We start from the raw sequence: 72,089 nt of genomic DNA, 5'->3' as shown, positions 1-72,089 counted from the left end.
GCGGCGTGACGTCATACGCTGCCCGGGATTCTTCTTCTGGAAACACCAATTCCAGGCGTCCCTGGAGCTGATCGGCAGTAGCGCGGGGTAAGTGCAGAAACGGGGCTGCAAGCCCCGTTCACCAATTTCTGGCCCAAGATCATGGCTGATCTTCGACCTCAACTCCACTTTCCCACCTGATCTCCATCTTGCTTGATTCCCCTAGAGCCCAAAAATCAATTGGGGAAAATTCAGTTGGTTAGTGCCTCACGTTAGCACCTCCAGGGGGCGCTAATGGGACGCTAACGACTTAGTGCCCGAGCGCGGTGATTTTAGCGCCATCTGCAAAATGGACCTGGCAGTTTGCGGTGGCGCTAAACACTACCGCCACGATCTCCCGTGCCCGGAGATTGTAATGTCATCGAAACGTACATTGCCCTGGCAGCGCCCTGGATCGGAAATTGATTCTCACCCCCTGCACCTGGCGCTAGGAACGACAGGTACAGGGGGACCTTTTGCAGTCGGCTGGGAGCTGGGGGACCGCTATTTAAAGGTATACGCTTCCTGCTTTTTCCTGTTGGCAAAATATTTTGCATATGCAGGTTGAGAGAGGGAGAGAGGCGTCTGGAGATATTTAACGCTATCCTACTTGAAGGAGTTTTGTTCCCCTGCAAGACATTTCAGGTTCCCACTTCTGCCAGCTTTATTACTACCACATTTAGAAGATTAAACGGGGGCTGTACTAATACGGGGCCTCGTCCTCCAGCTTCACCATCGGCGGCAGCGGAGGCGGAGAGAGAGAGTGGAAAACGTTACCTGAGGGAGGAGGGCCAACAGGGCTCTGCACAGGAGACCTTACCCTCTCAGGGTATCCCAGGAGCAATTCCCATATATCTATCTGTCCAAGGAGCTCTGTTTTAGAAGGCTCTGCTTCAGCAAGGAGTTGGCCACAGAGCTCTGCTACCTCCTGCAGCCAGAGCTCCAGCCTCAGCTCAGGACCAGGACAACTCAGTCAGTGGCAGTGAAGGTGAAAGTGGCTCTCAATTTCTACGCCAACGACTCCTTCCAGGTTTCAACAGGGGATATTACGAACATCTCCCAGTTTGCCGTCCATTGTTGCATCCGGGAGGTCACAAATGCTCTATACAAAAGGAGAAGGGAGTACTTGTGCACCAGTCGCTGAAGGTAAGCATGCAGGTGCAGCAGGCGGTTAAGAAGGCAAATGGTATGTTGGCCTTCATAGCGAGAGGATTCGAGTACAGGAGCAAGGATGTCTTGCTGCAGTTGTAGAGGGCCTTGGTGAGACCACACCTTGAGTATTGTGTGCAGTTTTGGTCGCCTTATCTGAGGAAGGATGTTCTTGCCATGGAGAGAGTGCAGCGAAGATTCACCAGGCTGATACCTGGGATGGCAGGAATGACGTATGAGGAGATATTGGGTCGATTGGGCTTATATTCGCTGGAGTTTAGAAGAATGAGAGGGGATCTCATTGAAACTTATAAAATTCTATCAGGACTAGACAGACTAGATGCAGGAAGGATGTTCCCGATGGCGGGGGAGTCCAGAACCAGGGGTTACAGTCTAAAGATAAGAGGTAAGCCATTTAGGACAGAGATGAGGAGGAATTTCTTCATCCAGAGAGTGGTGATCCTGTGGAATTCTCTACCACAAAAGGCAGTTGAGGCCATTTCATTAAATATACTCAAGAAGGAGTTAGATATATTTCTTAAGGCTAAAGGGATCAAGGGATATGGGGAGAAAGCAGGAGCAGGGTACTGAATTTGGATGATCAGCCATGGTGGAGCAGGCTCGAGGGGCCGAATGGCCTACTCCTGCTCCTATCTTCTATGTTTCTATATTACATCTCATTCCCCATGATCCGAGGCAAACAGGGTGAACGTGCATGTGGCTTTGCTAGGATAGCGGGCGCCATTGACTGCACGCACGTGGCATTGCGGGCACCTCGTCACAATGCAGAGGTATTCCGTAACCGCAAAGGCTACCACTCTCTGAACATGCAGTTGGTTTGCGGCCACAGACAGCACATCTTCACCGTCAATGCCCGCTATCCTGGCAGCAGCCACAACTCATTCATCGTGCACCAGACTGGTGTCCCAGACCTGTTCCAACCACTGCATGAAGCTCATGGCTGGTTCTTTGAGGACAACGGTTATCCACTCTGCACCTGGCTGATGACAGTGCTCTGTAACCCCAACACCCCCGCTGAGCTCGCATACAATGAGAGCCATAGCGCGACTAGGAACCTCATTGAACAAACGATCGGCATGCTGAAGCAACGGTTCCGGTGTCTTGACCACTCTGGAGGAGCCCTGCAGTACTCTCCCGAGCAAGTCTCACTTTTCATTGTTGTATGCTGCATGCTGCACAACCTCACAATTCTGAGGACCCAGCCATTTCCACCAGGGATTGGTGCACCACCTCAGGAGGAGGAAGAGGGAGAAGAGGAGAAGGAGGCGGAGAAGGAGGATGAAGAGGAGGATGAGCAGCAACAACGTGGGAAGGAGGCACTCAATGTTGTTTCTGCAAGGGCCGTTCGTGAACGCCTCATAAGACACCGCTTCTGATGAATAACAGAGAAGATGGCTTTTGTGATCAACGAGCAAATCAAAACAGCCATCCCGCAGCCCCTAATACCGGGCAAAGCTCCAATGAGTAACATGATGAAATTTGTAACGTTTCAATAAAACATTTTGGCCTAGAAATTCAGTATCGCCACGTTTGGGGCGCTGCAGCCAGGCGTTCGCTAAATTTAGCGACCGGCGCAACTTTGCGCCACCTTCGCCGAAATTGAGCTGCATCGCCCCAAGAGGTTGCTGCTGCGCTAAAGCAGGCGGTGCACGACTATCATAAGGCGCTAAGCCGGCGAGCCGAGGCGCTAACACCGAGGGCAGGCGCAGCGCAGGTGCGGCGAGTTGCTGATTGAAGACAGACACGCTGGCGCCGGTCAGCTCTTAAAGGGGGAGGCTCGATTTGTTTGGCTGCCACGCCCTGCACACTGCAGCCCTGAAGCAAGGCCTGACCATTGCTGCTTCAACAGTTCAACACCCAGGACAATGGAGAAGGCTAGGGAGCGAGCGCAGCGCTTCAGCGAGGGTGCCCTGAAGCTACTGGTTGGCGCAGTGGAGCGCAGGTGACCTGTCCTCTTCCCTGACAGTGGGAGGAGGCCGCTGCCCAGCGAGTATCGAAAAGCCTGGAGGGAGGTGGCAAACAGGGTGACCACCAACATCATGGTTGCCAGGACTCCAGTGCAATGCAGAAAAAAGTTCAACGACCTCACTCGGGTTGTCAGGGTGAGTACCCTTTCCACTATCCTCTTCATCCCTGCATGTGCACCTCAGTTTCTGGCCAAAGGGACCTAAAAGCCCCAATGCCCAGCCCTCATCCAACAGCTATGGGACTCTCATGAAAATCACTTGCACATTCAGCACTTTACACACTGTCAGGGCTATTATACCATGGGAGGCAGTGCAGGCAAGATGAGGGCTTGCCACTGTCAGGGCTATTCCACCATGTGAGGCAGTGCAGGCAAGATCAGGGCTTGACACTGTCAAGGCTATTCCACCATGGGAGGCAGTGCAGGCAAGATCAGGGCTTGACACTGTTGTGTATGTACCTTTAAGGGAATAACTGGTCTTAGACTGCAGTACCGGCAGTGACCACCCCTATATAAAAGGCCCTAGCAGGCTTCTGTAGTTTCAGTTTCAAGCTGCCACTTGTTCAGTAAAGTACCTGTTAAACTGTTCTCCCGAAGTCCGTGTATGATTGAGGCGCGGACTTTACAGACACTGTCAGGGCTATTCCACCATGGGAGGCAGTGCAGGCAAGATCAGGGCTTGACACTGTCAGGGCTATTCCACCATGGGAGGCAGTGCAGGCAAGATCAGGGCTTCACACTGTCAGGGCTATTCCACCATGGGAGGCAGTGCAGGCAAGATCAGGGCTTGACTCTTTCAGGGCTATTCCACCATGGGAGGCAGTGCAGGCGAGATGAGGGCTTGACACTGTCAGGGCTATTCCACCATGGGAGGCAGTGCAGGCAAGATCAGGGCTTGACACTGTCAAGGCTATTCCACCATGGGAGGCAGTGCAGGCAAGATGAGGGCTTGACACTGTCAGGGCTATTCCACCATGGGAGGCAGTGCAGGCAAGATCAGGGCTTGACACTGTCAGGGCTATTCCACCATGGGAGGCAGTGCAGGCAAGATCAGGGCTTAACACTGTACTTAGAGGCCATCCTTTCTCTTGCAGGGCAAGCTGGCCCACAATCGCAGGCAGAAGCTACGGACCGGGGGAGGCCGTCCTGACCTCAAACAGCTCAGCGACCTGGAGCAGTGAGTGGAGCGCATTATGGCAGGCCGGCTGATTGGCCACATCGCCAGTGGAGATGCTGACCCTGTTCTGGACAGCAATGGTAAGGTCATCACCTTTTTGACCTCTCTCTTTCCACTTGTGCCTCACACCAGCATCCTTTGCCACTATCGAACCAATGCAGTGTATAGCAGCACTCATGCCTCCCTCGCTGCCACCCTGTCCTCACTCTAAAGCAACTCTTGTGCCTCCCTGCTTTCAGATGCTGATTCGCCAGGTGAGGAGGCAGGCCCTCAAGCTGCCACTGTGTGCGAAACTGAATTCAAGGAGGAGGAAGAGGAAGCCGGCCCATCAGTGCCACCTTCAGCCAAGGCAGCCCATGGCCATGATGGGGACACGTCTTCCCTGGAGGGGAGCAGGGGGGAAGGATCTGAGGAGAGTGAAGCTCCAGGGCCCAGCGGGCTGCAGCAACGCGGGAGGGGTGGGGAAGCTCAGCGGCCTTCTCCCCGGAGGGTGAGTGTAGCCTCCAGTCCTGCTACGGTGAGTGCAGAGGAGGTGCGGCTCCTTTGTGAAATGGGCGCCCAGGCTTAGCGCAGGCACACTGAGCTCATGGCTGCAGTGGCAAGGATGCCTGACTCCATAGAGTCACTGGCAAGGAGTGTTCAGGAATTCAGGGCAGCACAGACCAGGAGTCTGCAGGACTTCGCGGCAGCACAGGCTGGGAGTCAGCAGGACTTCGCTGCATCACAGGCGGCTTCCAGCCAAATAACAACAGAAAATGCTGGAAAAACTCAGCAGGTCAGGCAACATCCGTGGAGAGAAATTGCTCAGTCGTGATGTGCATTCACTGGCTGGTGTGATGCAGACACAGATCAGGGACACATGGGCACTAACTGCTGCCACCCTTGCTGGATTGGCCAGGCATCGTCGGGGCCCTCGCTGCGCCGCAGCAGCCCAGCAGTCTGTGCTTCAGCAGATTGCTGCGCATGATGCAGTGCTGGCCCGTGCGAGTGCCAGTGTATCAGCCGACCAGGGAGTGCCTGTGCTCTGTCAGGTTGGCAGCATTCCTGCAGCCAACACTGTCACTCCTCCACTGCAGCTGCCACCACCCGTAGGACAGACTGGTGCTGTGCAAGCAGAGTTGGAGCAGTCAGCAGCCGGGCCCTCCAGGCCCAGAGCTGGTCCAGGTCGCCCTCCAAGGGCATCTGCCGTCTCACCATCTGACCCTCAGCAGCCTTCCCCCAGCCTTGCTGCAGCCACTGGAGTCCCATTGAGGAGGAGCTGCAGGGCGGGAAGGGGCCACTCGCGGAAGCGAGGTGGATCACCCTCGCAGGGGAAAACGTAGAAGGTGTGGCCAAATGTTGTGTTTATATATGAAGGCCGAGAATGTTTTTTTTATATATGAAGGCCGAGAATGTTTTCTTTACTTATGAAGGCCGAGACTGTTGTGTTTGTTTTTTATATGAAGGCCGAGGCTGTTGTGTTTGTTTTTTATATGAGGGCCGGGAATGTTGTGTTTATTTTTTATATGAGGGCCGGGAATGCTGTGTTTGTTTTTTATATGAGGGCCGAGAATGTTGTGTTTATTTTTTATATGAAGGCCGAGGATCATGGTCATTTTTGTTTAACTGTTTTTTCATTTTCTCAAGGTTGTGAGAGCCAGTTATGTCTCTGACTGTTTTTTGGGGGGTTTATCTGAATTAGTTTGTCATGCGGGAAGGGCACAGAGTTTGCACAATAAAAAAATTTCTTTATTCACATTGTCCATGTTTGCACTTTGAACTATTTGTTGCCTTGACCGGCTGAGGGTTTGTGGAGCGGCTCCATTCATGTTTTTTCATTGGCACAAGCCATTCCCTGAGAGGGGGCCTAGAACCGAGTTGCAATAAGCCGCCAACAGACGGCCCTTGCACTTTGTGCCTCCCTCCCGTCTTGGTGCTCCTCCTCCCCCTCCTCCTCCTCCTCCTCTGGTGGTCCTCCAATGTCTGCTGGTAGTAGCTGAGTCCTGAGGATAGCCAGGTTGTGCAGCATGCAGCACACTACAACGAAATGGGAGACTCGATCAGGCGAGTGCTGTCGGGCTCCTCCGGAATGGTCCAGACAGCGGAACCGTTGCTTGAACATGCCGATTGTGTGCTCAATGATGTTCCCGGTAGCTTGATGGCTGTCATTGTATTGCTCTTCAGCAGGGGTGCTGGGCACATGGAGTGCGGTCATCAGCCAGGTGCACAATGGATAGCCCTTGTCCCCGAGAAGCCATCCTCCTGGGTGAGCCTGGGCTTCGAAAATGTCTGCCACAGAAGTCTGGCGCAGGATGAAGGCATCGTGGCTGCTGCCTGGAAAGTGGGCATTGACAGCTAGTATGAGCTGTCTGTGGTCACACACTGACTGGACGTTGAACGAATGGTAGCCCTTCCGGTTGTGGTAATCCTCGGCATTCTCTAGAGGTGCCCGCAAAGCCACATGCATGCAGTCAATGGCGCCCTGGACCATGGGGAAGCCCGCCATTCTTCCAAATCCCATTGCACGCTCTTGCTGCTTGTCCAGGGTCATGGGGAAGGCGGTGTACTGATGTCTCCTTCTGAAAAGGGCAATGGTCACCTGGCGGATGCAATGTACCGCGAACTGGGAGATGTTGGCAATGTCCCCAGTAACGGATTGGAAGGAGCCGGTGTCATAGAAGTTGAGAGCCACCGTCACCTTCACTGCCACTGACAGAGACGTCCTGCTCCTCAGCTGAGGCTGCAGACCTCTGCGAAGCAGGTGGCAGATCTCAGTGACCACCTCCCTTCTGAATCGCAGCCTCCGAACACACTGCTCCTCAGACATGTTCAGATGTGAGAACTGCTGGCAGTATACCCTGGGTGGGTAACGCCTCCTTTGCCAATGCCTGTTGGCCCTTCTCCATCTGGTCATGACTGGCACTCTCTCACGGCGTCTCTGAGCCCTTTGAATGCAATGCAGAAAGCCAACGTTTCCACCCATTGCAGCCCCCATTATATGTGGCGGCTCAAGGCTATGGCACTGAAAGTTAAATCCAAATGCAAAGCTCTGGCCTGAAGCCAGAAGCACCTGTGCGAGCGCTGAGTCAAAGCAGAAAGCTCTCTCCCTTTGTCTCTCTCCAAATATCTGCCTCTCACACAGAAGAATTGGCACAAAATGGCTGCCACTTATAATGCAGGAGGAGTCCCCTTTAAATAGCGCCCCCTGCGCCCCGCAGCAACTGGGAACCATTCCCCTCTACCAGTCACTGGGGGCGCCAGGCGCACAGAAGGGGGGCGCCACTGAAGTTCCGGATCGGGGCGCACCAAGGGCGTTGCACCAGGAAATGACGTCAGGATCTGCGCGCGCAGCTGAGCGGGTGCTGCAGTTTTGCACCGCCTCTAAATCTTGAGTGAAGTTCGCAAGAGGAGCAGATCGCGCCACGCCCGGGCGCTAGCCGCTTAGCGCCCCACTTCTCCTCCTCCTAAGGCACTAGCTGCTGGCGCTAACAACTGAATTTCTAGGCCTTTATTCTTCTGACCAACTGTGTCTTATTAAGCACAACCAATAACAAACAAACAGCACAATTCATTAACAAACAAAATTGGTTCTTACCACATCGAAATAAGTCTTTACAGATTGAAAAATATATTTACATACACATCCAACTTTGGGACAAACATTCCCCCCATATGTTAGAGAAATTTTAGTAATTCACCCTTTGAGAATGATCTCCCTCCTCTTTGCACTTCCCCCCTTCCAACCCTACTGCTCCTCTGTAATGTGGCCCCAGTGGCTGCACCAAGGCTGGCGGAAGGCTACTGAGTCTGGGAGCCAGAGACTGCAGATGTCTTTGCAGGACGCCTCGACCAGCTCTGGGCCTGAAGGGCCCGACTGCAGACTGCACCAACTCTGCATGGGCGGCAGCAGTCTGGGCTGACTGTGTTACGGGCTGACTGTGTCAAGTGCACTGGCAGAGTGGCAGTGGTGGGAGCAGGAATGCTGTCATCCTGAGAGAAGACAGCACCTTCCTGCTCGAGCAACACACTGCCACTCCCCTGGGGCAGAACCTCAGCATCTGGAGCAATCCGGAGCACAGGTTGCTGGCCTGCTGCGGCACCATGCGATCCTGGTGGACTGTGTGCGACCCAGCGACGATGGCAGCAGTCAGCGCTTGTGTGGCATTAATCTGAGACTGCAGGAGAGCAGTCTGAGATTGGATGGCACCAACCAATGACTCGATACCAGCACTAAGCTGTTGCGTTGCCTGGGCCTGTACTGCAATAGATGCTGCCACCTCACCCATTACATGCGGCATGGAATCTGGTTCCCCACGGTCTCTCTGCAATTCAACCCTCCTCTGCAACGAGGTAAGGATGGATTCAAGGGTTTGCACACAGATGACAGCAGTGCTGGTGGCGGACCCATCCACACTCCTAGCCAGTGCATCCATGCTCTTGGGCAGCCTTGCCATTGCACCCATGAGCTCAGTATGCATGCTCATCGCCTGAGTATTCATCGCCGCGTTTTAGAGGTCCTCATTCGAGTCCTGTGCAGCAGAACTCATGCACACACTCACCCTCCGGGGAGATTGCCCCCGAGCTTCTCCAGCTGTGTGAGGGGGTGCAGCTCTGCCTGACCTCCTCCTGTAAATTGTTGCTCCCTCCAGTTATGTGAAAGCTTGGCCTGCAAGAAAAAGGACAGGTGTGAATGAGTGTGCAGCCATGTGTTTAGCAGATGTGCCTACCATAGTTGAATAGATGTTAATGTCTGCAAGGTGCGGGGTGTGGATGTGACTTTTAGTAGATGGGCATAGTTGTTGGGTGAGTGTTGGAGATTTGGGACTTTACACCGTCTGTGCTGAGTGAGGTTAAGATGGTGGGATGTAGAGGTGTTTTTTTGCATCTACTCACCCTGACCACCTGAGTGAGGTCATTGAACTTCTTGCGGTACTGGGTGTGAGTCCTTTGGACCATGCTTCTGGACGAGACATATTGGGCCACCTCCCTCCACATCCTTGTGAACTATTGGGGCAATGGCCTCCTGCCAGTGTCTGGGAACAGCACTGCCCATCGGTGTTCCACAGCCACAACCAAAGCCTCCAATGCCTCGTCACTGAACCAGCCTCTGGGCCTCTGAGTAGCCATGATAATCTTAGGTGATGATTTGCACCTCCTTGCAGGCCCAGGTCAAAAGCAGCAATGATCAGGGTGAGGCTGTGCAGCATGATGGACGCTCCCCTTTAAGAACTGGAAGGCGCCAGTCTATCTGAGTACTAGTTAATTGACAGCGTCTGAGCTTGAGTAGCGCTCTGAGGTAGCGCCTCATTCCCTGATGTTAGCGCCCTAAGAGAGGTGTGTAGCACATGATTTACCTCCAGGGGCACTGGAGACGAATTTCCCAGTCGCCGGCGATAATTTGCGCCGGGCGCTAATTTCTGCGCTCGGCCAATATTAGCGCCCCAAAATGGGTGACATCGAATTTTTCCCCCTTTGTGTATTCATTTTTCAGTATCAAAAAAAACACCCACCTTCTAGACCAATGGGACGGCCAATGAGGTGCCTGGGGGAGGAGTCTCAGCACTGTCAATACTGAGCAAGACCCATGTGTGAGATCTTCAACTATCAGCCATTTACCTGAGCTCTTTTGCCTCGCGTCAAAGATGGGTAAAAGTGCAAGCTTTGTCTGTTCCATAGACCAGAGGCTATTATTTTATACAGATGTTATTATTATAATAAATTAACATTATTTACAGTGCTAGCGCCTGACTCAATAGAAAAGCTGAGCTTCGTAACCGATTGAAATGCCAGCAGAGGGCAGTCTCAGTGAAAGGAATAGATGGTTGAGTTTCACAACTGACTGGATTTTTCCCCTCCCCTCCCCCACTCTGCAGTCTCTCAGCATTTTAACCCGCTGTGAAATTCAGCGTCCTACCAGTGTCTAACCACAGCCGTTCTGATCCCCTGACTCCCGAGACTCTGGTTTTTAATGGTTGACCAACTGAAAATTGCGATGCTATGCTTTACGCTTTCGTGCTAATGCTTCCAGCCCCTAATGCACAGCCCTTGCTATTGGCAGCAACATCACGGTACATTTACTGTATCCATTTCAGCTGACAGCTGAAATGACCTATTGGCCCAGATTTTCCGATCCCTACAGGTGTGTATGAGCTGTGTACACAGCCGTAGGGACCTTGCAAGTGCCGGTTTCAGGCATGTGAAGCGCATGCGCTGAAAATCGGCATTTCCGATCTGTCAAGAAGCCTCTTGACAGATTGCACGCCTGCCCTGGAGAAGGGACTCAGCGGGTGGAGAGTTCCACTTTCTGCAGAACCTCTGCCTGCTGAAATCACTTAAAAATCTTACACCTGGTAAAAACAGGTTTAAAAAAGTAAAAATACTCATTTACAAAAATATATACTAGCAGGGGGGGCCCGGCATTGCCAGGGCAGTTTAGAGGGCCGCGCGGTTGATGGCTGGCCGCTGTCGCTCCCCCGCTTTGTGTGTCGGGCCGCGGGGTTGATGGCCAGCCGCTACCAATCCCCCGCTGTGTGTCTCAGGCCGAGCGGTTGTGAGGCCCGGCCCAAGTGACCCCAACTTACCTGCTGCTCCGGCGGGCCGACGCAGCTGCCCCGCTCGCTGTGGAGGAAAAGCAGGGGAAAAAATGGCGGCGAAGTTTTGGGAGGCTGCAGGATTAGGTCCCACCCGTGATGCACCGATTGGTCAACCATCAGGTCACTGAACTGTAGGATTGGTCAACCATCACGTCACTCAATGCTAATGAGCGGTAGGATTGGTCAACCGCTAATGAGCGGATTTTTGAACGTTTTTTGTATACTGTCAGAACAATTTTTGTCTGACCAAAAAGTAAATATGACTATGACACTCCCCTGATCATAACCTTTCTTTTGATATAACATATGTGTAGGTATGCTCTATAACTTTTGAGTGTATAGCGGACATACAGACATAGAGACAGACATAGACAGACGGACGGACCGTTTTATATAGATTTTTTAAAAATTAAGTTTATTTTTAGCCCCGTAAAAAACTTGAATTATTTTTTATTTAAAAACTTTTGTTTAAAATATTAAATTTGATGTAATTTTAACTAATTTTAAAAATGTGCTTTAAAAAAAAAATTATTTAATGCTTTGATGTGTTTTTGGAGTGATCTCCATTCATACTTTTGACAGGTCTAAACTGTCAAAAGTATGAAGGGAGATTCCCTCTTCCATTGGCTCCCCATGGCCCACGTGATCCCAGGGACACTTGCGAACCGCATGCACCCCTGGGATACCTGGGCCCTGCGCATTTTGTCGTGGAGAGGCCCAGGAGCGGAAGTGTCCGGACCTCTGGGGCCCTCAGGTAAGGGTGTAGATTTTTTCCAGGTCGGAGGCCTCCGCACACAGGAAACCTCCTATCAGAAAATAGGGGCCAATATTTTTCTCGATGGGTTTTCCCGCCCCACCAGCCTTAGCAACTGCGGCAGGTATACTTTACAGTAAACTTTAGCTAGCACGCGCGAGGCCCATATTTCTGGGCTATTTTTGTTGGGTAAGCACATCAGGGGATATGGAACAAAGGCAAAATGGATTTGAGGTACAGATCAGCCATGATCTAAAAGAATGGTGGAACCAGCTTGAGATGCTGAATGGCCTCCTCCTGTTCCTAGGCTCTGGTGCTGGCCCATGCTTGAGCAACTTGAAGTGATGACAGAAAGCTAGCTGGCAGTCTCCTGTGTGGTGAATTTTACGCTTCTGCCAGTGTGACATTTGCATTGCTTGTAATATATTCAGAATGGTTGGGGGTAGTTGGAAAACTTCTGTTTCGGCGTATCTGTATGTATTTGAGAGAATACAAGAACAAGAAGCAGCAGAGAAAGGTTTAGCTTAAAGGGGACAAACTCTGGAAGGACTGCAGCATCATTCGAGTGAGACTGAATGCAGTCCTGGTATAGGAGTAGGAACACATTGGTAACAATAAGCAGAGAAGGTGCAAGTTAGTTTAACATTTACTTATCTTTGGGATTTTGGTTCTCAATATAAAAACCCACTCTCTAGGGTGGAACAATCTGGCTATTCAAAAGCTGCAGCTAAAGCGGCTGAATTTATTTCTCTCTCCGGGAGGTATTATATTTTGCATTGAATTGCACTTCCTCTTTCCATAAAGGAAGGAATTGTAGATTCTTTAATATCTGTGACTTTTGATTTGCTGGAAAACTACTCACCAGGATGGGGAAGAGATCATTGCCTTGGGTATTTAAAAAAGGTGAACGGAAGACTTTGGTGTCTTTCACAACCTCAGGAGGTCCCAAAGCGCTTTACATCCAATGAAGTACTTTTTGAAGTGTAGCTACTGTGGTAATGTAGGAAACACGGTAGCCAATTTGCGCGGAGCAAAGTCCCACAAACAGCAGTGTGATAGCGATCAGATAATCCGTTTTAGTGATGTTGGTTGAAGGATAAATGTTGGCTAGGACACCGGGGAGAACTCATCTGCTCCTCATCACAATATAGTGCCATGGAATCTTTTCTGTCTACCTGAGAGGGCAGATGTGGCCTCAGTTTAAAGTCTCACCCAAAAGGCGGCATCTCTGACAGTGCAGCACTCCCTCAGCCTGGATTATGGGCTCAAGTCGCTGGGGTGGGGTGGGGCTGGAACCCACGTCCTTCTGACTCAGAGGCACCGAGTGACACCACTTCGCCAAGACTGACATTGTGAAATTTTATTTCTCTCCTCTTCATTTCCCTTTGATTGCTTCATCTTCTGTTTATCGATCTCTTTGATGTCTTTTTCCTAAATATTTGAAATTGAAAAATTTAAAACGACATGGGATAAAAGGCAGGAAAATTGAACTAAGTGGATTGCACTTTAAGAGAGCTACTGCAGGTACAATGGACTGAATGGCTTTCTTCTGTGCTATAATATTCTATGATTTAAGCCAGAGTTGTTTCTGGGATTGGCTGCATAGTCCAATGTACAAAGCACATTGAAAACCATATGCATTTCATGCCCATTGTCCATTTGCCAATTGCTCGACTTGGCTCTTTTCTGGTGAAATCTCTCTTCTGCTGTTAACATTCGGTTGGCTTCAAAGTGTGTGGCCTCACACTTCACCTCAGATTTCCAGACGGCATAGTCCTTGGCTGACATTTCCCAAGTTTCTGAATGACTGTCGCAGTCCCTCATACTAATAGTAACCAACAATTATATGACATCTTTAGTCAAGCTCCCCAAAGTGCTTCCCAAAGGAGGAATGGAAACCAAGTAGTGACAGGAGAGTTAGATGGGCTGCCTGAAAGATAGGTTTTGAAGAAGCTTTTAAAGTCAGAGGGGTAGATTTAAACCGGTGGAGTAAGCTGGATGGCTGCCCATTCCAGCAGCGAAGAAGTGGAGGCCATTTTGAGGCCCGGGCCTTACTTACATAGAACCGATGGGTTGCCTACCCGAAACTGGTGTCCTGATACAGCTCGCTGGATTCGGGCCCCCTTCAATATTGGGTGATCTAGAGGCCATCCATCAGGCAGCAAGGTAGCTTCTGGGGCGAGAGGTGGGGGGTGGGGGGCCGCGGAGGTTGGGGGGGTGCATGTGATCTTGATGGGGGAGGGGAGCCTGGCATGGCAGCGGCCCAGATTATCTTTGTGATGCCTGGACGAGCACCTTCTGGGGCCTCTTTGGTAAACCAGCAGTGAAACTGGCCAGAGAGTGTACAGAGCATGCTCCGATCAGTTCCGTCCTAAAATGGCAACTGGGGCCTGATGCATCTCGTAGGGTTTGCATATTAAAAAGGACATCCAGCCTGGAAAAGGCGAGTGCTTCCACCACCTAGTTCATTTCAGCTTTTCGAACCGTTTCCGGGAATCAAAGTTTCTTTAGATGCATCAGATGGGTCTTCTCTTGTTCCTTAATGAGCAGTATTCGGTTTCACAGAGTATCGTTCAGTGTAGGGTGCGACACATGGAATACTAAGTCAGAATCAAAGGAGCAGTGGCTTTGCTTTCATACGATCAAACCACAGTAATATAAAGGTGGCCTCATGGAATGATACTGAGAAATAGAACGGGGGGGAGGAGGCTGGCTCTCCTGCTTGTCCGCTGTAACAATGGCAGGACTGCCGGGGAAACCACGGGAAGGACGGCGCCAATGGCTTATGACATTTCTCCGCATTTTCTGCACCTCTCCTGCCAAAATTATGGTGAAGGAGAACTCCCCCCCACCCCACACAGAAATTCTTTCTCCTTCCCCGCACTGAAATTCATCTGCACTGTCTGGGTCCAGCACATAGAATTATAGAATGGTAAAGAGTCTGCATCGCCTCTTTCGAAGAGCAATCCAGTTAGTTCCACTCCCCCGCTCTTTCCCCATATCCCCGCAATATTTTCTTAAGTATTTATCCAATTCCCTTTTGATGGCTACTATTGACTCTGTATCCACCACCCTATCAGGCAGTCCATTCCAAATCCTAACCACTCATTGCATAAGAAATATTTTCCTCATGTTGCTTCTGGTTCTTTTGCCAATCACCTTAAACCTGTGCCCTCTGGTTATCGGCCCTTCAGCCATTGGAAACAGTTTCTCTTTATTTACTCAATCTAAACCCTTCATGATTTTGAACACCGCTGTCAAATCTCCTCTCAGCCTTCTAAGGAGAACAACCCCAGCTTCTTCAGTCTATCCACATAACTGTAATCCCTCATCCCTGGAACCATTCCAGTAAACAGCTGCTGGAACTCTTATAGTGTACAATTCAGATCACACCTAGGCCAAAGCACTTTCATCCTAACTAACTCCCGATGAACAAGGGATCTAAACTGACTGCATTAACCCAGGACAACAATCGGAACTTGCCTATTAATCTGCTGCAGCTGCATATATTGGCATTTTAATCACGCCGCCCCCATCAAAGGGAATTCTTTATTCGCCAAGGCACAATCAACAGATGGAGTTACGCTGGTTCAATCTTTAGTACTTTAGCAAAGGAACCACCTCCATCTAAAACTCAACCATGTTAACAGTACAAAACCGAAGACATTCCTATTCTCGTCACAAGACAAGGGCGAAAATTGGCAAGGAAAGGAAAGGATATTAGAGCGAATCCTAACAGAAAGGATATGACTCTTTCACAGTAGCTGCATTATTTAACTCTCCGATCTCCTGGCCAGAGCATTCCCACCATTAATATCACCACTAAATGAGATCATTCGCGTCATGTGAGAGAAATGGGTTTGCAAGGCAAGTAATCTCACTCCAGGAAATGGAAAATCTGTGAAGCACAAAATCAAGGTAACAATGTCCCTTTCTCTGAATGAAAAGACAACGTGAATGAAGAGAAAAAACATTTAAAGAAATTGAATAAAAAGAAATATGAATCCGGTTCAAACCCCATGTTATTTCTGCATTTAATGAGTTAATTCTATACTCTGAAAGATTAACAACTGAAGCTTTACATTTTTAGAACGGAACATCTGGCTGTAATTGAGGAAACTTTAATCATATTACAGCCCACTTGTCAGCAGATTTCCGTGCCCAGAATCACCAAACTGAGCAAATGTGAGTCAGTGTTTGAATGTGGTGGAGGTGCAGTATATAAAGACTGAACACTGCAAGGGAAAGGCAGAGCAAGAGAGAGAAGCAGCTCCTTTACTCTTAGAAACCAGCCAGCTGATCAACAAGGGGCAGAATGAAATCCTTTCTCCTCACCATTGCTGCAGTGCAGATCCTCCACTGCTCAGGTACGTACTGGAGAGAGCGACACCTCATAAAGTAACCAGTTATTGGGAATAAGCTTCAGACAGCGATACTTTTACCAATGTTTCAAAAGAATTCACTGTGAAGAATCCAACACAATGTATTTCCAGCTGTTGTTAATTTATTTAGTCGGGCACTAAATAGTAACTCCCGAACAGAGATGTCAGGATTATCCTGGAGTGTTTTGTACAACTCTCCTTTTCTCTCTGCAGGAGTACCAAACCCTGAGGATGCTCTGAGAGTGGCAATTACAAAACTGAACGAAATAAGTGAAATCAGTCATCTCTGCGGCATAATCAGCAGCACAGTGACGGATGTAAGTGTGACCTTGTTTAAAGTCCACAAGACTATTTCTGAGCGCCGTCAGACAGTGATTATCAGTGATAAGCAAAATATTATATGACTCACACAATGGTGGTGAATCACAGCTGGACATAAATCCTAATTCAGTCCTTGATTCTGAAGCTTGTGATTGGACAATTAGAGCTACAGTTGTGAAGGAGATTTGAAGTTCTTCAAAGATTGGTATTTGAGAAATCACAATTGTCTGTCAGTCTCTTTGTTGTTTTGTAAATAAATACAGAGTAAACGCTTGAGAGGCGATTTAACTGTCTCTGGCCGGCGCTAACATGACGGTGTTGGTTTAAAATTGAGGTGATCGACATCCCACCCCTTTCCTGCCCAGCCACCAGTTTTCTTGGGGCCTTGCCTTGTACAGCCCAGGCATCTGCCTGAATCAGGTGGGGCCTCATTTACCTACGCACACCAGGGGCCTATAACGTGCACAGCTTGCAGTTTTAACGGCCTCCTGGGGAGAGCGTGCACCAGGGACATTCCGCTCTGTAACACCTGATGGTCAACAGGAAGAGCCCAAAAAGGTAAGCGTTAAAATTTTCTTTGTGTGGGCAGGAAGAGCAAATGCGCTCCTCCAAGCTCCACGAGAATAATGTGAACCGCTGCCACTACCGCACCAGGCTCTTCCATCCGTCACGCGATCACAAAACCCCTGCGGTCACACTCCCACCGTGATCACACACACCGCGATCAGACACACCGCGATCACACCCCCCGTGATCACACCCCCTGTGATCACAACCCCCGTGATCAGACACGCCGTGATCACACCTGCCGTGTTCACACCCCCCGTGATCACAACCCCCGTGATCAGACACACCGCGATCACAACCCCCATGATCAGACAAACCGTGAGCACAACCCCCGTGATCACACTCCCATCGCGATCACACACACCGCGAGCACAACCCCCGTGATCACACTCCCCGTGATCACACCCCTCGCAATCGCACGCCCCGTGATCACACTCCCAGTGATCATAACCCTTGCAATCACACCCCCCATGATCACACTCCTCGTGATCACACACCCCCGTGATCACACCCCTTGTGATCACACCCCTCGTGATCACACCCCCCGTGATCACAACCCTCGCAATCACATCCGCCGTGATCACACTCCTCGTGATCAGATGCCTCCGGCGATCACACCCCCCGCAATCACACCCCCCCGCTGATCACACCCCCCGTGATCACACCTCCCTGCGATCACACCCCCCGTGATCACACTGCCCCCGTGATCGCACCACCCCGATCACACCCCCCCGCGATCACAACCCCCCCGCGATCACATCCCCCTGATCACACCACCCCCACGATCACACACCCCCCCGTGATTATACAACCCCCCCGCGATCACACCACCCCCGCGATCACACCCCCCCGATCACAGCCCCCCGCGATCATACACCCAGAGATCACAACCCCCGATCACACACCCACCGTGATCACACTCCCCGCAATCACACCTCCTGCGATCACACCTCCCGCGAACACACCCCCCGAGATCACACCCCCCCGCCGATCACACCCCCCCGCGATCACACTCCCCGCGATCACAATCCCGGCAATCACACCACCCAGTGATCAAACCCCCCACGATCACAACCCCGCGATCACAGCACCCCCGTGATCACACCCCCCGTGGTCACAACCCGCCGTGATCACACCCCCTCCACAAGCACACCCCCCCCGATCACACCTCCCGCGATCACACCTCCCATGATCACCCCCCTGCGATCACACCCCTCCGATCACACCCCCCGCGATCACCCCCCCGCGATCACACCCCTCTGATCACACCACCCGTCATCACACCCACTGCGATCACACCCACCGTGATCACACCCCACGCGATCAAACCCCCCCAGATCACAACCACCCGGATCACACACCTCCCCATCATCACACCCCCCGTGATCACACCCGCCCGCGATCACACCCCCGCGATCACACCCCCCCAGATCACAACCACCCGGATCACACACCTCCCCATCATCACACCCCCCGTGATCACACCCGCCCGCGATCACACCCCCCGCGATCACACCCCCCGCGATCACACTCCCCCGATCACACCCCCCGTGATCACACACCCCGCGATCACACCAACCGTGATCACACCCACCGTCATCACACCCCCTGAGATCACAGCCCCCGTGATCACACACCCCGCGATCACACCTCCCGCGATCACACCCACCGCGATCAAACCGCCCCCGATCACACCCACCGTGATCAGACCCCCTGTCATCACACCCCCCGTGATCACACCCCTCGTGATCTCACACCCTGCGATCACACCCCCCGCGATCACACACCCCGCGATCACACCCACCGTGGTCACACCCCCCATCATCACACCCCCAGGGATCACACCCCCCGTGATCACACACCCCGCGATCACACCCCCCGCGATCACACCCCCTGCGATCATATTCCCCCCGATCACACCCCCGCGCTCACACCCCGCCGCGATCACACCCCCGCGATCACCCCCCCGATCATCACAACCCCCACGATCACACTCCTCCCGATCACACCCCCATCATCACACCCCCCGCGATCACACCCCCCCGCGATCACCCCACGCGTGATCACACCCCCCATATCACAGCCCCCCGATCATCACACCCCTCCCGTCATCACACTCCCCCCGATCACACCCCCCGCTATCACACCCCCCGTGATCACACCCCCCACGATCTCACTCCCCCCGATCACACCCCCCGTGATAACACACACCCCGCGATCACACCGCCCGCGATCACACCCACCGCGATCACACCCCCGGCGATCACACCCCCCGTGATCACAGCTCCCCTGATCACACCCCCCGAGATCACACACCCCAGCGATCACACCCTCCCGCGATCACATCCCCCCAATCACACAGCCCCTGTGATCACAACCCCCCGCGATCACACCCCCTACGATCACACCCCCCGTCATCAACCCCCCATCATCACACCCCCGCGATCACAGCCCCATGATCACACCCACCGCGATCATACCGCCCGCAATCACATCCAACGCGATCAAAGCCCCGTGATCACACCCACAGCGATCACACCCCCCGCGATCACACCCCCCCGTCATCACACCCACCGTGATCACACCCCCCCCGCGAGCACACCCCCGCACGATCACACCCCCCAATCACAACCCCCATGTGATCACACCCCTGCGATCGCACCCCCCACGATCACCCCCCGCGATCACACCCCCCCGCGATCTCACCCCCAATCACACCCCCCGTGATCACACACCCCGCGATCACACTCCCCCCGCGATCACACTCCCCCGATCACACCCGCCGTGATCACACACCCCGCGATCACACCAACCGTGATCACACCCCCCGTCATCACACCCCCTGAGATCACAGCCCCCGTGATCACACCCCCCGCGATCACACTCCCCCGATCACACCCGCCGTGATCACACACCCCGCGATCACACCAACCGTGATCACACCCCCCGTCATCACACCCCCTGAGATCACAGCCCCCGTGATCACACACCCCGCGATCACACACCCCGCGATCACACCCACCGCGATCACACCCACCGCGATCAAACCGCCCCCGATCACACCCACCGTGATCAGACCCCCTGTCATCACACCCCCCGTGATCACACCCCTCGTGATCTCGCACCCTGCGATCACACCCCCCGCGATCACACACCCCGTGATCACACCCCTGTGATCATATTCCCCCCGATCACACCCCCGCGCTCACACCCCGCCGCGATCACACCCCCGTGATCACACCCCCGATCATCACAACCCCCGCGATCACACTCCTCCCGATCACACCCCCATCATCACACCCCCCGCGATCACACCCCCCCGCGATCACCCCACGCGTGATCACACCCCCCATATCACAGCCCCCCGATCACACCCCTCCCGTCATCACACTCCCCCCGATCACACCCCCCGCTATCACACCCCCAGTGATCACACCCCCCACGATCTCACTCCCCCCAATCACACCCCCCGTGATAACACACACCCCGCGATCACACCGCCCGCGATCACACCCACCGCGATCACACCCCCGGCGCTCACACCCCCGGCGATCACACCCCCCGTGATCACAGCTCCCCTGATCACACCCCCCAGATCACACACCCCAGCGATCACACCCTCCCGTGATCACATCCCCCCAATCACACAGCCCCTGTGATCACAACCCCCCGCGATCACACCCCCTACGATCACACCCCCCGTCATCAACCCCCCATCATCACACCCCCGCGATCACAGCCCCATGATCACACCCACCGCAATCATACCGCCCGCGATCACATCCAACGCGATCAAAGCCCCGTGATCACACCCACCGCGATCACATCCCCCGCGATCACACCTCCCCGTCATCACACCCACCGTGATCACACACCCCCCGCGAGCACACCCCCGCACGATCACACCCCCAATCACAACCCCCATGTGATCACACCCCTGCGATCGCACCCCCCAATCACAACCCCCATGTGATCACACCCCTGCGATCGCACCCCCCACGATCACCCCCCACGATCACACCCCCCCGCGATCTCACCCCCAATCACACACCCCGTGATCACACCTCACGTGATCACACCCCCCGCGATCACACACCCCACGATCACACAGCCCCGCGATCACACCCCCCGTGATCACACCTCCCGTGATTACACACCCCCTGCGATCACACCCCCCCGCGATCACCCCCCCCCGATCAGACAGCCCGCGATCACACACCCCGCGGTCACACCCCCCCGCGATCACACCCCCTCGTGATCACACCCCCCCGTGATCACACCCCCCCGCGATCACACCTCCCGTGATCACACACTCCCCGGCGATCACACACCCCCCGATCACACACAACCCCTGTGATCACACCCCACCACGATCAATCCCCACCGATCAAACACACCCACTGTGATCACACTCCCCGTGATCACACACCCCCGCGATCACACCTCCCGTGATCACACCGCCCGCGATCACACCCCCCATCATCACACCCACCTTGATCACACCCGCCGCGATCGCACCCCCCGTCATCACACACCCTCCGTGATCACACCCACTGTGACCACACCCCCCTGTGATCACACCACTCGCGATCACACCCCCCCGCCATCACACCCGCCGTGATCACACCCCCCGCGATCACACTCCCCCGATCACACACCCCGTGATCACACACCCCGCAATGACGCCCACCGTGATCACAACCCCCGTCATCACACCCCCCGAGATCACAGCCCCCGTGATCACACACCCCACGATCACACCCCCCGCGATCACACCCACCGCGATCAGACCGCCCCCGATCACACCCACCGTGATCACACCCCCTGTCATCACACACCCCATGATCACACCCCTCGTGATCGCACACCCTGCGATCACACCCACCGTGGTCACACCCCCCGTGATCACACACCCCGCGATCACACCCACCGCGATCACACCCACTGTGATCACATTCCCCCGATCACACCCCCGCGCTCACACCCCGCCGCGATCACACCCCCGCGATCACACCCCCGATCATCACAACCCCCGTGATCACACTCCCCCCGATCACACCCCCCGTCATCACACCCCCCGGGATCACAACCCCCCGCGATCACACCACGTGTGATCACACCCCCCCATATCACAGCCCCCCGATCACACCCCTCCCGTCATCACACTCCCCCCGATCACACCCCCCGCGATCACACCCCCAGTGATCACACCACCCACGATCACACTCCCCCCGATCACACCCCCCGTGATAACACACCCCCTGCGAGCACACCGCCCGTGATCACACCCACCGCGATCACACCCCCGGCGATCACACCCCCGGTGATCACACCCCCCGTGATCACAGCCCCCCTGATCACACCCCCCGAGATCACACCACCCCGCGATCACACCCTCCCGTGATCACAACCCCCCGATCACACACCCGCTGTGATCACACCCACCGCGATCACACCCCCCGTCATCACACCCACCGTGATCACACCCCCCCGCGAGCACACCCCCGCACGATCACACCCCCCAATCAAATCCCCCCATGTGATCACACCCCTGCGATCGCACCCCCCACGATCACCCCCCGCGATCACACCCCCCCGCGATCTCACCCCCGATCACACACCCCGTGATCACACCTCACGTGATCACACCCCCCCGCGATCACACCCCCCGCAATCACACACCCCACGATCACACAGCCCCGCGATCATACCCCCCGTGATCACACCTCCCGTGATCACACACCCGCTGTGATCACACCCACCGCGATCACACCCCCCGTCATCACACCCACCGTGATCACACCCCCCCGCGAGCACACCCCCGCACGATCACACCCCCCAATCAAATCCCCCCATGTGATCACACCCCTGCGATCGCACCCCCCACGATCACCCCCCGCGATCACACCCCCCCGCGATCTCACCCCCGATCACACACCCCGTGATCACACCTCACGTGATCACACCCCCCCGCGATCACACCCCCCGCAATCACACACCCCACGATCACACAGCCCCGCGATCATACCCCCCGTGATCACACCTCCCGTGATCACACCCCCCCGTGATCACACACCCCCGCGATCACACCTCCCGTGATCACACACAACCCCTGTGATCACACCCCACCGCGATCAATCACCACTGATCAAACACACCCCCTGTGATCACACTCCCCGTGATCACACACCCCCGCGATCACACCCCGCCGTGATCACACACCCCGATCACACACACCCCCATGATCACACCCCCCGTGATCACCCCCCCGTGATCACACCCCCCGCGATTACAACCCCTCGTGATCACGCCCCCCGTGATCACACCGCCCGCAATAACACCCACCATCATCACACCCCCCTTGATCACACCCCCCGCGATCGCACCCCCCGTCATCACACACCCTCCGTGATCACACCCACTGTGACCACACCCCCCTGCGATCACACGCCCCCGTGATCACACCCCCGCGATCACGCCACCCGTTATCACACCCACTGCGATCACACCCCCCATGATCACACCCCCCGCGAACAAACCCCCCGCGATCACACCCCCCCACGATCACAACCCCCCGCGATCACACCCCCCCACGATCACAACCCCCCGCGATCACACCCCCCGTGATCACACCCACCCGTGATCACACCCCCCGCGATCATACTCCCCCCGATCACAGCCCTCGTGATCACACCCCCCGCGATCACACTCCCCCGATCACACCCCCCGTGATCACACACCTCGCGATCACACCCACCGTGAGCACACCCCCCGTCATCACACCCCCCGAGATCACAGCCCCCGTGATCACACACCCTGCGATCACACCCCCCGCGATCACACCCACCGTGATCACACCCCCTGTCATCACACCCCCCGTGATCACACCCCTCGTGATCACACACCCTGCGATCACAGCCCCCGCAATCACACGCCCCGCGATCACACCCACCATGGTCATATCCCCCATCATCACACCCCCAGTGATCACACCCGCCGTGATCACACACGCTGCGATCACACCCCCCGCGATCACACCCCCCCAGATCACATCCCCCCTGATCACACCCACCCCCGTCATGACACCCCCCGCAATCACACCACCCAGCGATCACAACCCCTGCGATCACAGCCCCCGTGATCACACTCCCTCCGATCACACCCATCGCGATCACAGCCCCCGCGATCACAATCCCCCCGATCACATCCCCCATTATCACACCCTCCGTGATCACACACCCGCCGCGATCACATCCCCCGCGATCACACCACCTGCGATCACACTCCCCCCGATCAAACCCCCGCACTCACACCCCCGATCATCACAACCCCCGCGATCACACTCCCCCCGATCACACCCACCGTCATCACACCCCCCGTGATCACACCCCCCCGCGATCACACCACGCGCGATCACACCCCCCCATATCACAGCCCCCTGATCACACCCCTCCCGTCATCACACTCCCCCCGATCACAACCCCCACGATCACACTCCCCCCAATCACACCCCCCGCGATCACACACCCCGTGATCACACCCCCCGCGATCACACTCCCCCCGTTCACACCCCCCGTGATAACACACGCCCCGCGATCACACCGCCCGCGATCACACCCACCACGATCACACCCGCCGTCATCACACCCCCCGCGATCACACCCCCAGTGATCACACCACCCACGATCACACTCCCCCCGATCACACCCCCCGTGATAACACACACCCTGCGATCACACCGCCCGCGATCACACCCACCGCGATCACACCCCCGGCGATCACACCCCCGGCGATCACACCCCCCGTGATCACAGCCCCCCTGATCACACCCCCCGAGATCACACCACCCCGCGATCACACCCTCCCGTGATCACATCCCCCGATCACACACCCGCTGTGATCACAACCCCCCGCAATCACACCCCCTACGATCACACCCCCCGTCATCAACCCCCCATCATCACAACCCCGTGATCACAGCCCCATGATCACACCCACCGCGATCACACCCCCCGTCATCACACCCACCGTGATCACACCCACTGTGACCACACCCCCCTGCGATCACACGCCCCCGTGATCGCACCCCCGCGATCACGCCACCCGTTATCACACCCACTGCGATCACACCCCCCGTGATCACACACCACGCGAACAAACCCCCCGCGATCACACACCCCCAGATCACAACCACCCCGATCACTCACCTCCCCGTCATCACACCCCCCGCGATCACACCCCCCCACGATCACACCCCCCCGCGATCACACCCCCCGTGATCACACCCACCCATGATCACACCCCCCGCGATCACACCCCCCGCGATCACACCCCCCGTGATCACAGCCCCCGCGATCACACTCCCCCCGATCACAGCCCCCGTGATCACACCCCCCGCGATCACACTCCTCCGATCACACCCCCCGTGATCACACACCTCGCGATCACACCCACCGTGAGCACACCCCCTGTCATCACACCCCCCGAGATCACAGCCCCCGTGATCACACACCCTGCGATCACACCCCCCGCGATCACACCCACCGCGATCAGACCGCCCCTGATCACACCCACCGTGATCACACCCCCTGTCATCACACCCCCCGTGATCACACCCCTCGTGATCACACACCCTGCGATCACACCCCCCGCAATCACACGCCCCGCGATCACACCCACCATGGTCATATCCCCCATCATCACACCCCCAGTGATCACACCCGCCGTGATCACACATGCTGCGATCACACCCCCCGCGATCACACCCCCCCAGATCACATCCCCCCTGATTACACACACCCCCGTCATGACACCCCCCGCAATCACACCACCCCGCGATCACAACCCCTGCGATCACAGCCCCTGTGATCACACTCCCTCCGATCACACCCATCGCGATCACAGCCCCCGCGATCACAATCCCCCCGATCACATCCCCCGTGATCACACCCTCCGTGATCACACACCCGCCGCGATCACACCCCCCGCGATCACACCACCTGCGATCACACTCCCCCCGATCAAACCCCCGCGCTCACACCCCCGATCATCACAACCCCCGCGATCACACTCCCCCCGATCACACCCACCGTCATCACACCCCCCGTGAACACACCCCCCCGCGATCACACCACGCGCGATCACACCCCCCCATATCACAGCCCCCTGATCACACCCCTCCCGTCATCACACTCCCCCCGATCACAACCCCCACAATCACACCCCCCATGATCACACTCCCCGCAATCACACCCCCCGCGATCACACACCCCGTGATCACACCCCCCGCGATCACACTCCACCCGTTCACACCCCCCGTGATAACACACGCCCCGCGATCACACCGCCCGCGATCACACCCGCCATGATCACACCCGCCGTCATCACACCCCCGGCGATCACCCCACCCGCGATCACAGCCCCCCTGATCACACCCCCCGTGATCACATCCCCTCCACGAACACACCCTCCCGTGATCACACCCCGCCGATCACACACCCCCTGTGATCACAACCCCCCGTGATCACAGCCCCCACGATCACACCCCCCGTTCCCAACCCCCCGTCATCACACCCCCGCGATCACAGCCGCATGATCACACCCACCACGATCATAACTCCCGCGATCACATCCAACGCGATCAAAGCCCCGTGATCACACCCACCGCGATCACACACCCCCGCGATCACACCCCCTCGTCATCACACCCCCTGTGATCACACCCCCCCGTGAGCACACCCCCGCACGATCACACCCCCCAATCACAACCCCCCATGTGATCACACCCCCGCGATCACACCCCCCACGATCACCCCCCGCGATCACACCCCCCCGCGATATCACCCCCGATCACACCCCCCGTGATCACTCCTCAAGTGATCACACACCCCCGCGATCACACCCCCCGCTTTCACACCCCCCGCGATCACACAGCCCCGCGATCACAGCCCCCGTGATCACACCTCCCGTGATTGCACACCCCCCGCGATCACACCCCCCCGCGATCACCCCCCCTGATCACACAGCCCGCGATCACACACCCAGCAGTCAAACCCCCCCGCGATCACACACCCCGCGATTATACACCCCCGCGATCACACGCCCCCGATCACACACCCCGCGATCACACCCCTCCGTGATCACCCCCGCTGATCACAACCCCCCCCCCGATCACCCTACCCCCCCGCGATCACACCCCCCGTGATCACATCCCCCGGGATCACACCCACCGCGATCACACCACCCGCGATCACACCCCGCCATGATCACCCCCCGATCACACACCCCGCGATCACACACCCCGCGATCACACCCCCAGCGATGACACCCCCCGCGATCACCCCCCCCGTGATCACCCCCCGGAACACAACCCCCCGCGATCACACCCCCCTGATCACACCCCCCCGCGATCACACACCCCGCGTTCACACACCCCCGCGATCACACCCCACTGATCACACACCCCGCGATCACACCCCCCGGGATCACACCCCCCCGCGATCACACCCCCCGTGATCACACCTCCCATGATCACATACCTCCCGTGATCACACACCCCCGTGATCACACCTCCTGTGATCTAACTCCCCCGCGATCACAACCCCCCGCGATCACAGCCCCCATGATCACACCACCCGTGATCTCACTCCCCCCGCGATCACACCCACCCCGCGATCACAGCCCCCGTGATCACACACCCCCGTCATCACACCACCCCGTCTTCACCCACCCCCGTGATCACCCCCCGTGATCACACCCCCCCATGATCACACCCCCCCATGATCACCCCCCATGATCACACTCTCCCGCGATCACACACGCCCCGCGATCACACCCCCCAAGATCACAACCGTCGCGATCACCCCCCCGCGATCACACCCCCCGTGATCACACACCCCGATCACACACACCCCCTGTGATCACACCCCACCGCGATCACACACCCCACGATCACACCCCCCTCGTGATCACAGCCCCCCGCGATCACACCCCCCGCTATCACAACCCCCCGTGATCACACCTCCAGTGATCACACCAACCGTGATCACACACCCCCCGTAATCACACACCCGCGATCACAACCCCCCGCGATCACACCCCCCGCTATCACAACCCCCCGTGATCACACCTCCAGTGATCACACTCCCCCCGCGATCACAACCCCCTCGTGATCACAGCCCTCCGCGATCACACCACCCCCGTGATCACACCCACCCGCGATCACACCCACCCCGCGATCACAAACCCCGTGATCACAACCCCCCGTCATCACAACCCCCAGCATCACACCCTCCCGTGATCACCCCCCATGATCACACTCTCCCGGGAACACACCCCCCGCGATCAAACCCCCCGCGATCACACCCCCCGTGATCAAACCCCCCGCGATCACATCCCCCATGATTACACCCCCCCGCGATCACACCCCCCTGTGATCACAACCCCTGTGATCACACCCCGCCGTGATCACTCCCCCCCGTGATCACACTCCCCCCATGATCACATCCCCTGTGATCACAACCCCCGTGATCACACTCCACCCGTGATCACACCCCCCTGCAATTACACCCACCGTGATCACACCCCCCATGATCAAACCCCCCGCGATCACACCCCCCGTGATCACACCCCCCGCGATCACACCCACCGTGATCACACCCCCCGCGATCACACCCCCCGCGATCACACCCCCCCGTAATCACAACCCCATGATCACACCCACCGTGATCACAACCCCCCGTGATCACACCCCCCCCGATCACTCTCACCCCCCGCGATCACACCCCCCGTGATCACATCCCCCGGGATCACACGCACCGTGATCACACCCCACCGATCACACGCCCCTCGATCAAACCCACTGTGATCACACCACCCCCGTGATCACACCCCCCCGTAATCACACCCCCGCGATCACAACCCTCCACGATCACACCCCCCCGTGAACACACCCCCCCTGTGATCACACCCCCGCGATCACAACCCTCCACGATCACACCCCCCCGTGATCACACCTCCCCCGTAATCACACCCCCGCGATCACAACCCCCCGCGATCACACCCCCCGCTATCACACACCCCCGTGATCACACCCACCGCGATCACACCCCCCGCTATCACACTCCCCTGTGATCACACCTCCAGTGATCACACTCCCCCCGTGATCACACCCCCCATCATCACACCCACCCGCAATTACACCCACCATGATCACACCCCCCGTGATCACACCCACCGTGATCACACCCCCCGTGATCACACCCACCATGATCACACCCCCCATCATCACACCCCCCGTCATCACACCCACCCACAATTACACCCACCGTGATCAAACCCCCCGTGATCACACCAACCGTGATCACACACCCCCCGTAATCACACACCCGCGATCACAACCCCCCGCGATCACACCCCCCGCTATCACAACCCCCCGTGATCACACCTCCAGTGATCACACTCCCCCCGTGATCACACCCCCCGTGATCACACCCACCCACAATTACACCGACCGTGATCACATCCCCCTTGATCACACCCACCATGATCACCCCCCCCGTGATCACACCCCCCGTGATCACACCCCCCCACAATCACACCCACCGTCATCTCACCCCCCCGTGATCACACCCCCCATGATCACACCCCCCCACAATTACACCCACCGTGATCACACCCCCCGTGATCACACCCCCCCGTGATCACACCAACCGCGATCACACACCCCCGTCATCACACCTCCCGTCATTACACCCCCCGCGATCAAACCCCCACGTCATCACAGCCCCATGATCACACCCACCGCGATCACACCCCCCGTCATCACACCCCCCGTCATTACACCCCCCGCGATCAAACCCCCATGTCATCACAGCCCCATGATCACACCCACCGCGATCACACCCACTGTCATCACACCCCCCGTGATCACACCCCCCGTGATCACACCCGCCCGCGAACGCACCCCCCCGATCACACACACCCTGTGATCACAACCCCCCGCGATCACACCCACCACGATCACACCCCCCGTCATCACAACCCCCATCATCACACCCCCCGCGATCACACACCCCCATCATCACACCCCTCGCGATCACACCCCCCACGATCACACCCCCCGTCATCACACCCCCCGTCATTACACCCCCCGCGATCAAACTCCCACGTCATCACAGCCCCATGATCACACCCACCACGATCACACCCCCCGTGATCACACACCCCCGCGATCACACCCCCCGTGATCACACCCACCGCGATCACACACCCCCGTCATCACACCCCCCGTGATCACACCCCCCCCGTGATCACACCCACCGCGATCACACCCCCCCGTCATCACACCCCCCATGATCACACACCCCGCGATCACATCCCCCGTGATCAGACCCCCCCGCGATCACAACCCCCGCGATCACATCCCCCCTCTAATCACACCCCCCATGAGCACACCCCCCCGCGAGCTCACCCCTCGCGATCACACACCCCTGCGATCACACCCCCCGCGATCACATCCCCTGCGATCACTCTCCCCGCGATCACACCCACCGTGATCACACCTCCAGTCATCACACCCCCTGTGATCACTCCCCCCGCAGTAACCCCCCCCATGATCTCACCCCCCGTGGGCACAACCCCCCCGCGATCAAACCCCCCCCGCGATCTCACCCCCGATCACACCCCCCGTGATCACACCTCACATGATCACCCCCCCGCGATCACAGCCCCCGCGATCACACCCCCCGCGATCACACCCCTCGTAATCACACCCCCCGCGATTCCACCCCCCGCGATCACACTCCCCGCGATCACACACCCCACGATCACACCCCCCGCGATCACACCCCACACAATCACAGCCCCCCGCGATCACACCCCCCGCGATCACACTCCCTGCGATCACACACCCCACGATCACACCCCCCGCGATCACACCCCACACAATCACAGCCCCCCGCGATCACACCCCCCACGATCACACCACCCCGCGATCACACACCCCGCGATCACATCTACCCCCGATCACACACCCCGCTTTCACACCCCCCGTGATCACACCCTCCATGATTAAACCTCCCCCCGATCACACACCTCCCGCGATCACACCCCCCACGATCACACACCCCCGAGATCACAGCCACCCCGCGATCACAGCCCCCGTGATCAGCCCCCCCGTGATCACGCCCCCCTGTCATCACACCCCCCCGTGATCACCCCCATGATCACACCCCCCGCGATCACACCCCCCGTGATCACACCCCCCATGATCACCCCCCCCGTGATCACACCCCCCGTGATCACACCCCCCGTGATCACCCCCCCCCGTGATCACACACATCCCCCTGATCACACACCCCCCACAATCCCCACCCCACCGCAATCACACCGCTGGCCGCGATCCCTCTCCCTGATCACTTCCCCACCACCCCCCGCAGCCCCCAGCGATCTTTCCTGGCTCCCAAAACAGACTGGGGCCTCTAGACAGAGGGATCTGTCAGCAAGCCCACCACTCTGCTGCCTGATGGTTGAAATACAACTTTAGGAGTGCCCAGCAGGATGTGATGCAATCAAGGGCTTGATATGACACCATGAATGGCCAGAGGACTACTATGTTCAGCCCTGAAATTATGTTACAATCCGTAACTCACTCCATCAACAACAACAACATGTATCTATATAATACCTTTAACATAGCAAAAGATCCCAAGTTGCTTCACATGAGCGTTATCAAATAAAATTGGCACTGAGCCTTTAAGGAGATATTAGGACAGGTGACCAAAAGCTTGGTCAAAGAGGTAGGTTTTAAGGAGCAGGTTAAAGGAGGAGGGAGAGGTTTAGAGAGGAAATTCCAGAGCTTAGGGCCTCGGCACCTGAGGGCATGGCCATCCAATGGTGAAACGATTAAAATCAGGGATTGGCAAGAGGCCAGAATTGGAGGAGCGCAGAGATGTTGCGGTGGGAAGGGGTGTGGGGGAGGGTGTCGGTGGGATGTAGGTTACAGAGATAGGGAGGGGCTATTATGTCCGTGTATAATTGAGACACGGACTGCAGGAGTTGGTTATAACAGGTCTTTACTGAATGGAGGCAACCTGGAACTACTATGCAAATGTTACTACACAGGCTTATATACAGGGGTGTTCACTACTGGTACTGCAGTATACAGAGGCTGCAGAATATAGTTCCTTCTGCAAAGTACATACATTACAATTCCTCCCCTTTTAGCTAAACAGTACATAACATTCGCTTAACAATGAAATAACATTTTTACAATTACAGTTGCTAGATACATTAGTTGAAGTTAAGCAATTATAAGTTCAGTCTTTGAGGAGGCTTCCTGATTCTGTCTGGATAATGCCTCTTTGGGGTATCAGGTTCTTCTGGCAACGTTGAGTCGGGATCAATGTCGTTGTTTGGTTCGTCTGCTTCCAATATCACCGATTCTGAGGTGGATGCAGTTGGTACTTCGGTTTCATCGCCAGGTGTATCAGATCGTGGTGTGGAGTTGACGTTTCCCAGTGACTCTAGAATCTGGTCAGCATGGCGTCTTACAATACTCTCTCCAACATCCACGGTATACATTAGAGGTCCTTGCCGTGTACAGATCGTTCCTGGCTGCCATTTCTCTGTGCGGTAGTCCCGGGCCAAAACTGGTTGACCTATCTTAAAACTCCTGGTCGGCCTTTCATTCATATTCTGAAACTGTCTGTTCTCCACATCTCTTCTGATGTTTGGCTTAATCAAATCCAAGTGGCATCGTAGTCTTTGATTGAAGAACATCATGGCTGGAGTTTGGTTGGTAACCGCATGCGTTGCATTCCGGAAGGCAAACAAGAAGTTATCCACCTTGTGCTGTAGGGGTATACCTTCATTACACATTGCCTTGATAGCCTTCTTGAATGTTTGAACAAACATCTCGGCCAATCCATTAGTGGCTGGATGATATGGGGCGGATGTGTAATGAACATAAGAACATAAGAACATAAGAACATAAGAAATAGGAGCAGGAGTAGGCCAATCGGCCCCTCGAGCCTGCTCCGCCATTCAATAAGATCATGGCTGATCTGATCCTAACCGCCAATCTACTATCACTGAACCATCTCCTGAATCTAACAGAATTAGACACACGAAATAGGAGCAGGATCAGGCTACATGGCCCCTGGGCCCGCTCCGCTACCCACAGGGCCATGACCGATCCGAACCTAGACTCATGTCCAAATTCCTGCCCGTTCCCCATAACCCTTTATTCCCTTTACTTCTAGGAAACTGTCTATTTCTGTTTTAAATTTATGTAATGATGTAGCTTCTACAGCTTTTTGGGGCAGCATATTCCATGGACCTACCACCCTCTGAGTGAATTGGTTCCTCCTCATCTCAGTTTTGAAAGAGCAGCCCCTTATTCTAAGATTATGCCCCCTAGTTCTAGTTTCACCCATCATCGGGAACATCCTCCCCGCATCCACCCAATCCAACCCCTTCACAATCTTATATGTTTCAATAAGATCGCCTCTCATTCTTCTGAACTCCAATGAGTAGAGTCCCAATCTACTCAACCTCTCCTCATATGTCCATCCCCTCATCCCCGGGATTACCCGAGTGAACCTTCTTTGTACTGACTCGAGAGCAAGTATGTATTTTCTTAAGTATGGACACCAAAACTGTATGCAGTATTCCAGGTGCGGTCTCACCAATACCTTGTACAACTGAAGCAATACCTCCCTATTTTTATATTCTATCCTCCTAGCAATGAAAGCCAACATTCCATTGGCCTTCTTAATCACTTGCTGCACCTGCATACTAACCTTTTGAGATTCGTGCACCAGGACCCCCAGATCCCTTTGTACTTCAGTACTTTCCAGTTTCTTGCCATTAAGATAATAACTTGCTCTATGATTTTTCCTGCCAAAGTGCATAACCTCACACTTTCCAGTGTTGTATTCCATCTGCCAAATCTCTGCCCACTTACTTAGCCTGTCTATGTCCCCTTGCAGGTTTTTTATGTCCTCCTCACTCACTACTTTCCCTCCCATCTTAGTATCACCTGCAAACTTTGATATGTTACACTCGGTCCCCTCCTCCGAATTGTTAATATAGATTGTAAAGAGTTGGGGACCCAGCACTGACCCCTGTGGAACACCACTAGTTACTGATTGCCAGTCCGAGAATGAACCATTTATCCCAACTCTCTGCTTTCTGTTAGATAGCCAATCCTCTATCCATGCCAGAATATTACCCCCAATCCCGTGATTTTTTATCTTAAGCAATAATCTTTTGTGTGGCACCTTGTCAAATGCCTTTTGGAAGTCTAAATACACTACGTCCACTAGTTCCCCTTTATCCACCCTATATGTTACTTCCTCAAAGAACTCCAGCAAATTTGTCAAACATGACTTCCCCTTCATAAAACCATGCTGACTTTGTCCTATTAAATTATGATTATCCAAATGTCCTGTTACTGTCTCCTTAATAATGGACTCCAATATTTTACCTACCACAGATGTTAGGCTAACCGGTCTATAGTTTCCAGCGTTCTGTCTGCTGCCCTTTTTAAATAAGAGCGTTACATTAGCAGTTTTCCAGTCTGCCGGGACCTTTGCTGATTCCAGGGAGTTTTGGAAAATTATTACCAATGCATCCACAATCCCTACCACCACTTCCCTCAAGACCCTAGGATGTAAGCCATCAGGTCCAGGTGATTTATCTGCCTTCAGTCCCATTATTTTACCGAGTACCACTTCCTTAGTGATTGTGATCGTGTTTAGCTCCTCCCCCCATAGCCCCCTGTTTGTCCAGTGTTGGGATATTCTTAGTGTCTTCTACTATAAAGACTGATACAAAATATTCATTCAGCGTTTTTGCCATCTCCATATTTCCCACCATTAATTTCCCAGTCTCATCCTCTAAGGGACCAACATTTACTTTAGCCACCCTTTTTCTTTTTATATAACTATAAAAACTCTTACTATCTGTTTTTATATTTTTTGCTAATTTACTTTCATTATCTATCTTCCCTTTCTTAATCAATCTTTTTGTTACTTTTTGCTGTCTTTTAAAGTTTTCCCAATCCTCTATCCTCCCACTAGATTTGGCTACCTTATATGCCCTTGTTTTTAGTCGAATACTATCCTTAATTTCTTTACTTAGCCACGGATGGCTGTCTTTTCTTTTACACCCTTTTCTTCTCAGTGGAATATATTTTTTTTGCAAGTTGTAAAATAACTCCTTAAATGTACACCACTGATCATGTATCGTCTTACACTTTAATCTATTTTCCCAATCCACTCTACTCAATTCCGCTCTCATACCTTCATAGTCTCCTTTATTCAAGCTTAGCACGCTTGTTTGAGATCCAACCTTCTCACCCTCTAATTGAATATGGAATTCAACCATGTTATGGTCACTCATTCCAAGGGGATCCTTTACTAGGACATTTTTAATTAATCCTGTCTCGTTACACAGGACCAGATCTAAGGTTGCTTGCCCCCTGGTCGGTTCAGTTACATACTGCTCAAGAAACCCATCCCTAATACACTCAATGAACTCATCCTCAAGGCAGCCCTGCCCAATTTGATTTGTCCAAATAATATGATAGTTAAAATCCCCCATAATTATAGATGTCCCCTTATTACAAGCCTCAACTATTTCCTGATTGATACTCCATCTAACAGAGTTGCAACTGTTCGGAGGCCTATAGACTACGCCCACTAGTGTTTTTTCCCCTTATTATTCCTTACCTCCACCCAAACTGTTTCATTATCCTGATCTTTTGACCCAATATCATTTCTCTGTATTACAGTGATTCCTTCCTTTATTAACATAGCCACCCCACCTCCCCTCCCTTCCTGCCTGTCCTTCCTGATCGTTAAATAACCTGGTATGTTTAATTCCCAGGCATTGTCACCCTGCAGCCATGTTTCTGTAATGGCCACAAGATCATACCCATATGTAGTTATTTGTGCCATTAACTCGTCTATTTTGTTACGAATGCTACGTGCATTCAGATAGAGAACTTTCAAATATGTTTTGTGACACTTAGTTCCTGCTTTTGCCCTTTTTATTACTTTACCTTTTACTCCATACCTTCTGCCCCTTCCTGACACACTCTGGTTTTTAATTTCCCCACTGCTACCTAAGTCTATGACCTTCTCTGTTGTCATTTTTATTATTTGCTCTCTAGGAACCTCCCCCCCACTAGTTAGTTTAAAGCCCTCTCTACAGCCCTAGTTATATGATCCGCCAGGACTCTAGTCCCAGCACTGGCCAAGTGAAGCCCGTCCCAACGGAACAGCTCCCTCCTGCCCCAGTACTGGTGCCAGTGTCCCAGGAAGCAAAACCCATTTCTCCCACACCAATCTTTGAGCCACGCATTTAACTCTCTAATTTTATTTGTCCTAGCCAAATTCGCTCGTGGCTCAGGTAATAATCCAGAGATTATTACCCTTGAGGTTCTGTTTTTTAATTTGACCCCTAGCTGCTCATACTCCTTTAACAGAACCGGCTTCCTAGTCCTATCTACATCATTTGTACCAACATGGACAACGACAACTGGATCCACCCCCTCCCACTGCAAGTTTCTTTCCAGCCCAGAGGAGATGTCCTTAACCCTGGCACCGGGTAGGCAACACAGCCTTCGGGACTCTCGCTCACGGCTGCAGAGAACTCTATCTATCCCCCTAATAATACTATCCCCTACCACTACAACATTTCTATTTACTCCCCCCTCTTGAATGGCCCCCCGTTCCACGGTGCTGTGGCCAGGTTGCTCATCCTCCCTGCAGTCTCTGCTCCTGTCCCCACAGGGAGTAAGAACCTCGAACCTGTTGGTCAAGAGCAAGGGCTGCGGCTCCTCCAGCTCTACCTCCTGGATCCCCATACCTGCCTCACTCGTAGTCACACCGTCCTGTCCCTGACCATGGGCTACATCTGAATTACTTAACTTCATAGGTGTGACCACCTCCTGATACATTGAGTCCAGGTACTTCTCCCCCTCCCTGATGTGTCGCAGTGTCTGAAGCTCAGACTCCAGCTCATCAACACGGAGCTGGAGTACCTGTAGCAGCAGACACTTGTCACAGACGTAATCACCGTGAGCCTCAATGGGGTTCACCGGCTCCCACATCTCGCAACAGTAACACATCACCTGCTCCATTCGATTTAATTTATTACATTTTTTATTGTTAGTTATGGACACCCTCTGCCCGATTTTAGATGCTAGTATCCCGTTTAATTAATTGGATTTAAATTAAATCAATCCCTCTAGTTACACCAGTTAAATGGTTTACCAACAGTCACTCTGCACCAGAAAGGCCTTGGTACACCACAGCAACCTTAAAAACTATAACCAACAGAGTTAAAGTTTTAAAATGAGAGAAATACTGTAAAGTCTGTGGGTTGTTTAGTTAATTAATACACAGACTCCAAGAGTAACTTAAAACAGGACTTTACTATTCGAAGGTCAGGGCGAATCTGCCCAATAACTCCTGGCACAACACTTATATACTGGTGTGGTCACCGTCGGTATTACCGTATACAGAAGCCAAACAAAGTAGTGCCACACCTAAAATAGTTCTCTTAAAGGTGAACGGTTACATACAATAGTTCTCTTAAAGGTAGATGGGTACATACACTACAATCCTCCCTTTTTAGCTTACAACATACTTATTCCCCATTAAACATAACATATAATCAACTTCATGTAAAACAATTCACAGATATAGTCTTTGTGGGAAACAGTTCACAGATTCAGTCTCTGCAGGAACAGTTCACAGAGTCAGTCTCTGGTCTTGACTCGGTCTGAACAACATCTCTGTGGTGTAGCCGGTTCACATTTCTAGCGTGACTCATCCAATAGTCTTTCCCTTGGCTTAACAGCTTGAACTTCCGTCCTGCTGAACCAGCAGTGCTGACTTTTACAAACAGCTGGACTGCCTGGGTAATTTTTCCTACTTTCCAACTGATTTGGCCCCCTTCGTAGGGCCCACGTGCATGATCTGATAGAAGTGATAATGATTTAGATGGTTATCGTCTTCTGCTTCGTCTTTTTCTTTTCTGCTTCTTGGAGACTCTCGGGGCTCCCTTATCCGCTGCCAGCTGTTGCGCCACCATCTCCCTATGTTCCTTAGACTTTAAGTGCTTCATCCTGATTTCTGCACTTTGGGAGTTTTCATCACAAGCTGGGCAGACCAAGTCATCGTAATATTCCGTGTCACTCAACAGGTCATGGTAATATTCGGTGTCGTCCTGAGCTAGTCTAGCGAGAGGGCCTGCTACTTCTTCCGTACCCAACTGGACGTTAGCCGACTGTTGTTCCCTCCCTAGACATCTTTCCTGAAGAGACTTCTTCATGCGTTCATATTCATCCCGCTCTTCCTGGGTTTCCTGCAAATCCTTCACTAATGACCTCGTTTGTGATTTCAATACTTCCCCTTCCCTCGGGGATTGATTGATCAGGCTATTCAATCCTTCTACTGGAGCAGCTGTTTCAACATTCTGCTGTTCACATTGACGTGATTCAGCGTACTTTTGGCATCCCTGTAAAATCTGTGTTGCAACCTCAGCTATTTCCATAACTTTTGAGAGCTCCGAACTCCTTCCCTTTGAAGATTGAAGCTCGTGTTCAGATTGTTCCCATGGTAGAGTCTTGTCCTTCAGCATATGAAGGAGTTGGCTGACCGTTAACTCTTCCACGGGAACACTGTGGGTCAGAGTCTTCTCCATTTCATCCACCTTTTCCTCCAATGCTTTCACCTTCTTTTCCTCTTGTACTTTGGCTTCCAGCGCTCGGAGAAGTTGCGCATTGATGCTCTCTAGCTCATGTTCAGAGGCCATTCTTACAGTCTCTGTGTTTCTTACAGTTCCCTTTTCTTCCACTGAACGGATTCCCAGTTGAATCTGTTCTTCAAGTTGTTGAATCTCGGTCATTGCCGCCCCATATTTGTCTTGGGTTTCCTTTAATATTTTTATGAGTTCTTGTACATCTTGTCTTTCATGTTCTGCCATGTCTTTCACCTCTAATTTCTCATCTATGGATGGAACTTCTACCGATGAGTCTGTCTTGGCCTTGAGCTCATCAAGAATTTCCTGCAGCCTTTGGACTTCTTGCTCATGTTCAACCTTCAGTTGCTCATATGCTTCCACTTAAACTAGCTTTTCGGAGGTTGCCGAGTTAACCCCTTCCAGAATTGTAGCCTGGGCCTGTTCATGCTGTTCTTTCAACTTCTCACACTCTGCTTGTAAGGAGTCGTAGAGAAGAACTGGAATAAAATCCTGGCTTCCTGAAGATTCCTCTTCATTTGCTTCTTCCTGCAAATATTCTAACGCCTGAACAGCATAAGGGAGATGTGATCGGTAATTGGTCACGATGGCTCTGTGGTCGCTCTCTGCTTGAGCTAGCTGCTTCTGTTGTCTTTCCAGATTCTCCCATTCGGTGTCATAGAACTTTTTCATTGTTTTCATCTCTTGTACGAGACGGTAACTCAATTGTTCTAATTGTTGTCGTAATTTGAAATAAGTTTGAGTCCGAGCTCGGTGTTCTTCTGTCATGGATATGTCCGTAACTTGAACAGGCTCAGAATTTTCTGTCAAACTAGGTTGTCGTTGTTCGGTGGAGTTCTGCTCTGAAACTTTGTTCTTCTCTGGAGCATAAGCCTTTATGCATGCCTTCGTTTTTCCAACCTTCGTCGGCAAGTCCATTTCAGCCTTGTCTTTCATATTTGGGTTGGTCTTATCGTCATCCGTTTCAGAATCTGAGCTGATTGTCTGCACCGAGTCCTCACTCGTTATGGCTTTTAGATAGTGCCATTCCATGTCTATTTTCTTGATCCACTCCCGTCCTAGAAGTGGTGGTCCTCCCTCATGTAGTACGTATAAGTTCATTCTTGGGTGTTCTTTACCCCTATCTCTCACTTTGACTCTTATCTTTCCCATGGGGTATACTTTATGCCCCGTGTATGTCTGCAATACGAACTTGGTATCTCTTAAGGGTATATGTGAGAATAGCTGGTGGTAATCCCTTCGATTTGTGACTGATAGAGCTGATCCAGTGTCCAACTCCATTTTCACTTGGATTCCAGCTATTTTTAGCATGACCCAGATAGTTTGTAGGTCAGCTTCCTTACTCACATTGTGAATTCTCAGACTACCCAGCTCCTGGCCGTTTGGGTCTGAGTCTGAATTCTGTTTGTCTGAACTCTTCTCAGCCACCTTGTGTACCTCGTTGTACTTTTCCTGTGATGGCTTCCTTTGGTTGTTGGTCCTTTTCCCTGACCGGCATACCTTAGCTATGTGACCCAGTTTGCCACATTTCCTACATTCCTGGTTCTTAAACCAGCATTGGTTCTGGTCGTGTGTTGTCTTCCCACAACGATAGCATTTTGTTGTTGTCGAGGTAATTTGATCCACACTTAGTGCTGCTGTCTTTAACTGCATTTCCGCAGTTCCCTTCGCTGCGGCTTCGTGCGATGCTGCAATAAGGACAGCCCTGTCAAGTGTATGGTCGTTCTCTTCGAGTAGTCGCTTTTGCGTTCCTTCCTTTGCCAACCCGCACACGAACTTGTCTCGCAATGCCTCTGTCAGATTCCCTCCAAACTGGCAGTATTTCGCTAGTCTACGCAGTTCGACCAAGTATTCTGCATTGCTTTCGTCTTTCCGTTGCGTTCTCGCATAGAATTTGAATCGTTCCGCCAACATCAACGGTGTGGGGTTCAAGTGATCCTTCAGAACAGCCACAATATCATCGAAAGTCTGATCCGCCGGTTTAGCTGGTGATAGTAGATGCTTCAAGAGCCCGTATGTCTTCGCGCCCATCGAGTTTAGCAAGGTTATAGCTTTGTCATCTTCTTCTATTTTATTGGCCTCACAATAGATCTCGATGCGTTCCACGTACGTGGCCCAGTCTTCTACCTCGGCATTAAAATCGTTGATGTTACCACGCTTAGGCATCTTCCTCTCTTTCTGATAACACCCCGAATTATTTCTTTAACTTATTTTCTTTTCTAAGATGGCGGTTTTCCCGCAAAAATGGCGGTTTCCCGCGCTTATCTTCTCTCCCCGCCCACTTCAATGGCGGTTTCCCGCTTCTGTCTTCTTCCCCGCCTAATGGCGGCTTCCCGCGTTTCTTCCCTAGCGGGAGGGGTACACTTTCCCCCACAGGCGACGGCCGCTGGCTTTCAGGTTCACAGCCTGCGCGTCGGCTTCAGGGCTTTCCCTTTTCTCGGCAGGGCAACCGGCGCTGGGTACACCCCGTTGACGGAGAACAGTTTCAGCCGCTGGACTGGCTCTCGCGCAGTCTCCCTTGGTCGGCTCTGCCTCTCCCGCTCGCTCGGCTCCCAAACGCCTCTCCCAGCCGTCTCGCAGTCCGGTGCTTCCCTCCCCGGCTGCGGCTGAGTTTATCTCTTCCCGCGCCTACGCTCCCGGTCGCAGCGCTTCGTGGCTTCGGTCGCTGCCCGGCTTTTCCCGCCGGTCGCGGTCTAGCTGTCTCATGACGCCGTTGCGTCCCCCAGCCTATTAGTACCGCGGCTTCCTTGCTCCACGCTGCCCCCGTCTCAGCGCCTCTGGACCCGACTTCTGTCCGGCTCCTTTCCCCCTCGACCGTGATCGAGTGCACAGCCCTTATCCTCTGGTTATTCTTTTTACTTTCCCTTACTCACAGTCACCGTGGCCGCCTTGCTTCTCTTGTTGTCTGCCATGATGGTTTCTAAGCAGCTCATCAATCGTATGATGGAAGTGCAGCAGTACTTATAACAAGTCTCTAATGTGATGCAGGAAGCAGGACATTGGTTCTCTTGCGATACTCGGAATGACACAGCCGATATATCTCAAAGCACAGTCAGTGATCTTGTTTGTAGACATATAAATGACATCTATTTCTTCCTGTAGCTTTCTCCCACAGGAAAATTCTCATACAACGTGGATCTAGCATTTTCTGTGAAAGAAACCGTCTGCTCCAAAAATTCTGGACTGGAATTTGACGATTCAAGCTGCAGTTTCCGGCCTGCAAAGATCGCCGTAAGTACCTGAATTCATATCATAGAAACTGTCCCACTTCATTTCTTCACTGGCACTGTAGGAGTTAACGGATTATTGTGAACACCAAGCAATGTCATGAATGCAAATTTTATGCAAATACCATTTATCAGCAGTTTGTTTGTTCTAAACCACAGAGTCCTGTGGGTTCACTTTGCAAGATCATCAAAGTATTTTTTTCATTATAGAGTGAAACAATAGTTTCACTCTGTGGAGACTTGTCATGCCAGAAGACCACTGCAGAGTTGCTGTATTATGTTTGCGGTCACGGGTCAATCATTGAGCTGAGTACGAAGTCAGGTTGGCTGTTCTGAGCGTTGTGAGGAAGTGGAGCAACGCAGGGCTTTAAATGCTCATCTTTAGTCCTCTTAACAGTAGGCTTCTAGAAAAGGACATTGTTCCAAAGCGGAAATATCCTGGGTGGGTGGGCTGGAGTGAGTGAGGGGAGACAATTATTTAAAAAATGTGTTGAGGAGGCAAAATAATGCTTCTTACAGAAATAATTGAAATAAGCCAATGATGTATTTTCAATATAAGCCTCAGGGTTAAAGGGACTTGTCACTTGTGAATTAATTGTATGAGGTTGTTGAGTGCGAACGGCAGTTCTGTATTTGACACAATTCTAATTCTCAGCTTTGACCCATGCAAACTGTGCTCAGCAGTGCTAGGAATTATGATTCATTCCTTATACTAGATGGAATAAAAAATATTTCACAATGCTGTGGAAGATTATAAAACCTCACAGTAGTGCAGGCTCAACAAGCCACGTAAGATGGTGTCATGGGTAATATTAATCAATTTTCTGTACTCAATACTGTAGTTTTCATGGGAATATGTCCATTTTTTTTACTGTAAATATTTGTATTCTTTTTGTGGTGTTGTAAAAACAGAATATATATATTTGAATAGCAGTGGAGGGCTGAGCTTCTTAACCCCTTCATGACTGGGTGACTCTCATATCCCTGCAGTGGACGGAGTTCTGTCCTGGCCTGGGTCTCCTGAAAACTGCTGGTGCTGAGGCAGGAATGGCGGAAAGGAAGCTGAGCAGCAGACAGAGCTCTGCCACACTGGTAGTGAATAGCTGTGGACGTAGTGTGCCCCAGTATTGCGCATGTACCCCAGGAATGCCACAGCACCCCAATATCTGCACTGGATGGCCACCATTTTTCATCGTTCCTTCCAACCATTTTTTTTTAAGTGGAACTAACGCAGGTGGGGCATGCTCTGCCCCTGCTCCGGCCCCGCTCTATTCCACCCCCTCTCTGCTCCATCCCCACTCCGCTCCCTCCATTCCACCCTTGCTCTGCTCGACCCCCTCTCCAACCCCTCTCTGCTCCACCCCCTCTGCATTCCACCCCTGCTCCGCCCCAATCCGCTTCGCTCCAACCCCTCAAGGCTCCACCCCCTCTCTGCCCCCTCTGTGCTCCACCCCCTCTGCATTCCACCCATGCTCCGCTCCACCCCAATCCGCTTCGCTCCAACCCCTCAAAGCTCCACCCCCTCTCTGCCCCCTCTCCACTCCACCCCCTCTCAATTCCACCCCTGCTCCGCTCCACCCCAATCCGCTTCGCTCCAACCCCTCAAGGCTCCACCCCCTCTCTGCTCCATCCCCACCCCACCCCCTCTCAATTCCGCCCCTGCTCCACTCCTGCTCTGCTCTGTCCCCGCTCTGCTCTGCCTCCCACTCATTTTACATATTCTCCATTTTCCACCAGAAGTGACATGTGGCACACAGTATGCTCGTTCGTACGTGTCCATTTGCTGCTAAAGGCGGCCAGGAGGAATTGAAACATTTATAAGGACAAAAAGCCAATGCCATTGATGATAGAGTTATAGAGGCAAACCTCAACCAACAGCACAGAGACAGCAGGCCACACTACACTTAGTCAGCTCTGCAAATTCTGCCGCTGCCAATTTCCACGCCACCCCCAGCCACTACCCATCTTCCCCCTCCAGACAGAGTCCCCGATGGAGGCGGGATTGCACCCTAAAATTATGTCAGTGACTGAGGCCAGAAAATGGACTGAGGTCAGGGATGTATCTTTGTGCCAACAGGAAGTCCCACTCCACCATAGATATGAACATACAGAAAATGACATACAAAAAAAGACCTACTGCCCCATCCGGCCTGTCCCAAACAATTGTGATGCCTTGTGCATCACAATATACAGACACCCCACCACACCCAGAAGCTTTGTAATCTGGGAGAGGCAAAAAACTAGATAAAAACCCAGGCCAATTGGGGTGGGGGGGGGAGGGGGGAATCTGTAAAATTCCTCCCCAAACTCCTTAAGATGTACACCAATTTCTCAATACCCAGCCCCATGACTTCATTCCCAATGACCTTCTCCACTGGGTACCAGTCCGGGCTCCCAGGGCTCATATTCTGAACAATGTCAGGACCATGCTAAGAGAAAGACATGGTCATTTTCTGGTGACCTGTTCGAGCAGCAGGTTGGAAGCTCAAGTTCCAATACTCAGGGATGTATCAACGCAGCAGCACATAAGAGATTTCAGGGTACAGCAATTATACACAACAGTGCTCTTCAACAACTTGTGTTCTGTTTACTCAGGAGACAGCTTTGTGCAAAAGCCGTGTTAAATATTTAGCTGATGAGGTATTGGACGTTGATGTGGAATGCCAAGGCTTCAAAAGGGCCAAGGGCAACGGTGACTCATTGGAAAAGGTGAAGAGTAATGTCGAAGTATCCAAAGGAGGGAAGGGTCAAATTGAACTATCTGAAGGAGGGAAGGGTCACCGCAAACCATCCAAAGGAGGAAAAGGTCATGGAAAAGGTCATAGAAAACTATCAGAAAGTGTCAACAATAATGGAGGATCATCAGAATCAATTGACAGCAGTGAAGAGGTAATCTGACAATGTTTTGAAGTCTTAGATCAGGCGGTCATGGCCTGTACTTTCTCCTGTCCCACATCACCCTAACCAAAGGTTCACTTTTTAGAATCTCTAACAGAGAGAAGGAAAGAAGGCTGCATTTCAGCTACAAGCGAAAGTTGCGCCCAGATCCAGTTTGCTATCCTCCCCCTTATTCCATACCCCTTTTACCTTCTCTAGTAATCTGCCAGGTGGTGCCTTGTCAAAGGCTTTCCTAAAGCCCATGTACACTACATCCACTGCATTTCCCCATCTAACATGTGTGTTAGCCCCTCAAAGAATTGTATGAGGTTTATCAAGCATGATCGTCCTTTTTGAAATCCGTGATGGCTACTTCTCACTATTTTCTCTTTACCTAGATACGTGGTAATTCCATGATGAACCAGCCTGAGACAGCAATATACTTTTGTTTATTTAAATGGTGGGATGATTCGATGGCATGACTTTATCCTTATCATAGTCCATAGAATCATTACAGCACGGAAGGAGGCCATTTCGGCCCATCGTGTCCGCGCCGGCCATCAAAGAGCTATCCAGCCTAATCCCACTTCCCAGCTCTTGGTCCATAGCCCTGCAGGTTAGAGCATCCCAAGTGCACATCCAAGTACCTTTTAAATGTGGTTAGGGTTCCTGCCTCTACCACCCTTTCAGGCAGCGATGTGGTGTATTTTCCAGCTGTTGCCAAAGGATTGTTGAACTGACCTCAAATTGAGGTTAAGCTGGCCTCCAGCATGTGGGAATGGGGGAAGTTGCACTCTGAAAACTGCAGCAGTGAACTTTCCGCCCCATTCCCGCTCCCGATCCGGCTGCAGCCATTTCTGAGCCATCTCAGGAAGGGGAGCCTGACTGTTTCAAGTGGGAGCCTAATTATAATATGCAAATCAGGACTCTACACCCTTTTGTAGAACCCCAATGTAATTTTCAGGTACCAAAAGGCGGAGCCTTTGTTGCACATGGTATTGGGCTCAGAGTGGCCCAATCAGAGGTCCTTAAAGTGCTAATGCAACCACTCCAAAAACATGGCTAAACAACCATCCACTGATTTTGGTGGGGCCAGGAGGAGTTTGAATGTTCTTCCTGGCCCTACAAAGATATTCACCACCTGATACCAGTCTATCCACGATGCCTCCCCCCTCCCCCCATCGATTACATCCTCCCCCCTTTAAGTCTTTACTTCCAGCTCAGCTTCACAGAGGAGCCACCAAATTTGTCTCCTCCCTCCCCATCACCCTCCCCCCAGCACCCCCCGCCCCTCACCCCCACCCATGATCAGTGAGCTGCCTATGAGTGCAGGTTCAGTGCCCAAAGCTTGTCCATATTCTGCAGACGGGACCCGGCCATCAAAACAACTTGAGCCTCTTGTTGAGGACAGCACTGCAGCTGGCTCCACCCTCTGCTTGCCCGACGCCCAATGTCGAGCCAAAATAAAAATCGACCCTAATGTTTGTTCCTCAGTGCAAAAACAAGCGAGCTGAACTGCCTTCAATTATAGGTAGAAACAGCCTCACCAACTGAGAAGTACCCAAATTAGTATGTTTCCTACTGTACTCAGACTGACTATTGGGTAGTGTGGGTCAACTACTTGTTACCTTCAAACCCATCCTGGACAACCTCAGCCAGGTTGATTTCCCATCCAGTTTGTCCTTTGGAGTGTGTTTGAGGTTTGGAAATATTAGCATGGTGTCACCTACAGATAAATGACAATACCATACTGGTAGTTTTTATTATAGTTCTTATAAATCAGTAGATACATTTTTGGGGATTGGGATTGGTTTTTACCCCTATCTTGGTTAGTTAGAGCTCATTACGTTCCATTGATCATTAACAATATGCAGAGCAAAGTTGAATAGGAAGATTCTCTGACAGCCTTAAACATCTATTAAGAAAGTGATCAGAGAGAAATTGTCCTTCTCAACACTGAGCCACTGCACAATAGCACAACAGAGCTCATTTTATTACTTTATCCATTGCCCTGATGACCTCACTGTACTAGTGCTGTGCCGATTGTTGCTGTACTGAACAGGATCCAGGTGTTTGAAAAGGACCTGTTCACCTCAACATTGAGCCTCAACCTCACATCCGAAATTTAAGGAATTAAGGGCTAGAAATTCGGTGCATCTGCGCCTCTCGTTAGCGCCTCAGCGGGGTGTTAACAGTGCGCAAACGACTTTTCACCCGGGCGCGGCGCCGCTAAGGACTCTCGTTAGATTCAGCGGGAGTTTAGCGGTGGCAGTAACCAGTGGCGCTCCGCTCCGCAGGCAATGATGACGCATCACCATGCGCAGCGCCCCGTTTTCACCCCGCCTCCTAAATTGGCCGGCGCTCCGTGAATCTGTGTGGGGTGATGACAGCGACCGATTCAGGGGGCAGGAACAGAGCAGCAGGAGGCTCATGGGGTGACAAGTAAAGGGGAGGTGGCGGGTGGGGGGAAAAAATCGGCTGATTTACTTGTCGTGGCCCATTGCGTCTTTGAACGCGGGGTCTGTGCCGTGATCTGGCAGCTCGGCACTCTTCTTGAGACAATACATATAAGAGGACAGCACGGCACCCCACTCCCCGTTGGTTCAGGTAGGGCCCCGCAGAGTTGTGGGCTTGGGTCCTCCCCTTTAATGAGGGGAGGAGCCCTTCCATGTGGCAGCACTACATGGCCCAGTGCAGAGCGCTGTAGAACGCACTGTCCCGATATTCGGGGTTAGCGCTCTAAGAAGGAAGTGGAGTGCTTGAATTGGCGCTCCACCTCCCTCTTGGGGCACTAAAACTGAATTTACCGATTGCCGGCGCTATTTTTCACAGGGCGCTAAGTTTAGCGCCCAGGCGATGTTAGCGACCCAGAATGGTCATTAGGAATTTTTCCCCCTTAACACTTTTGTTATGTTATATTATTTAAATCGTTTGTTCGGAGATAATTCTAAAGTTCGAGATCATTGGTCCCCTGTGCTAAACGTATATATCTTAATATTTTAATGTAGGTGAAAATCACCTCAGAAGAGTCATCACTCGAGGAATCTTTAAAGGTAAGTGTAAATTGGGGCTTTGTGTCAGGCAACAGTCGCCATATTTATGTTATCAACAAAAATAAATTGCTTAAACCTGGATTCAGTCAAAAAATGATAATTCTGTTGATTCCGTTCACTACAGGAACACAATGATGATTCAAGAGCCCAACACTAACCATGAATGAAACTTCTGAAAGGCCGAGCTTGGTGTGAACACAAGAAGACCTCATTCAGATTAGAAGATGTTATCAATTGTACTTTACTTGGTTATATATAAGGGGGACATTTTATGAAAGCAAAAAAATCTCTGTACTTTGTAGCTGTCCTCTTATATGTATTGTCTTTCATTTTAAATGGTCATATTATGACCAACAAGCTAATGTTCTCTGACATTCTTCAAACTGTTGTTACTTTTCACTTCATTGGTAAGCTAGGAATTCTAATGCAGGCAGTGAGCAACCTGCCTGTCATACACTTGCGATAAGTTTCTTCAGTCTAATGGTTGCTGCTGGGAGCTGGGTCTTTAGCTGCAAAAGAACTGGTGTGGGGAGATGGGCAAGTGACACGAAACCTTCACCCCCTATTTCTCCAGTACGCAGGTTTGAAGTCATAAACTGCCTATACTTGTATCTGTCAGTAACAACTTGGTGGAAACATTTTGTGAGAATATCTTGGGTGAACGTGAACAATGAATCTTATCTTATTGGAAGCATTCCTCCTCAAATTGAAATTAGTTCCCGGAAAAGCCTCAGTCTCCTGATTATAGGGAGGTGATTTCAAATAAAATCAAAAAATACACAGCAGGTCTGTTTAGCATGTTTCAGGTGGCGACCCTTAATCTGAACGTTCTTTCAACACAGGCAGTTCTGTGGGCAAGGATAGGAAATAGTTAAGAAAAGAATATAAAAGATCTTAGTAGTCCTCATCTCCAATGAGTACAATGTGAGGGGCAATGTGACATTAACAGAAGGCTCACAAAACAGCACTGGCTGTGGAACTTCAACGGTTCTATTCATTGGAGGCACACAGCAACAGCTGCTGGAGGTGGAGAGCAAGATAAGAGAAGGGATGTGGAACAGGGGATGAAAGCTATAATTTATCCTTTTATTTCTTTATGTTCCTCTTCATTTTTCTTCTTCACATGCTTATTTAGGATCGGACCACAAGTCACGGGGGGCCATTACTTCTTCACATCTGGTGTCCACACTGGTCTCCTTTCAATTGGCACAGTGTGTTTCTGGAGGCGAGGACTGACTTTGCCAATTCCGGCTGCCCTTCATTTAGAAGAATTTGTGCATTCGGAACAGGCAAATAACCTCTGAGGACAGTTTAATTGTTTTGCCTGTTTTTCACTTGTTACATTGTGCTGCCAACATATATGTTATGTATTTTTTTATAATTCTACACTGTTTTACTCAGAGTTGATCAATAAAATAATGATTTTATTGCTGATAGTAATATGGTACATGGACCAATCTTTGTTTACGCCACACACTGTGACATTCATTTTACTGTCATTTCTTTTCTCTCAGCGTGAACCAGGGTATATGACCATAGCACAAAATTGCTCCTAATGTGGCACAATTTGGCACCAAGTTGGTAATCTCACTCATGGAGGTTATAGAATGGCTGGAGTAGGCAATGGAAATTAGTGCAATATGGGATGTTCTTCTGAAGTTTGGTTTTAGGGACACTGGGGCTGCTTTTTGTTTCACTATCACCCTGTTTACACCTTTATCCGGGGCACTAACAAGTCAGAAATTACCGCTGGCGATCCTCCCATTTCCAATCTTCGAGTGGACCTCATTTTAGGTGGCCAGTGCTCCCGCCACAAATACGCGGAGCCGAATTAAAATATTGCTGATAGCAATATGGTACATGGACCAATCTTTGTTTACGCCACACACTGTGACATTCATTTTACTGTCAGATGATGCAATTTCTATGTCACTCAGTACTGCCACTATTATTTCCTCAACCTGCCCACAGCATGGTGCGATTAGGGAGACGAACACTTCTAGCTCTACTTAAAGGGACACCCACCTGCTCCCATTTAAAACACTGCGACGGAGTGGGAGATAATTTGCTGGTAGCTTGTAGTGGTGTTTGACAAGTTACTCGATGATAAAGTTCTCGTAGTGGCTGGCCAACCTTCTGAAATCTTAAGGGAGTACTGACAATGCATGTTTTTCAGAATGGGCATCATTCCAGCAACTCCATTCCGGCTGTAAGGAGAGGAGCAGCGGCAGCAGCTGTCAGGAGATCAGCTGGATGGAGGGAATCCTTATCTTCCCAATAGAGTCCATAGGCCCAGGAGAACAATCCTGCATTTCTCTCAGGCAACTCCCTGAGTGGATGCCCAGCTGCGCAGAAAGCATTTTTCTTTTAAAGGCTGGGCAACTTAGCTCTGCATCTCTCTCCTCTTCAGCAGAGCTAGGACCTGAATGAGCTCTCCAGCGAGCTGCTTCCTGGACTGGCCTTCCACATGCAGCTGTTCACCTGCTCTCTGAGTCACCCAATGCAGACCCCTCTAAATCACCATCTATACAACCCGGGTGCTGTATTCTGTGCTGGCTCTTGGAACAGTATGAGTAAATAATAGTGCATCTTCAGGAAAGTTGTTGCCCTCTCCATCTGTACAGTTGCAGCGTCCGAGTCATCTGAAGGACCTAGAAAAGGACAAGGATTAGCATGCAATAGCAAGGGCACACAGTAGCAGATGAGTGTCAGTGCAATGCAGCTGTGGGTTGTCATGTTGTGTGACTGTGTGAGCTATAAAGTTAAGTGAAAAGGTTTTAAAAAGGAGCAATGCTCAAGCACCTTCGCCAATGCTGCGCCAATGACCTACTAATTATGTTGATGGCAGTTGTTGATAAAAGACGGATGTTTTCTTTTTACTTGAGTAGTGCCAAAAATAGTCGATGCTGAGAGGTTCAATACCTTTATTTCTTTCTTCAGCAGAGCAAGCAATTTACAAGTGGTTAACAGATAGAGTACAATAAATGTAAACATGAATTCTAAATTGTACTAGCTTTTGTAGCACAAAATGTCTCCTTTTATACATTTCTTCTTCCTCTAACAAGCTTGAATCTACCTCCTTTCCCTTGATTGCCTCCCCTTCCCTTCTGATCTCACATGGTACTTCCCCTTCAGTAACTTTCCACCAGGTTATCCTGCACATAGTCTTTCCCTTCTCTGTCTGTTCTCACCCTCTTATCTTATCTGTTTTCTGTGTGAAAATGACAAAGACACAGCTGCATTTTCAATAGCCCTTTTGTTTTTCAAACTTTTACAACCAGGGGCCTTCATCAGGCAGGCTTTCAAGGTCTAGGCACAATGCCTTATTCAATACATAACTGCTTAATTAAGCACATGCATTATCTTCAAGTATACTTTCTATTCTATATGCTAAGCTAACTTTTAAACTGTCCAAGTATCTCTCTGCTAAGCTCATTTTTTAAACTTCCCAGCTATCTCTCTGCCTCTTTTACCCTATGTTCCAACAGCGGTATCTTCCATTGGAGTCAAAGTTTGCATGTGAGAAGAGCATCTCCTGTTCTTGAGTGATCCCTCCCAGTGTGTGCCAGCATCTCCTGCAAGAAGAGTGGGAATGGTTTGAAGAGTTGTGAAGATGTGTGAGGAAGCTCAGCACAGAATGAGAGGAAGGAGCAGCAAGTTTATGCAAGAGGAGAAAGCTATTGTGAGGAGGGCAGAGGCAGGTATTGAGTGTGTGAGTCCAAGCAGAAGGAGATGTAGCAGAGCATCCCGTGTGATTGGAGGAGAGGCTTGTGAAGTGGAAGGTGGAAGGATTGATGGTGCTGGGGCTAAAGTCTGGTGTTGCAGGGTTGTGTAGAGAACAAGAGAGATGTGAAGAAGAGTCTTACCTTGCTAGTCCTGGTCATGTCATTAAATTTCTACCTGTACTGCAACCAGGTCCTAGGAACTATGTCATTGGTATTGACCTGCCCTGTAACCTCTCCCCGTTGATTCTGGCTAATTTACTGTGACACCCATCATCCAGCTGAAGGAGAGAGAATCTCCTCAAATCTATCACGAGGACCTCCACGGCAGTATCTGAAAACAAGGGTGCCCTGGCCACCATCATTTTGCCTGCTGATTCAGTAATGCGCTGTCGACACACCACCACTGAAAGCTCCACCTCCCCTTTAAGAGCTGCAGGCTGGCTTGAAGAAGTGGCAGGCTTACTGGATTCACTATTCTCCCAAAACAGCGAGCTACCTGTAAGCAGCATGATTAGTGTTTAGCAGCTTACCTCCAGTACATAAGAACATAAAAAATAAGAGCAGGAGTAGGCCACATGGCCCCTCGAGCCTGCTCCGCCATTCAATAAGATCATGGCTGATCATCGACTTCAATTCCACTTTCCCGCCCGACCTCCATATCCCTTGATTTCCCTAGTGTCCAAAAATCTATCTATCTCAGCCTTGAATATATTCAAAGACTCAGCATTCACAGTCCTTTGGGGCAGAGGGCCCCATCACGAAAATTGACGGAACCTCCCACTGACGTCATTAGGTGCACTGAGCCGACGATCCACCCAGTACCCACCTGATTAGATTAGAACTGGTTAGATGCTGGCCCAAGATCATCTCACTTAGGAAGCTATACTCTGATCAGAGAGGGAATACCCAATTATGCCATCAGAGAACATGGAGGCTTTATTCCATTATTCTGACGAGATTCAAGTCAATTTCTAACATAGTTAAACTTAGATTCAGGATTAAAATTCTCAATGACCTATGAATTCAGGAGCAACCATTGTTGAGATGTTCCAGTGGTGTAATGTGATACAAAGTTAGGTGGGAATGTGAGCTGTGAGGAGGACGCAACGCGGCTGCAAAGGGATTTAGACCAGTTAAGTGACTGGGCAAGAAGGTGGCAGATGGAGCATAATGTGGGGAAGTATGAAATTATCCACTTTGGTAGGAAGAATGGAAAAGCAGAATATTTTTTAAATGGTGAGAGTGTAGTAAATGTTGATATTCAGTGGGATTTGGGGGTCCTTGTACACAAATCACAGAAAGTTAACATGCAAGTACAGCAAATGGTATGTTAGCCTTTATTGCAAGGGGGTTGGAGTATAAGAGTAAAGAAGCCTTGCTGCAATTATACAGGGCTTTGGTGAGACCACACCTGGAGTACTATGTACAGTTTTGGTCTCTTTACCTAAGGAAGGATATACTTGCCTTAGAGCGGGTGCAACAAAGGTTCACTAGATTGATTCCTGGGATGAGAGGCCTGTCCTATGAGGAGAGATTGAGTAGAATGGGCCTATATTCTCTGGAGTTTAGAAGAATGAGAGGTGATTTCATTGAAATATATAAAATTCTTAAGGGGCTTGACAGGGTAAATGCTGAGAGGCTGTTTCCCCTGGCTGGATAGCTTAGAGCTAGGGGTCATGGTCTCAGGATAAGGGATTGGCCATTTAGAACTGAGATGAGGAAAAATTTCGTCACTGAGAGGGTTGTGAATCTATGAAATTTTCTACCCCAGTGGGCTATGGATGCTCAATCGATGAGTATATTCAAGACTGAGATTGATAGATTTTTGGGCACTAAGGGAATCAAGGGATACAGGGATAGGGTGGGAAAGTGGGGTTGATGTAGAAGTTCAGCCATGATCTTATTGAATGGCGGAGCAGGCTCGAGGGGCCGTATGGCCTACTCCTCCTCCTATTTCTTATGTTCTAACACTGGTGAACTGACCAAGCCAGAATTTGGAGAAAGAAAGAGATTGGAATTGAATGGTATAAAAGGGGGCAAGTTTGAAAGAATGAAGTTAAAAGTAGAACAGAAGTGGCAGATAATTGAATTAAAGTTGGAAGAGACAAACAGAAATGTGAGTGATATTAGTAATAAGTCTTGGTTGACATTTATTCATTTAGATCTCACATCCTCTTGTTCACTGCTCATAATCCAAGTTAAATAACTTGACCAAATCTATGCTATTTATACCTCTCAGCATTTAAACAGCGATATCATATTCCCCTTCAATCATTTCTCCAATAAACACAAGGACCCAAAAGAATCCGTGGACAATGCCAGTGACATCAAGCACTCAATGCAACATTTCCAGCCCTCGTTCCCTATCCAGCCGGAAAATCCAGTGCCTTGTTGTCTTAAAGGGGGGAGGCGGCATGGCATGTGGGTGTGGGTTGCCATATTAGTATTGGCATAATTTGTGAATAGCATGAATAACAGGGGCCCCAGAGGTCACTGCCCCAGCCAGAGCTTGGCCCCAAACCAAGCATGATTACTGCTGTTCTCCACTCAGATGGGACATGCCAGTTGACAGGGATAATTCAATAGATGAGTGAGGGGATGGACTGGTTTTTGAAGTATGATTTTGAGAATTAGAATTTTTCTGTCATCCATGTGAAAAAAAAAATTCCAGGACTAAGATTTAGGAAGCGATGATTAAATTTGTTATTACTCATTTTGATTGAATTCTTGGCCTTATGCACTGAGATAGGATTTTAGATGTTGTTCATTGAATAGTTAAAGATTTTTTTAGCAAATATGTTGTTCAGCATTTTTGTTCTGTTTGCAATGTGACCATATCCATCTCAGGAGAAGGGATAATAGAATTGGGAATGAGTTGACTATCTTTCACTAATCTTCCATCAAAAGCATATTTGATAACTGTGCATGCTGATCTTGGAATGGTAACCCGGGTGATATAATTACATAGGATTACATAGGAAATACGGCACAGAAACAGGCCATTCGGCCCAACCAGTCCATGCTGGCATTTATGCTCCACTCGAGCCTCCTCCCGTCTTTCCTCATCTAAATCAATCAGCATAACCCTCTATTCCCTTCTCCCTCATATGCTTATCTAGCCGCCCCTTAACTGCATCTATACTATTCGCTTCAACCACTCCCTGTGGTAGCGAGTTCCACATTCTTACCACTCTCTGGGTAAAGAAGTTTCTTCTGAATTCCCTATTGAATTTCTTGGTGACTATCTTATATTGATGGCCTCTAGTTTTGCTCTTCCCCACAAGTGGAAACATTCTCTCTGTATCTACTCTATCAAAACCTTTCATAATTTTAAAGACCTCGATTACGTCACCTCTCAGTCTTTTTCAAGAGAAAAGAGACCCAGCCTGTTCATCCTTTCCTGATATGTATTGCCTTGCATTTCTGGTATCATCCTTGTAAATCTTTTTTGCACCCTCTCCAGTGGATCTATATCCTTTTTATAATATGATGACCAGAATTGTACGCAGTACTCCAAGTGTGGTCTAACCAAGGTTTGATACAAGTTTAGTATAACTTCACTACTTTTCAATTCTATCCCTCTCGAAATAAACCCGAGTGCTTGGTTTGCTTTTTTTTTATAGCCTTGTTAACCTGTAACACTACTTTTAATGATTTGTGTATTTGTACTCCGAGATCCGTTTGCTCTTCTAACCCATTTAGATTCCAAGGGGGTGATTTTGCCAATGGGGGCGCGCTGGATGTGGGACTGCTGCTTGGTGGGCCGATGTCCTGCCTCCATTGATTTGTGGCCAACCCACGCTATTTTCCCTTGATTGACCTTGTTAAGCCCGCCCAGCAGGCTTAGCAGGCCAATTAAGGGAAAGCTAGTTGCAGAGAACATCAAAGTATGATGTTTCATCTGTCAAAAATTTTTGACAGATGAATTGTCATCGTTTGACAGCTCTGTGAGGCTGTCAAACAGTGACATTCTCTATAGTTTGATGAGGTCTTGAATTCAAGACCTCATCAAACCTCTTCCTTTTGCAGAAATTAGATGGTTGTTGCATTGGAGAATGCAACGGCCATCTGTCATCTCTACCGCAGAGGTGCGAGACTCTCCGCATGCCCACTGACTGAAGCCTGCAGGAAGAAAGAAAGGTAGGTACACATTTTCTAACGCTTTGCACTGACCTCAGATACTCACCTCTCCACACTTGCACCCATCACTTACCTCCACAGCACACTTTTGGACCCCTCCGACCCCCACAGACCCACTACTCGCCTCGGTGACCCTGGCGGGGTGCAGAACCTTCGGGAAGCCCGCACTTGTGTGGGTAAAATGGGGATAATCCTCTTATCTGCCTGTTAACTACCTGTTAACAGGCATTTAAGTGGCTGTAATTCCTTCCCGCCTCCAAGGAGACGGGACCTGGTGTGGGACGGCTACCCGCCTCCTGGCAAGATGGCACGGAGGCGGGTTGGCGGGTTGGGCACCCACCCCCAAATTCTGCCATTTTCCTGGCAGTCCCGCCTCCATACCTGCCTCCCAAGGGCTGGCAAGATCGCGCCCATATTTTCTAAGTAATATGTGACCTCCCTATTTCTCTTACCAAAATGCAATACCTCACATTTATCTGTGTTGAAATTCATTTGCCAATTATATGCCCATTCTGCAAGTTTATTAATGTCTTCCTGTAATTTGTTGCAGTCCTCCTCGGTATTGACTATCACCTGCACGGCCCCCCCTGACCACCCCCCCCCAATTCATCTGCAAATTTAGAAATTGTGTTTTTGATTCCAAAATCTAAGTCATTAATATAAATTGTGAACAACAGTGATCCCAGCACTGATCCTTGTGGAACACCATTTCCCACCTTCTGCCACTGTGAATAGCTACCCTTTACCCCTACTCTCTGCTTTCAGTCTTGAAGCCAGCTAGCTATCCATTCTGCTACTTGTCTCCTGACTCTTTATTCATTAGTCTATTGTGTGGTACCTTATCAAAGGCCTTTTAAAAACCAAGATAAATTACACCTTCTACATTACCCTTGTTTACTCTCTCTGTTACCTCTTCAAAACATGCAATAAGGTTGGTCAAACAAGATTTTCCCTTTTGAAATCCATGCTGACTATTCATTATTATATTTTTGGTTTCTAGATGTTCTTCTATTTTCTCCTTTAGTAGGGATTCTATTATTTTTCCTACCACCGATGTTAAGCTGACTGATCTAAAATTCCCTGGACATGTTCCATCTCCCTTCTTAAATATAGGTATTACGTTAGCTATCCGCCAGTCCTCTGGCCCTACACCTTTTTCTAATGAATTATTAAATATGCATATTAATGCCTCTGCTATCGCTTCCCTAGAATCTTTTAAAATGCATGGATGCAATCCATCCGGACCAGGGGTTTTATCCTCTTTGAGTTTGATCAGTTTATTTAAAATATCCCCTTTATTATTTTAAATGCAGTTATCTCATTGCTAATCTCAGCATCCGATGTCATGTTCACCTGTTCTGTCTGCCTGGTAAATACAGAAGCAAAGTAATTATTTAATATTTCTGCCATCTCTCTATCATTACCTGTGGTATTATCCTGTCCATCCCTTAGTGATCCTATTCCCATCCCGGCCTTCCTTGTTTTACTTATGTGCTATAATAAAAGGATCTTTTGTACTGGAACTTAACAAAGAGATAGGTTTCCCTGTCCTCCTGGCTGCCTGACTTTCTCCATTCCCAAGTATATGCACTTTTTGGGCAATATTGCATCACATATCTCCTTAAACCAGAACCAATGCATAACTTTGTTGATGGCATGATTTACTGTGCCTAGTCATATAATCAGTGTCTATGCCATAGTTTGGGCTTTTTAAACAGTATTTTCAAGTTCCAGCAGGCTAGCAATAGCAGACTACACCCATACATTTTTCACGTTCTTTGAATAATAAAATAGCCCAGGTCTGACTACTAACCCTGCTTGTAGTAACTTGCTTTCTGGAATTTAAATAGGATTCCCAAGATGCCTTCACTCTCTCCTATGATGGAATAGGACAAATGCCAAAACCAGTTATGTACAGACGAAAAAACAAACCCAATTTATTTACAACTGCATAACGTACAGCCACAAGGATAATGGGCAAAAAGTACGCAGTACCATTTACAATATATACCACTTGAATATTCACGTAGAGATCCCGTTTCTCTGTGTGTTAGAATTTCAACTTGCCACTCAGGCGTATAACTGTTGTTGCTGATCGGCCGTCCATTATAAATACTGCCTGATTTACCTTTCCATCAATTTCAATGGAAATGAAAACCAGCCGGTTTCTATAACGGCTGACCAATCCACAACAACAGTTATACACCAGAGCGGCAAGTTGAAAATCTACTCCAGTGTTCCCCTGCCATATCCTTCACATAGAGAAATTAACAGAGAATGTGTAAGCCAATACTCAAGAAACTCTTCACTCAGATCCTGCCTTAGAGATCCGCAAAGATCTGAGAAACACAAAAAGAGCCAATTGTTTAGCAGCAAATATTTTTATGGCTATTTGCAATGTGACTCCATCAATCTCAAGGGGAGGGACAGTGGAATTAGGAGTGAATTGATTATCTTCCACTAATTGTTGCAGTCCTTTTGAGGAACTTTGAAGGTAAAGTTCTCAATTGATTGTGATCAAAGTAACAATGGCTCGGATTTTGCATTGAGAATAACAGTGAGGCTAACAACATTCACCGTGATTATGGAGAAAATCGGACAGCAACCTCCGGAGTACACACATGTGGAAAATTGCGATACGTACCCACGAGTTCCCCACTAAACACGGCAGAAAAAGTTAGGGCTGATGCATTCAGGTTTAAGTGAATTTTTAATGCCGTGATCAGACATAATTACTATCAAACAACCTCCCTGGCCTGGAAAATTTAATTTTATCAGTGTGGAGTCTCATTCTTTCAAAAGCTAATTGGTATTGGAGATTTTTTTAAAAATAAAATATAATTCTTTTTTAGTTTTTCTGTCTATTTTATCTCTCCCTCTTAATCCCACCTGTATTTTCCAATTTTTATTTTGCTTTCTGCATATGATTTACATTTAATTTATACTTCCTGCTTTAGACTGGATGTGTCTTAGTGAAGATTCTTCAATCTGATTGGTTGAAGAGCCTCGCTGTTGCTTTCCCTGCTCACACACGCCACATATGCCCAGTAGAGGGTATCACGCTGGATCAGATGCCGGATTCGAGCAAGACTCCACTCAAAAGCCCATGAAAAGTCTGTGGCCAGCTGTCAGCATAGTGAACGGTGAGCACTGCACACAAAATCGAGGCTTGCATTATTTTGACATAGGACAACATCACCTAATAGCTCTCTGGTATTAGACTACAGTTCCATAAAGAAGACCAAGGGAATGATAATAGTAATGCCACACTGTCTGAAATCTTAGTTGGTTTAATATTTTAGTATTTGCAGCCATGCGATTGTTTTTTATTTATGGGATGTGGGTGTCACTGCCAAAGCCAGCATTTATTGCCCATCTCTAAATGCCCTTGAGATGGTGGTGAGCTGCCTTCTTTAACCGCTGCAGTCCATGTGGTGAAGGTACTCCCACAGAGCTGTTAGCAATGGAATTCCAGTATTTTGACTCAGTGACGATGAACGAATGGCCGATATATTTCTAAGTCAGGATGGTGCATGGTTGGTGGAGAAGTTGGAGGTAGTAGTGTTCCCATGTGCCTGCTGCCCTTGTCTTTCTAGGTGGTAGAGGTCATGGGTTTGGGAGTTGATGCTGAAGATGCTTTGGCAAGTTTCGGCAGTGCACCATGTAGATGGTACACACTGCAGCAAAATTGCACCAGTGGTGGAGGGAGTGGATGTTTAAGCTGGTGGATGGGGTGCCGATTAAGTGGGCTGCTTTGTCTTGGATGGTGTCGAGCTTTTTGAGTGTTGTTGGAACTGCAGTCATCCAGGCAAGTCAAGAGTATTCCATCACATTCCTGACTTGTGCCTTCTATGTGGTGGATAGGCTTTGGGGAGTCAGTACATGAGTCAATAGCCACAGAATAACCAGCCTCTGACCTGGTCTTGTATCCATAGTATTTATGTGGCTGGTCCAGTTATGTTTCTGGTCAATGGTGACCCTCAGGATGTTGATGGTGGGGATTTGATGATGGTAATGTCATTGAATATCATGGGGAGGTAGTTAGATGCTCTCTTGTTGGAGATGATTATTGCCTGGCATTTGTGTAGTGTGAAAGCTACTTGCCACTTATCAGCCTAAGCCTAGATGTTGTCCAGGTCTTGTTGCATGCAGGCATGGACTGCTTCATTATCTGAAGAGTTGTGAGTGGAACTGAACACTGTGCAACCATCTGCAAACATCCCCACTTCTGACCTGATGATGGAGACAAGGCCATTGATGAAGCAGCTAAAGATGGTTGAGTCTAGGACACTGCCTTGAGGAACTCCTGCAGTGATGTCTTGGGGCTGAAATGATTGGCCTCCAACAACCACAACCATCTTCCTTTGTGCAAGGTATTACTCCAGCCATTGGTGAGTTTTCCCCCTGAACACATTGACTTCAATTTTACTAGGGCTTCTTGGTGTCACACTTGGTTAAATGCTGCCTTGACATCAAAGGCAGTCACTCTCACCTCACCTCTGGAATTCAGCTCTTTTGTCTATGTTTGGACCAAGGCTGTACTGAAGTCTGGAGCTGAGTGGTCCTGGTGGAACCCAAACTGTGCATCGGTGAGCAGGTTATTGGTGAGTAAGTGTCACTTGATAGCACTGTCGATGACACCTTCCATCACTTTGCTGATGATTGAGAGTAGGATGAAGGGGGATGGGGTAATTGGCCGGATTGGATTTGTTCTGCTTTTTGTGGACAGGCCATACCTGGGCCATTTTCCACATTGTTGGGTAGATACCAGTGTTATAACTGCAAAGAAATAGCTTGGCTAGAGGCGTGACAAGTTCTGGAGCACAAGTCTTCAGCACTACAGCCAGGGTGTTGTCAGGGCCCATAGCTTTTGCTGTATTCATTGTGCTCAGCCATTCCTTGATATCACATGGAGTGAATCGAATTGGCTAAAGACTGGCTTCTATGACGATGGTGACCTCAGGAGGAGGCCAAGGTGGATCATCCACTCAGCACTTCTGGCTGAAGATAGTTGCAAATGTTTCAACCTTGTATTTTTCCATTCACGTGCTGGGCTCCGCCATCATTGAAGATGGGGATGTTCATGGAGCCCCCTCCTATTAGCTGATTAATTATCCACCACCATTCATGACTGGATGTGGCAGGATTGCAGAGCTTTGATCTGATCCATTGGTTGTAGGATCACTTAGCTCTGCCTGTAGCATGCCTTAACTACTGACTAGGTTAGCGAGTTCCACATTCTAACCATTCTCTGGGTAAGAAGTTTCTCCTAAATTCCCTATTGGATTTATTAGTGACTATCTTATATTTATGGCCCCACTTCTGGTTTCACCCAAAAGTGGAAACATCTTCTCTACGTCTATTCAATCAAACACTTTGTAGGAGTCTACGTACTCCTAGCAAAAAATACTGAACTCGGAGAGGTTCAACAGAAAAGGTTTAATTGTTGAGACTGCATGCTGAACACAAAAATGGCGTCAAAGACTACACCAAGTCCGACTGCCTTTCATCAGTCCACAGCTTCGACTGCTCCTCCCCCGCTCTGGGCTTAACTATGTTGCAGATCGAGTTTCTTAAAGGTGTGATCCTTCTTAAAGGCATGACGCCTGATTTATAGTCTACGGACCGAAAAGTGGATTGTGTCCTTTCTGTGATCAGTACGCCACACAGCTCCCCCCAGAATCCGCTAGTAGGGAGTGTACGAACCGGCATGGTGGCTTGATGGCACGGCCGGAACGGCTCTTGGCGGTTGGTGTCGGGAGCGGGGCGGTCGGACGCGTCGGGCTCTTAGGCGGTCTGCCCCGTGGTGGGGGTTGGCCCACTTGAACGGGTTCGTCGGGCTCTAGGTGCGCCAGCTTGAGCCGGTCGACCGACACCTTGTCAGTTCTGCCGCCCACTTCGAGGAGGAAGAACTTGTTCCCCGTCTGGAGTACCTTGTAGGGTCCTTCGTATGGGGGCCGTAGAGGTCCTCGGTGGGGGTCATGGTGCACGAAAGCAAATTTGGCCATGTGCAGGCTAGGTGGTACACGGGTTGCTGGTTCGCCGTGCCGACCGGTGGGTACCGGAGCGAACTGTTGTGCTCGGTTGGCGAAAGCGCGGCGTTGCTGGTCAGCTGACCAGGGGGTCGTGGCGGTGGGCAGGAACCCTCCGGGTACGCGCAGCGGCTGGCCGTACATGAGTTCCGCCGCTGAGGCTTGCAGGTTTTCCTTGACCGCGGAGCGTAGGCCAAGTAGCACCCATGGGAGGCGGTCGATCCAAGCCTCGTCCTCGAGGCTGGCGCGGAGGGACGCCTTCATGGACCTGTGGAATCGCTCGCACAGTCTGTTGGCTTGGGGGTGGTAAGCCGTGGTGCGGTGAACGGCCACCCCGAGGTTTCGGGCGGTGGCGGCCCACAGATCAGAGGTGAACTGCGGGCCTCTATCCAACGTCATGTCAGAGGGGACGCCGAACCGAGTGACCCAGGTACCGATGAACGCCCTCGCGATGTCGGCGGTGGTGGTGGACGTCAGTGGAATGGCCTCGGGCCAGCGGGTGGTACGGTCCACGATTGTCAGCAGGTGCGTGTGACCTTGTGATGGCGGCAGGGGGCCGACGAGGTCGATGTGGACGTGGTCAAACCTTCTTTCTGGCATGGTGAACTCCTCGAGTGGGGCTTTGACGTGCTGGTGGATTTTGGCACGCTGGCAAGCTATGCAGGATCTGGACCAGACGCGCACATCTTTGCGCAGGCCACGCCAGACAAATCGGTTGGCCACCAGTCTAATGGACGCGCGGGTGCCGGGGTGTGAGAGGCCGTGGACGATGTCGAACACCCGTTTTCGCCAGGATGCCGGGACTACGGGGCGGGGTTGCGCCAAGGAGGTGTTGCATTTGACTGTGACGGCGGACGGGCCGCAGGCGACTTCGGTCAGTCGCAGCCCTGGGAGGGTTGTGGGCGCGGAGAGCAGATCGGGGTCGGTGCGTTGCTCCGCTGTCAGTTGAGCATAGTCCACTGCCAGGTGGGCGCCGTGGACGGCGGGGCGGGATAAGCAGTCGGCCACCACGTTGTCTCGACCGGAGACGTGCCGGATGTCCGTGGTGAATTCGGACACCGCGGCGAGCTGGCGTTGTTGCCTGGCTGACCACGGTCTGCAGATTTTGCCATCGCGAATGTCAAGGGTTTGTGGTCGACAAACGCGGTGAAGGGGCGGCCCTCCAGATGAAATCTAAAATGGCGGACTGCCAGTTACAGTGCGAGGATCTCGCGGTCAAAGGCGCTGTATTTGGCCTCTGGGGGGCGCAGTTGGCGGCTGAAAAAGGCCAGCAGTTGCCAGGCCCTGTCGACCCACTGTTCGTACATGGCGCCGACCGCGTGGTCGGAGGCGTCCGTGGTGAGGGCCACCCTGGCATTGGGCTGTGGGTGAGCGAGCATGGTGGCGTAGGCGAGCGCCTTTTTGGTCGAGTCGAAAGCGGTCAACATGTCCGCCGACCACTCGATCGCCATTCTGTCTTTCTTACCCCGGAGGGCTTCGTATAGGGGCCGCATGAGGGAGGCCGCTTCGGGAATGAAGCGGTTGTAAAAGTTGATCATCCCCAAGAACTCCTGGAGGCCTTTGATGGTGGTAGGCCGGGGGAACTGCTGGACGGCTTGCACCTTGGCGGGCAGGGGAATGGCTCCGTCCTGCGTGATGTGGTGGCCGAGGAATTCGATCCTGCTGAGGCCGAATTGGCACTTGGCTGGGCTGATGATGAGCCCGTGCTCACTGAGCCGCTGGAACAGGGTGCGGAGGTGCTCGATGTGTTCCTGCTTGGAGGAACTAGCTACCAGGATGTCATCCAGGTAGACAAAGAGGAACATCAGGTCCCGGAGGACCGAGTCCATGAGCCACTGGAAGGCCTGGGCCGCGTTTTTGAGGCCGAAGGGCATTCGGAGGAACTCGAATAGCCCAAAAGGTGTGATTATGGCCGTCTTGGGAACGTCCGTGGGGTGGACTGGCACCTGATGGTAACCGCGCACCAGGTCGACTTTGGAGAAGACTGAGCAGTCGGCCAGTCTAGCCGAGAAGTCTTGAATGTGCGGTATGGGGTACCGATCTGGCGTGGTGGCGTCGTTTAGGCGCCGGTAGTCCCCGCAGGGGCGCCATCCCCCGTTGGGTTTGGTGACGATGTGGAGTGGGGAGGCCCAGGGGCTGTTGGAGCGGCGGATGATGCCGAGCTGTTCCATTGTGGCAAACTCGGCCCGCGCGATCTCCAGCTTGGCTGGGTACAGCCTGCGGGCGTGGGCATACACCGGTGGGCCTGTGGTGGGGATGAAGTGTTCTACCCCGTGCTTAGCAACTTTTGTGGAGAAGGTCGGGTTGGTGAGGGCTGGGAACTCAGCCAGGAGTGCTGAGTAGTCGTCCATTGAGCGGGCGCGGCACTGCCATGCCATTTCGGCGGGTTGGGGGGGTGCCATGGCGCCCGGGATAGGTGACATGGTGTTCATGTCGACGAGGCGGCGCCGAGGCATGTCGACCAACAGGCCGTGGGCGCACAGGAAATCCGCACCGAGGAGCGGGGAGAGCACCTTGGCGGTGATAAACTCCCAGTGGTAGCGGCGGCCTGCGAGGTCGATGGTGACGGTGCGGGTGCCGTATGTCCGGATGTCAGTGCCGTTGGCAGCAGCCAGCGCAGGGCCGGGGCCGCCTCGCTGGATCTCGAGGGCGGACGCGGGGATGATGCTGCGCTGCGCCCCCGTGTCGCATAGGAAACGGCGTCCGGAGGCGCTGTCCGTAACGTACAGCAGCGCGCCTGCTTGCCCCATGGCCATTGTGTAGGCCAGTGTGGGGGCGGTTGGAAACGTGCAGGGATGGCTGCAGCGGTGTGCCCGTGCGCCGAACCGGGTATGGAAGTAGCAGTAGCCCTGGGTCGGAGGGCTTGGGGGACGTGGGGGCCTGGGGGGCCTCGTGGCCGAGCTGTGTGGCCGCGCGATAGAGGGTGGAGCGCGCGCCAACGCTGCGGAGGCCAGGTCGGGGGTGACGGCGTGGTTGGAGCCGGCGGACAGGATCTTATCGGCTTCGTCGGCCAGGGCCTCGAGGTCCGTGAGGCTGGACACCACGATCGCCGGGCGGATGCTGGGAGGTAGTTGGCGGATAAAGAGCGTGCGGAAGAGGGAGCCGGGCGGTTTCTCGTCGGTCAGAGCAAGCATGTGTGAGAGCAAGTCTGACGGCGTGGAGTCACCGAGGCCCGGGAGGTCGAGGAGGTGGCAGTTGCGCATGAATTAGGAGGCTGTGAATTTTTTAAGGAGCGCAGCCTTGAGATGTGTGTACTTGCCTTCCTCCGAAGGGTTTTGTAGTGTTGTCCAGACTTTCGTGATTGTGGAGCTGCCCAGGGAGGCGAGGAGGTAGTCGTACATCGTTGCGTCGGCGGTGATGCCGCGGAGTCGGAATTGCGATTCAGTTTGAAGGAACCAGGCGGTGGCTAGGTTCTCCCAGAACTCCGGCAGCTTCACAGAAACTTCGTTTGTGTCAGCCATGGTTACGCTTAGGAGTTGTCCTGAGCATCGGGGTCACCAATGTAGGAGTCTACGTACTCCTAGCAAAAAATACTGAACTCTGAGAGGTTCAACAGAAAAGGTTTAATTGTTGAGACTGCATGTTGAACACAAAAATGCCATCAGAGACTACACCAAGTCCGACTGCCTTTCATCAGCCCACAGCTTCGACTGCTCCTCCCCCGCTCTGGGCTTAACTATGTTGCAGATCGAGTTTCTTAAAGGTGTGATCCTTCTTAAAGGCATGACACCTGATTTATAGTCTATGGACCGAAAAGTGGATTGTGTCCTTTCTGTGATCAGTACTCCACAACTTTCACTTTCATAATCTTGAAGACCTCTATCAGGTCACCCCTTAGTCTTCCCTTTTCTAGCAAAAAGAGCCCCAGCCTGTTCAGCACATTCCACAAATTTAGATCCTTGTGGAATGCCAATTCCCACTTTTTGCCAATCTGAGTAACTACCCTTAACTCCTCATCTCTGTTTCCTGTGTTGTAACCAGCTTGCTATCCATTCTGCTACTTGTCACCTGACTCCACATGTTCTGACCTTAGTCTACTATGTGGTGTCTTACCAAAGGATGTTTGGAAATGCAAATATATTACATCTACTATATTACCCTTATCTACCCTATCTGTTACTTCTTCAAAGAATTCAATAAGGTTGGTCAAAAGCATAACCTTCCCTTTAGGAATCAGTGCTGACTACTTTTTATTGTATTTTTGTTTTCTACATGTTTTTCTATTGCATCTTTAATTAAGGATTGCATTATATTTCCTCGGAGTTTTATCCTCTCTAATTTTGATACTGAAATGGCCTAGTAAGCCACTCAGTTATAACAAACCTCCACAAGAAAATATAATAAGAATAAAACCGGACGGACCACCCAGCATCGACCTCAGCACTGGCTTCAGACACGACAACGGCACACCCAGCCCCATCGACCCTGCAAAGTCCCCCTCACTAACATCTGGGGACTTGTGCCAAAATTGGGAGAGCTGTCCCACAGACTAGTCAAGCAACAGCCTGACATAGTCATACTCACAGAATCACATCTTTCAGCCATTGTTCCAGATTCCTCCATCACAATCCTTGGGTATGCCCTGTCCACTGGCAGGACAGACCCACCAGGGGTGGCGGCACAGTGATATGCAGTCAGGAGGAAGTGGCCCTGGGAGTCCTCAACATTGACTCCGGACCCCATGAAGTCTCATGGCATCTGGTCAAAAATGGGCAAGGAACCTCCTGCTGATTACCACCTACCGCCCTCCCTCAGCTGATGAATCAGTACTCCTCCATGTTGAACACCAATTGGAAGAAGCAATGAAGGTAACAAGGGCACAGAATGTACTCTGGGTGGGGGACTTCAATGTCCATCATCAAGAGTGGCTCGGTAGCACCACTACTGACCAAGCTGGCCGAGTCCTGAAGGACGTAGCTGCCAGACTGGGTCTGCAGCATGTGGTGAGAGAAACAACACGAGGGAAAAACCTACTTGATCTCATCCTCACCAACCTACCTGTCGCAGATGCATCTGTTCATGACAGTATTGATAGCAGTAACCACCGTACAGTACTTTGGAGATGAAGTCCCGTCTTCACACTGAGGACACCCTCTATCGTGTTGTGTGGCACTATCACCGTGCTAAATGGGATAGATTCAGAACAGATCTAGCAGCTCAGAACTGGGCATCCATGAGGGGCTGTGGACCATTAGCAGCAACAGAATTGTATTCCACCACAATCTGTAACCTCATGGCCTGACATATCCCTCACTCTACCATTAAGATCAAGCCAGGCGACCAATCCTGGTGCAACAAGGAGTGCAGAAGAGCATGCCAGGAGCAGCACCAAGCGTACCTAAAAATGAGGAAGCTGCTACACAGGACGACATGCATGCTAAACAGCAGAGGCAGCATGCTACAGACTGAGATAAGCAATCCCACAACCAATGGATCAGATCAAAGTCCTGCCACATCCAGAAGTGAATGGTGGTGGACCATTAAACAACTGACGGGAGGAGGAGGCTCCATGAACATCTCCATCCTCAATGATGGCGGAGCCCAGCACGCGAGTGCAAAAGACAAGGCTGGAGCGTTTGCAATCATCTTTCTTCAGCCAGAAGTGCTGAGTGGATGATCCATCTCCTGAAGCCCCCGCTATCATAGAATCCTGTCTTCAGCCAACTCAATTCACTCCAAGTGACATCAAGAAATGGCTGAGCGCACTGGATACAGCAAAGGCTATGGGCCCCGACAATATCCCGGCTGTCGTGCTGAAGACTTGTGCTGCAGAACTAACCGTGCATCTAGCCAAGCATTTCCAGTACAGCTACAACACTAGCAGCTACCCGACAATGTGGAAATCTGCCCAAGTATGTCCTGTCCACAAAAAATAGAACAAATCCAATCCAGCCAATTACTGCCCCATAAGTCTACTCTCAATCATCAGCAAAGTGATGGAAGATGTCATCGGCAGTGCTATCAAGCAGCACTTACTCGCCAATAATCTGCTCACCTGCTTCTGCTCAGTTTAGGTTCCGTCAGGACCATGCTACTCTACACCTCATTACAGCCTTGTTCCAAACATGGACAAAAGAACTGAATTCCAGAGGCAGAGTGACTGCCCTTGACATCAAGGCACCAAACCCACAACCTCTACCACCTAGAAGGACAAGGGCAGCTGACACATGGGAACACCATCACCTCCAAGTTCCCCTCCAAGTCACACACCATCCTGACTTAGAAGTATATCGCCGTTCTTTCATCATCGCTGGGTCAAAATCCTAGAACTTCCTCCCTAATAGCACTGTGGGAGTACCTTCACCACACGGACTGCAGTAGTTCAAGAAGGTGGCTCACCACAACCTTCTCAAGGGCAATTAGGGATGAGCAATAAATCATAGAATCATAGAATGGTTGCAGCACAGAAGGAGGCTATTCAGCCCATCGAGCCCATGCCGGCTCTCTGCAAGAGCACTTAACTAGTCACACACCTTCGCCCTTTCACTACAGCCCTGCAAATGTTTATCCCTCAGGTACTTATCCAATTCCCTTTTGAAAGCCACAATTGAATCTGTCTCCACCACCCTTTTAGGCAGTGCTTTCCAGATCCTAACCACTCACTGTGTAAAAAAGTTTTCCCTCATGTCGCCTTTGGTTCTTTTGCAAATCACCTTAAATCTGTGTCCTCTGGCTATCAACGCTTCCACCAATGGGAACAGTTTCTCTCTATCTACTCTGTCTAGACCCCTCATGATTTTGAACATCTCTATCAAATCTCCTCTCAGCCTTCTCTGCTCCAAGGAAAACAGCCCCAGCTTCTCTAGTCTATCTATGCAACTGAAGTCTCTCATCCCTGGAACTGTAATGTATGTAATATATATATACCTTAAGGGAGAGAACTACTTTTTACAGCTCCTGTATACTGCTGTACCGGCAGTGACCACACCTGTATATAAACCCTGAGTAGTGATCTGTACAGTTAGTTCTAGAGTAACCCTCGTTCAGTAAACACCTGTTGAATCGTTCCCTGCAGTCTGATTATTGAAGGACACAACATTAAGATACACAGACATAACATTGGCGACGATGCAGATTCGAACCTACCTGCAACTCTGCATCACCTCCCAGGGATTCGCTCCTGGAGAACAGTGGAAGGAGGTCGAGTCCAGAAGCACGGGCATCGACCACGGGCAACCGCCCAGTCATCCAGCGGAGATTTGAGCATCGCAGGGGAGGCTGTCGAGAGCCAGGCTTGGCTTTCCAGTCACGGTGGTCCAGCGAAACGGGCTGGCAACAGGTACTGCGCAGACCCTTCCCGGACAGCGGTGGCTAGAGCCCGACCGAGCGGCACAGAAAAAGGCCGAGCAGCGTCAACGGGGGAGAGAGAGAGGGCAGAGCGCACAGGGCACAGCCGGTGTTCAGGACTGAGTGACATCAACGGGGAGAGAGTCGAGAGAGAGCAGAGCGCAGCCGGTGTTCAAGAGCCGAGCAGCGTCAACGGGGGAGAGAGGCGCACAGGAAAACACGAGGCACTGCCATTGCCACGAGGACCGCAGAGAGCGGCATTGGCAGCAGCGCAGGAGCAGCATACGAAACCCACAGGGCGTCGCCATTTGCCATGAGGACCGCCGAGAGCGGCGTTGGCAGCAGCGCGGGAGACGCCATTTTAAGCTGCAGCGGGGAAGAAAGGAAAGCGCGGGAGACGCAATTATAAGCCGCAGCGGGGAAGAAAGGAAAGCGCGGGAGACGCCATTTTAAGCCAGTCTAACCACACCCAAAAATGCCGAAGAGTGGCAGTATCACAGCGTTCGACAATGAAGTCGAAGATTGGACGACATATGTCGAACGCATAGAAGTATACTGCAAGGCGAATGAAGTGCCAGATGACAAGAAAGCGCTGGTATTGTTGAATTCAATGGGTGCAAAAACGTATGGCTTACTACGAAACCTAGTAACCCCAGAGAAGCCAGTAGAAAAGGATTTTGAAAACATAGTGTCAATCCTACAGGCCCACTTAAACCCCACACCACTGCTGATAGCAGAAAGATTTAAGTTTCACAAAAGGAACCAGCATAAAGATGAAAGTAATGCTGAGTATTTAACAGAACTGCGCAAGCTATCGAAACACTGCCAGTTTGGAACGGGACTAGCAGATACTTTAAGGGACAAGTTTGTGTGTGGGCTTCAAAGTGAAGGAACCCAGAAACGGCTTCTATCAGAAAAGGATCTTACGCTGGACAAGGCTTTCAGCATTGCAGTATCACACGAAGCAGCAGCATGGGGCGCTGCAGAGATACAACGGAGACCGCAAGAATATGGCACAAATGAAATGTCATACGGAACAGTGAAGTGCTATCGCTGCGGCAGAACAACACACGACCATAATGATTGCTGGTTCAAGGACAAAGTGTGCAGACAGTGTGGAAAAGTAGGACACATAGCAAGAGTCTGCAGGTCGGGAAAGAAAACCAGCAGCAAGAAATCTCCACAGGAGAAGTACAAGAAGGTACATAAGGTGACGGAGAGTAGTTCAGACAAACAGTAAAGTGATACAGACTCCGGAAGCAAGGAGCTGGGTTGTCTGAAACTACATAATGTGATCAAAACGGAGGATCACCAAACTATCTGGGTCACGCTCAAGATAGCAGGAGTCGAAGTGAAAATGGAACTGGACACAGGATCAGCCCTAACAGTCATAAACCGAAGGGACTACAAGCGACTATTCTCACATATACCCTTGAGAGATACAAAGATTGTCTTGAAGACGTACATGGGGCAAAAAGTCTACCCCAAAGGAAAAATAAGGGTGAACATTATACATAACGGCAAGGAAACACCAAAAATGGACCTATATATATTGCTAGATGGAGGACCACCACTACTAGGACGTGAATAGATCCGGAAGATACAGCTAGATTGGCATTCCATACAAGCACTGACTGTAGATGCCAAAAAGGATGACGACGTCACACCTGGACGACTGTCAGAAATGCTAACTGACGCACAAGAAGTGTTCCAGCAGGGACTCGGAACAGTAAAAGGCATAACAGCGACGATCAAAATAGAAGAAAATGCAAGCCCAAAGTTTTTTACGGCCAGACCGGTACCTTATGCGATCCGCCCAGTCGTCGAAGCAGAGCTGGAAGGTTTGGGACGTTCAGGAGTACTGTCCAAAGTGGACTGGAACGAGTGGGCTACACCCATCGTTCCTGTAATGAAGAGGTCGTTGAGTAATATGCCTGTGGAACCAAAGAAGTTTCGCATCTGTGGGGACTTTAAGGTGACAGTGAACCCAGTCCTTCACACTGTACAATATCCGCTTCCGCAGATTGAAGATATTTTCGCCTCACTATCTGGAGGGAAACGCTTCACTAAGATTGATCTGGCCCAGGCGTACCTGCAAATGGAGGTAGAAGAAGCCTCGAAACAGTACCTCACGATCAACACTCATAAAGGTCTCTACCAATACAACCGGCTGGTGTTCGGTGTAGCATCAGCTCCGGCTATTTGGCAAAGGGCAATGGAACAAGTCCTGCAAGGGATTCCAGGGACCCAGTGTTATTTGGACGACATCCTGGTCACGGGCGAAAATGACAGTGATCACCTCGCCAACCTGGAGCAGGTGCTCACTAGATTGAAGGAATATGGACTCCGAACTAATCGCCACAAATGCGAATTTTTCCAGAAGCAGATCTCGTATTGTGGCCACGTTATTGATAAAGAGGGGTTACATAAGTCCCCTGAAAAGATTGAGGCAGTAGTCAAGGCTCCAGCACCGGAAAATGTGTCACAACTGAGGTTGTTCCTCGGGCTGGTGAACTGCTACCATAAGTTCTTGCCGAATTTGTCAACCGTACTACACCCACTGAACACCCTACTGCAAACGGGGGTACCATGGAAGTGGAGTGACGAATGTAAATGAGCATTCCAGAAGAGCAAAGCATTGATCACATCAAAAGAGGTGTTGGCTCATTTCAACCCAGCACTACCAATTCGGTTGGCGTGTGATGCATCACCCTATGGCATTGGAGCGGTGCTGTCGCACAAATTCCCAGATGACTCGGAGAGGCCAGTAGCCTTTGCGTCTCGGTCACTAACCTCAGCCGAGCGTAACTACGCCCAGATTGACAGGGAGGCCCTCAGCCTAGTGTGGGGAGTGAAAAAGTTCAATCACTATCTGCACGAGCAGAAGTTCACCTTGCTGACTGACCACCAGCCACTTGTCTCCATCTTTAATCCAAAGAAGGGCGTTCCGGTGATGACTGCGCAACGGCTACAAAGATGATCCCTTTTTCTAGGGGCGCACCAATATGAAATCGAGTATAAGGGCACAAAACAGCATGGAAATGCTG

At 51.3% G+C, this 72,089-nt stretch overlaps 1 protein-coding gene across 1 annotated transcript; it reads left to right on the top strand.

Annotated features, from left to right (window-relative positions):
- The first annotated feature begins 15,425 nt into the window (after positions 1-15,425).
- Positions 15,426-49,294, top strand: LOC147120103 (secreted phosphoprotein 24-like). Its single transcript, XM_085985654.1, has 6 exons — positions 15,426-16,024; positions 16,253-16,356; positions 41,804-41,932; positions 44,524-44,817; positions 47,814-47,858; positions 47,983-49,294. Exons 1-6 carry the CDS (start codon positions 15,973-15,975, stop codon positions 48,013-48,015), a joined length of 657 nt encoding a protein of 218 aa, XP_085841780.1. The 5' UTR covers positions 15,426-15,972; the 3' UTR covers positions 48,016-49,294.
- Positions 49,295-72,089: the final 22,795 nt, after the last annotated feature.

The sequence above is a fragment of the Somniosus microcephalus genome, chromosome 4 (genome assembly GCF_052327205.1).
Source record: "Somniosus microcephalus isolate GS21.2 chromosome 4, FLI_Smic_1.0, whole genome shotgun sequence".
In the NCBI taxonomy this organism is placed as follows: Eukaryota; Metazoa; Chordata; class Chondrichthyes; order Squaliformes; family Somniosidae; genus Somniosus; species Somniosus microcephalus.
This window is presented reverse-complemented; position numbering and strand designations above follow the sequence as displayed.

Excerpts from the sequence above, each read along its gene's own strand:
- LOC147120103 (XM_085985654.1), top strand. The coding sequence starts at position 15,973 with ATGAAATCCTTTCTCCTCACCATTGCTGCAGTGCAGATCCTCCACTGC. Across the intron at positions 16,357-41,803 it reads TCAGCAGCACAGTGACGGAT|CTTTCTCCCACAGGAAAATT; the intron begins GTAAGTGTGACC and ends TTCTTCCTGTAG. Across the intron at positions 41,933-44,523 it reads TCCGGCCTGCAAAGATCGCC|GAGACAGCTTTGTGCAAAAG; the intron begins GTAAGTACCTGA and ends CTGTTTACTCAG.